Genomic DNA, 72,089 nt, shown 5'->3' with positions numbered 1-72,089 from the left:
GATAAAACAGTCATCCCAAGCAAGATAAGTAACTTCGTCTATATTCCAGGGTGCTACTCTCTCCTATTTATCTGAACCCTCCCCTCCCCTTCCCAGGCGGCTTCATTAACATTGGAATTTCCTGAGCCAGAGAGTGAACTGCACTGCGGTTTTTCTTTTCTTTCTTTCTTTTTTTTCGTCTTTTCCTAACCCATTCTCCTGGCTTGAGAGAAGCAGCTACAAAAAACCCAGGGACCAAAAATCCTTCCCTAATTGGACTAAAAACACAGAACCAGCTCCAGCCAAGCATATGTGATCCACAGTCTTGGGCTTTTATCCCCACAGGGAACAAGGTGGCTATTATAACGCAAAGACCTTCCTGATAGGGATTTGACTGTAATTGTTTTAGCAGATTACTGGAAAGACAAGTTTCCCAGGTCTGATATCTCTGCGTATTCAACAGAGCCCTCACTGACCCACAACAGGGAACTGAGGGCTGAAGCTCTCCCCAGACCACCTAGCCTCCTGCCTTAGGGGTTTAAGGAGAGTGACACCTACCAATCTGTAGAGGTACTTGCATTGGGGGCCTAAGGTACAGCTGCAGAGCCCACTCACCAAGGTGCTTGAGGAATAGAGACCCACCTACCCCACTGACACTTGGGGGAAGCCTGTCAGCATCCTGCGCCCCCTGGCGTGTGAACCCCTGCTGCTACTAGAATCTGGTGCTCACAACTATCACCACTACCTCTCTAGGTGGATAGGTGACAGTCTGCACCACACACTTGATGACCCAATATCAGATTCTACTCAAGAATAGTGAATGGACTCAGGCTTACATATCTGGTAACAGCCCAAAACAGCTGGTAATAGGACGTAAGTGATTCAAGGACTACAAAAATCAAGACAGCGCAATCTAGTAGCACATCTACGTATACTGAAAGAAAACAAAACAAGATAAAACTCAGTGAGCAAATATAGAATAAATCACTACAATATCTTAGTGATGGCTCGGAGACAGCAGTCGATATCAAACCACATAAAGAAGCAGACCATGATTGCTTCTACAACTCCCCAAACTAAAGAATCAAAATCTTTTCCAAATGAAGATACAGTCCTGGAATTGCCAGATGCAGAATATAAAAAACTAATATACAGAATGCTTCAAGACGTCAGGGATGACCTCAGAAAGGAAATAAGGCAATCTACAGAAAAAGCCAAGGAACACACTGATAAAGCAGTTGAAGAACTCAAAAAGATTATTCAAGAACATAGTGGAAAAATTAATAAGCTGCAAGAATCCGTACAGAGGCAGCATTCAGAAATCCAAAAGATTAACAATAAAATTACAGAATTAGACAACACAATAGGAAGCCAGAAGAGCAGACTCAAGCAATTAGAATGCAGAGTGGGAGATCTGGAGGACCAGGGAATTGACACCAATATAGCTGAAAAAAAAATCAGATAAAAGAATTAAAAAAAAAAAATGAAGAACCCCTAAGAATCATGTGGGACTCTATTAAGAAGAATAACCTGCATGTGATTGGAGTCCCAGAACAGGGAGGGATGACAGAAAATACAGAGAAAATAGTTGAAGATCTGTTGGCAGAAAACTTCCTTGACATCATGAAAGATGAAAGGATATCTATCCAAGTGCTCATTGAACCCCATTTAAGATTGATCCAAAAAGAAAATCACCGAGACATATTATCATCAAACTTGCCAAAACCAAAGATAAAGAGAAAATTTTAAAAGCAGCCAGGGATAAAAGAAAGGTCTCCTATAAAGGAGAATCAATAAGAATAAGTTCAGACTACTCAGCAGAAACCATGCAGTCAAGAAGGCAATGGGATGACATATATAGAGCACTGAAGGAGAAAAACTGCCAGCCAAGGATCATATATCCAGCAAAACTCTCTCTGAAATATGAAGGCGAAATTAAAACATTTACGGATAAACACAAACTTAGAGAATTTGCAAAAACCAAACCAAAGCTACAAGAAATACTAAAGGAAATTGGTCAGAAAACCAATAATATCAGATACCAGCACAACACAAGGTCACAGAACAAAGCATCCTGATATCAACTCAAATAGGGAAATCACAAAAACAAATTAAGATTAATTAAAAAAAAAAAATGCTCAAAACAGGGAATCATTGAAGTCAATATGTAAAAGATCACAATAATCAAAAAGAGGGACTAAATACAGGTGGCATAGAACTGCCATATGGAGAGGGATACAAGGCAATATAGGACAATACAAGTTAAGTTTTTAATTAGAAAAATAGGGGTAAATATTAAGGTAACCACAAAGAGGTATAACAACTCCATAAGTCAAAATAAAAACCAAGAAAAACATAACGACTCAGCGAACATGAAGTCAGATAGTATGAAAATGAGGAACACACAATCTACAAAGAAAAACGTCTCAGCACAAAAAAGTAAGTGGAAAAATGAAATTGTCAACAACACACATAAAAAGGTATCAAAATGACTGCACTAAACACATAAGTAAAAAGAAGATTTTACTAAACACATACTTATCTATAATTACGCTGAATGTAAATGGACTAAATGCAGCAATAAAGAGACGGAGAGTCTCAGACTGGATAAAAAAACGCGACCCGTCTATATGCTGACTACAAGAGACACACCTTAGACTTACAGACACAAACAAACTAAAACTCAAAGGATGGAAAAAAAATATATCAAGCAAACAATAAGCAAAAAAGAGCAGGAGTAGCAATATTAATTTCTGACAAAATAGACTTTAAAGTTAAATCCACCACAAAGGATAAAGATGGACACTACATAATGATAAAAGGGACAATTGACCAGGAAGATGTAACCATATTAAATATTTATGCACCCAATGACAGGGCTGCAAGATACATAAAACAAACTTTAACAGAACTGAAAAGTGAGATAGACACCTCCACAATTATAGTAGGAGACTTCAACACACCACTCTCGGAGAAGGAGAGGACATCCAGTAAGAAGCTCAATAGAGACACAGAAGACCTAATTGCTACAATCAACCAACTTGACCTCATTGACGTATACAGAACTCTCCACCCAACTACTGCAAAGTATACTTTTTTTTCTAGCTCACATGGAACATTCTCTAGAATAGACCACATATTAGGTCATAAAGCAAACCTTTGCAGAATCCAAAACATCGAAATATTACAAAGCATCTTCTCAGACCACAAGCCCATAAAAGTGGAAATCAATAACAGAAAAATTAGGGAAAAGAAATCAAATACTTGGAAACTGAACAATACCCTACTCAAAAAAGACTGGGTTATAGAAGACATTAAGGAAGGAATAAAGAAATTCATAGAGTGCAACGAGAATGAAAACACTTCCGATCAAAACCTCTGGGACACAGCAAAAGCGGTGCTCAGAGGCCAATTTATATCGATAAATGCACACATACAAAAAGAAGAAAGAGCCAAAATCAGTGAACTGTCCCAACAACTTGAACAAATAGAAAGCGAGCAACAAAAGAATCCATCAGGCACCAGAAGAAAACAAATAATAAAAATTAGAGCTGAACTAAATGAATAGGAGAACAGAAAAACAACTGAAAGAATTAACAAAGCCAAAAGCTGGTTCTTTGAAAAAATTAACAAAATTGATAAACCATTGGCCAGACTGACTAAAGAAATACAGGAAAGGAAACAAATAACCCAAATAAGAAACGAGATGGGCCACATCACAACAGACCCAACTGAAATTAAAAGAATCATATCAGATTATTGTACTCTAACAAATTTGCAAAACTAGAAGAAATGGATGAATTCCTGGAAAAACACTACCTACCTAAACTAACACATTCAGAAGTAGAACAACTAAATAGACCCATAACAAAAAAAGAGATTGAAACGGTAATCAAAAAACTCCCAACAAAAAAAAAGCCCTGGCCCGGAGGGCTTCACTGCAGAGTTCAACCAAACTTTCAGAGAAGAGTTAACACCACTACTACTAAAGGTACTTCAAAGCATAGAAAATGACGGAATACTACCCAACTCATTCTATGAAGCCACCATCTCCCTGATACCAAAACCAAGTAAAGACATTACAAAAAAAGAAAATTACAGACCTATATCCCTCATGAACATAGATGCAAAAATCCTCAACAAAATTCTAGCCAATAGAATTCAACAACATATCAAAAAAATAATTCACCACGACCAAGTGGGATTTATACCAGGTATGCAAGGCTGGTTTAATAGTAGAAAAACCATTAATGTAATCCACCATATAAATAAAACAAAAGACAAAAACCACATGATCTTATCAATTGATGCAGAAAAGGCATTTGACAAAGTCCAACACCCATTTATGATAAAAACTCTTAGCAAAATAGAAATTGAAGGAAAATTCCTCAGCATAGTAAAGGGCATCTATAAAAGAAAAAAAAAAATTTTTTTTTCTTTTATACAAAGCCAACAGCCAACATCACTCTAAATGGAGAGAGCCTGAAAGGATTTCCCTTGAAAACGGGAACCAGACAAGGATGCCCTTTATCACCGCTCTTACTCAACATTGTGCTAGAGGTCCTAGCCAGAGCAATTGGGCTAGACAAAGAAATAAAGGGCATCCAGATTGGCAAGGAGGAAGTAAAATTATCTCTATTTGCAGATGACATGATCTTATACACAGAAAACCCTAAGGAATCCTCCAGAAAACTACTGAAACTAATAGAAGAGTTTGGCAGAGTCTCAGGTTATAAGATAAACATACAAAAATCACTTGAATTCCTCTACATCAACAAAAAGAATATCGAAGAGGAAATCACCAAATCAATACCATTCACAGTAGCCCCCAAGAAGATAAAATACTTAGGAATAAATCTTACCAACAATGTACAAGACCTATATAAAGAAAACTACAAAGTACTACTACAAGAAACTAAAAAGGACCTACTTAAGTGGAAAAACATACCTTGCTCATGGATAGGAAGACTTAACATAGTAAAAATGTCTATTCTACCAAAAGCCATCTATACATACAATGCACTTTCGATCCAAATTCCAATGACATTTTTTAATGTGATGGAGAAACAAATCATGAACTTCATATGGAAGGGGAAGAAGCCCCGGATAAGTAAAGCGTTATTGAAAAAGAAGAAGAAAGTGGGAGGCCTCACTCTACCTGATTTTAGAACCTATTATACAGCCATAGTAGTCAAAACAGCCTGGTACTGGTACAACAACAGGCACATAGACCAATGGAACAGAATTGAGAACCGAGATATAAATCCATCCACATATGAGCAGCTGATATTTGACAAGGCCCAGTGTCAGTTAATTGGGGAAAAGATAGTCTTTTTAACAAATGGTGCTGGCATAACTGGATATCCATTTGCAAAAAAATGAAAAAGGACCCATACCTCACACCAAGCACAAAAACTAACTCCAAGTGGATCAAAGACTTAAACATAAAGACTAAAATGATAAAGATCATGGAAGAAAAAATAGGGACCAACGTTAGGAGCCCTAATACAAGGCATAAACAGAATACAAAACATTACCAAAAATGATGAAGAGAAACCAGATAACTGGGAGCTCCTAAAAATCAAACACCTATGCTCGTCTAAAGACTTCACCAAAAGAGTAAAAAGACCACCTACAGATTGGGAAAGAATTTTCAGCTATGACATCTCCGACCAGCGCCTGATCTCTAAAATCTACATGATTCTGTCAAAACTCAACCACAAAAAGACAAACAACCCAATCAAGAAGTGGGCAAAGGATATGAACAAGCAGTTCGCTAAAGAAGATATTCGGGCAGCTAAGAGATACATGAGGAAATGCTCTCGATCATTAGCCATTAGAGAAATGCAAATTAAAACTACGATGAGATTCCCTCTCACTCCAACAAGGCTGGCGTTAATCCAAAAAACACAAAATAATAAATGTTGGAGAGGCTGCGGAGAGATTGGAACTCTTAGACACTGCTGGTGGGAATGTAAAATGGTACAACCACTTTGGAAATCTATTTGGCGTTTTCTTAAAAAGTTAGAAATAGAACTACCATACAACCCAGAAATCCCACTCCTCGGGAGATACCCTAGAGAAATAAGAGCCTTCACACAAACAGATATATGCACACCCATGTTTATTGCAGCTCTGTTTACAATAGCAAAAAGCTGGAAGCAACCAAGGTGCCCATCAGTGTATGAATGGTTAAATAAATTGTGGTATATTCACACAATGGAATACTACGCATCGATAAAGAACAGTGACGAATCTGTGAAACATTTCATAACATGAGGAACCTGGAAGGCATTATGCTGAGCGAAATTAGTCAGAGGCAAAGGACAAATATTGTATAAGACCACGATTATAAGATCTTGAGAAATAATATAAACTGAGAAGAACACATACTTTTGTGGTTACGAGGCGGGGAGGGAGGGAGGGTGGGAGAGGGTTATTTACTGATTAGTTAGTAGATAAGAACTACTTTAGGTGAAGGGAAGGACAATACTCAATACACGGAAGGTCAGCTCAACTGGACTGGACCAAAAGCAAAGAAGTTTCCGGGATAAAATGAATGCTTCGAAGGTCAGTGGAGCAAGGGTGGGGGTTTGGGGACTATGGCTTAAGGGGACTTCTAAGTCAATTGGCAAAATAATTCTATTATGAAAACATTCTGCATCCCACTTTGAAATGTGATGTCTGGGGTCTTAAATGCTAACAAAGACCATCTAAGATGCATCTATTTGTCTCAACCCACCTGGATCAAAGGAGAATGAAGAACACCAAGGTCACACGATAACTATGAGCCCAAGAGACAGAAAGGGCCACATGAACCAGAGACTTACATCATCCTGAGACCAGAAGAACTAGATGGTGCCCAGCCATAACCAATGACTGCCCTGACAGGGAGCACAACAGAGAACCCCTGAGGGAGCAGGGGATCAGTGGGATGTAGACCCCAAATTCTCATAAAAAGACCAGACTTAATGGTCTGACTGAGACTAGAGGAATCTCGGTGGTCATGGTCCCCAAACCTTCTGTTGGCCCAGGACAGGAACCATTCCCAAAGAGAACTCACCAGACATGGAAGGGACTGGACAATGGGTAGGAGAGAGATGCTGATGAAGAGTGAGCTACCTGTATCAGGTGGACACTTGAGACTGTGTTGGCATCTCCTGTCTGGAGGGGAGATGGGAGGGTAGAGAGGGTTAGAAACTGGCAAAATTGTCACGAAAGGAGATACTGGAAGGGCTGACTCATTAGGGGGAGAGTAAGTGGGAGTATGGAGTAAGGTGTATGCAAGCTTATATGTGACAGACTGACTTGATTTGTAAACGTTCACTTAAAGCACAATAAAAATTATTAAAAAAAAGAATAATATATCTGCAAAACTCCTGCTCAAATATGATAGTGAAATTAGGACATTTCCAGATAAACAGAAATTAAGGGAATATGTAAAAAACCAAACCAAACTTAAAAGAATTATTAGAAAGAGTCCTTCGGTTGAAGAACAAACAACACCAGAAGACAGGACAAATGATCACATAAGCCAGATACCAGCCTAGGTAAGGAACTCTCAAGGGTTAGTCAAAACTAAAAGATTTACAACAGGGAACCAGGGAGGATAATCTGTAAATGACAACAACATCAAACAATAAAAGGGGGAATAAATGGTGTAGGTATAGAACTTGCAAATGGAGAGGGAGGTAAGGTGATACCAAGTAATAAAAGACTGGTTCAAACTTAGGAAGATAGGAGTAAATTTCGAGGTAGCCATAAAGACAGTTAACAAACCTGCTCACCAAAATAAGGAAGAAAAACATAAAGTCTCAGTAAAAACAAAATCTACGAAAACAAAAGAAATGAGAAAAAAATCCACAAACAAAAGGAATTCAGTACAGGAGGATAAAAGAAACAAAGAAAACGTCGGTACCACACACACACACACACACACACACAAATCACTACAAAATGACTCCAATAAACTCACATCTATCAATAATTACACTGAATGTAAATCGGCTAAATGTACCCATAAGGAGACAGAGAGGACAGAATAATTAAAAAAACAAAATCCATCAATATGCTGTCTACAAGAGACACACCGTAGAAACAAAGACAAAAATTTATTAAAACTCAAAGGATGGAAAAATATATATATCAAGCAAACAGCTACCAAAAAAGAGCAGAAGTGGCAGTACTAATCTCAGATAAAATAGATTTTAAAACAAAGTCCACGATAAAAGACAAAGAAGGGCATTATATATGATTAAAGGGATGATCCATCATGAAGACATAACCATAATAAATATCTATGCACCTAATGACAGGGCTCCAAAATATGTAAAACAAACACAAAAAGCACTGAAAAGAGAAATCAACATTTCCACTAAAACAGTAGGAGACTTCAACACACTACTCTCAGTAAAGGACAGAACATCTAGAAAGAAAGTCAACAAAGATACAGAAGATCTAAAGGCTGCAATCTGCCAGCCTGACCTCATAGACATATATAGATCACTCCACCCAACACCTGCAAAGTACCCATTCTTTTCCAATGTCATTGAAAGTTCTCCAGAATAGACCACATTTTACCCACAAAGCAACCCTCAACAAAATTCAAAACATCGATATAATACAAAGTATCTTCTCTGATCACAACATCATCAAAGTAGAAATTAACAACAGGAAAAGCAAGGAAAAAAAAAATTATGTGGAAACCGAATAACACCCTGCTTAAAAACCAGTGGAAACCCTGGTGGTGTAGCGGTTAAGTGCTATAGCTGCTAACCAAGAGGTTGGCAGTTCGAATCCACCAGGTGCTCCTTGGAAACCCTATGGGGCAGTTCTACGCTGTCTTATAGGGTCCCTATGAGTCAGAATCGACTCGATGGCAGTGGGTTTGGTTTTTGAGGTTTCAAAAACCAGTGGGTAATAGAAGAAATCAAAGATGGAATAAAAAAATTCCTAGAATCAAACGAGAATTAAAACACGTCATACCAAAACCTTTGGAACACAGCAAAGGCAGTGATCAGAGGTCAATTTATAGCAATAGATGCACACATGGAAAAAGAAGAAAAGAACAATATCAAAATATTAGCTAACAACTTGAACAAACAGAAACAGAACAACAAAAGATGCCCACAGCCACCAGAAGAAAGGAAATAACAAAACAGAAGTGAGTGGCAACATGCCTGTGGTAGTTTATTTTACTTAATAAAATTAAATAAAATGAAGTAAAATGCATTTTTCATTGCTGGATGCTCTGCTGTATGGGTTTTCCAACTTCAAACATTGAGCTCCTATTATCTTTATGATTAAAAAATTGAAATTAATAATAAAAAAAAGGAAATAGTCCATGTTCTTTAGGAGCTCAAGAAAGGGGATGATCCACACCCCTCAGTGCTAAACAGTCACTGACAGAACCAAATCCTTTGGGGAAAGAGACAGAAATAGAGGAGGAAAGGCTGTGTGTGGATTGGGCCCTTGGGTGTTTGGAGGTGATGCAAGGCCTGCCTAATCCAGCTTGGTTGAGAGCACCATCTCTCTTGTGTGTGGCACAGTGGATACCCCAGTGACCATGGAGAATGGAGCCAGGCCAGCACACTTCCTTAGCCAGGCCAGGCTTTTCCCTTCCATAGTTGCTTATTTCTTATTTCATGTCCAGTTCCAGAATCTGGCTCAAACCCTGGTTGTGCCGGTGTCAGTGGTCTAAAACACACAGTCTGTGGAAGGTGAGTCCTCAGACTTCTGGAGGCCTCTGAGGTACCACTGAGGGACCTGCTCTGGAGGGTCTTACCAAATATCTAAGGTAAGGAGGTTGCTAGTGGATCTGGCCCCAACCCTGGTGACTCAGGAGAAACCGCCTCTGGGTGTGACACACAGCAGAGAGTCACCACGCCTTTTGGGTTGCCCACACACTCTCCCGATTCAGCCCTGTGGAACTGGCTTTTCCTCAGCCTCACCGCCCTGGAGGAAGCCATGAGATCAAGTATTGGCAACCAGGCAACATGTCTCTGGGTCATCACAGAGATGTGGAACCCTGGACCACAAACCTCCCTCTGGTTTCACTGGGTTTCAAGTGTTTCTCAAATGTGCTTGTGAGCCAAGTGGCAGTCTTCTGCTCTGTGGCTCCCCACGGTGGCCATATGATATGGCTGTGTTGGGGTGGAAGTTCTGGGCCATGGTTGGACACCCTTCTGCTCATAGCTCCCTTGAGGCTGTGTGGCTGTGCATCACCACCATCCTCTCCTGTGCCATGCAGAGCCTTCATGGATGTTCTGAGTGCCAAAGCCACTGACTGAGGAATTTCCTCTATCCTAATGTGTGCAACACTCTGCACTGTACAGCCTTTTGTCTCTGGAACAATTCTTGGTTTCTGTTGCGTTTTCCAAGGCCTGTTTTCTTCTCAGAATGCTCCTTAGAAGCAAGAATGATGAGACTTTGTCTCACATACTTTGAACATGTTCTCAGGAGGGATCAGTCCCTGGAGAAGGACATCATGCTTGGTAAAGTAAAGGGTCAGCAAAAAAGAGAAAGACCCTCAATGAGATGAATTGACACAGTGGCTGCAACATTGGGCTCAAGCATAACAATCATTGTGAGGATGGTGCAGGACCAGTTGATGTTTTATTCTGTTGTCCATGGGGTCGCTATGGGTTGGAAACAACTTGATGGCACCTAACAATATCAATGATAACATTTTCTTCTCAAGAAGCCCCCTTGGTACTTCATGCTAACAGACTTCTGGCAGGGAGATGCCCCAGCCTCCATTTCTACTCTATATTGTTTGATATGGTATATTTTTTTCACAGTAGGGAACAGGGGTGAGGTAGTACGGAATAAAAATACTGGAGTATTAATACCAGGTCTACTTCTTACTAATTTTGTGAGTTTAAGTGAGTTATTCAACTCCTCTCAACCTCCTTTTTATCTTTTAAGTGAGATTAAGAATAGCACTTCCCTAAGGCAAGGTCATGGAAGCTCCATAACCAAAAAAAAAAACCAAAGCCAGTGCCGTCGGGTCAATTCTGACTCATAGCAACCCTATAGTGACCTCCATAGATATATCCAAACCCCCTGAGGGGCCAAATTACTGGGCTGAGGACTGTGGGGACCATGGTCTCAGGGAACATCTAGCTCAATTGGCATAACACAATTTATAAAGAAAATATTCTACGTTCTACTTTGGCAAGTAGCATCTCAGGTCTTAAAAGCTTGTGAGTGGCCATCTAAGATACTCCACTAGTCCCACTCCATCTGGAGCAGGGAAGAATGAAGAAAACCATAGACACAAGGGAAAGATTAGTCCAAAGGACTAATGGACCACACCTACCACAACCCCCACCAGAGTAAGTCAGCACACCTAGATGGTGCCTGGCTACCCTCACTACTGCTCTGACAGGGATTACAATAGAGGTTCCCTGACAGAGCTGGAGAAAAATGTAGAACAAAATTCTAACTCATGAAAAAAAGAGAAAAGACCAGACTTAATGGCCTGGCAGAGATTGAAGACACCCCAAGAGTATGTCTCCTGGACTCCCTTATAACTTAGTAATGAAGTCATGTCTGAGGTTCACTCTTCAGCCAAAGATTAGACAGGCCCATAAAACAAAACAAGACTAAAGGAGCACACCAACCCAGGGGCAAGGATGAGAAGGCAGGAGGCGACAGGAAAGCTGGTAATGGGAAACCCAAGGTTGAGAAGGGGAGTGTGTTGACATGTTGTTGGTTGGCAAGCAACGTCACAAAACAATATATGTATTAATTGTTTAATGACAAACTAGTTTGCTCTGTAAACCTTCACCTAAAGTACAATAATAATAATAATAAAGAATAGCACTTACCTAATAGGACTGATGTGAAAGGAGATGGGACTACACCTACACCACTTTGACATGGTACCTGACACACTGAAAGCGCAGCAAATGTTAGCCATTATTGCCAGTAATTTGAAAACATCACAGCATATTCTGTAGGAATCCAGCCTGATTGAGTCAGTGCCTTGCCCTCTTTGTCAGGAAATTCCCCATTAGCATATGTAAGGCATGTCTGGTCTCTAATCAGCCTCAGACTTAAAAAAAAAAAAAAAGGTCAGTGTAAATTTGATATCTGCCTGGTTCTCAGTATTCTCTGTACGTACCTGGGGAGGAGTGCAGGAGAGGTGGGAAAAACAGAGGGGCAGAGAACAGGTATATTGGGCTTGTGTTGTGTGCTGACCCTCCTCCTTCTTAGCCTTTGCCTCATTCAGTCCTTATGGCAACCCAAACCAAACCCATTGCCATCGAGTTGATTCCAACTCATAGCAACCCTATAGGAGGGAATAGAACTGCCCCACAGGGTTTCCAGGGAGCGGCTGGTAGATTTGAACTGCTGACCTTTTGGTTAGCAGCCATAGCACTTCACCACTACGCCACCAGGGCTCCTGGCTAGTAAGTGGCAAATTGAGGACATGAACCAAGGCAGTCTTAATCTGGGGTCAGCAAATTTTTCCTATAAAGGGCAATACAGTAAATAGTTCAGGCTTTGCAGACCGTATGATTTTTGTCACAAATATTCAACTCTGCCATTGTAGTGCAATATCAACTGTAAAAAAACCAAACCCATTGCCCTGGAGTCGATTCTGACTCATAGCAACACTATCAGACAGAGTAGAACTGCTCCATAGGGTTTCCAAGGAGTGGCTGGTGTATTCAAACTGCCAACCTTTTGGTTAGCAGCTGAGGTCTTAACCACTGTGCCACCAGGGCTGCAAGTCAGCCATAGACAATATGAGTGAGCATAACTATACCAACAAAACTTTATTTATAAAAGTAGATGGTGCCAACCCCTTGTCTTAATTGCTACGAGGACTCAGAGCATCAAAGCTCTCTGAGGAATAAGGTAATAATCACGAACAAAATGTTAGACAATTCCCTGGCCTTTTTTTATGGGATGATGTATACAATTCATTCAACATTGGTTCGATATGTGTTCACTGAAGGCATACTGTGCACCATGCACCACCGTAAGTGCTTGGGATATACGGCTGAGCAAAACAGACAGGAAAGACCTCTCCCGTGTGAGCTTATCTTCTAGCAGGGCTGGAAAGGGGAGGGGTGACAGGTAATACCTATATAATACATGGGTGAATTATACAGTATGCTAATAGGAGGTGAGTGCTTTGGAAAGAAATGGAGCAGGGTAAAGAGAATATGGAAACAGTAGAGGGAAGAATAAGGTAGTGAATGTAGGCCTCACTGAGAAGGTGACATTTTTGCAAAGACTTTAAGGTGGTGAAGGAGTGAGCTATACTGACATCCGGGAGAAGAGCTTTTCAGGCAAAGAGAACATCCAGTGGAAAGGCCCCGAGGCAGGAGCATGCCTGGTATGTTCAAGGAAGAGCAAGGGTCCACATGGCTCGAGTGTACTACATGGGGCAGGGAAAGGATTAGGCCCAGAGTTAATGAAAGCCCGGTCCTATACAATCGGAGGAACGGTGAGGATTGGCTGTCACTCTTAGAGGCATGGAGAGGAGAGAAGTGACATGATCTGACTGAGGTAGTAAAGGGATCACTCTGCCTGCTGTGAATTAACGTAGGGGTCAATACTTTTGGACTCAGGTTTCCTGGGTTTGAATACTGGCTCATATAGTAATTACCAGTCTGATATCAGGACGTTAATTAATTTTTCTACGCTTCAGTTTCTACATCCAAAAAATCAAGGCAATAAAAGCATTTACCATATAGAGCAATTAAGAGCATATAATGAAAAAATGTAGACAAACCTCTAAAAGCGTAGTTCTAGAGGCTTAGTGAATACTAAATGAAAATTGGTTCTTTAAGGGTGATTACATTTATCTCCCTAATAAACATTATTTTACTGTAATAAATTGTGAGTGTGTGCTTATATATTAATATTTGCAGGTACTTGGATTGATGAGTCCTCGTCTCTACTTGGATTGGAGAGTCCTCGTCTCTACAGCAAGAGCAGGCGCCATATCCATCTCCAGCCGCATTGACTCTCTCAAGGGTAGTACTAAGTCACCATAGGGAACATTGCCGTTCAGAAGGCTGTAACAGCTTCTGGGACACTTCCCTGGACTTACTAAGCCCCGTGAAGAATTGAGATGTTTTCTGAGAAGAGAGGATACCACCGAACACTGGAAACAGAAAACTACAGGAGTATAAACTGCTGATTGTGAAGACAAGGTGTATAAGCTATCTATTGTTATGTAATTAATTATCCCCAAACTTAGCAGCTTAAAACAACAGACTTTTTAAAAATTTTCCACAGATTCTGAGAATCATAAATCTAAGCAGTTTAGCTGGGTGGCCTAGTTCAGTGTTTCTCATGAGGTTGCAGTCATGATGCCAGCCAGGGCTGCAGTCATCTGAAGGCTTTACTGGGGCTGGAGGATCTACCCAGATGTCTCACTCACAAGGTGCACTCACTGAAAGCCTCAGTTCCTCACCATCTGGGCCTCTTCATAGGGCCACCTGAGCGTTCTCACAACATGGTGGGTGGCTTCCCCAGAACAAGTGACCTAAGAAAGTGCAGGGAGGAAGCTGCAATGCTTTTTATGATCTAGGCTCAGAAGTGACACACCATCACTTCCACCATATAAAATATTCACTACAGGCAACTTACTAAGTCCAACTACACTCAGGAGGAACAGAGTTCAGCTCCACCTCTTAAAGAATGGAGTATAAGAATATGTGGACATATTTTAAAGCTAGCACTATTTTTTTTATTTTTTAGCACAGGATGCAACTGAAAATACCATGGCTTGGGTTAGGTGCACCTTAGTCTTCAAGGTGACATCTTTGTTTTTCAACACTTTAAAGAGACCTTTTGCTGCAGTTTTGCCCAATGCAATGTGTCTTTTGATTCTTTTGATTTCTTTTTTTTTTTTCTTTTTATTGAACTTTAGATCAAGGTTTACAGAACAAACTAGTTTCTCATCAGTTAGTACACACATTGTTGTATAACATTGGTTAACAATCCCACGACATGTCATACTCTCTCTTCTCAACCCTGGGTTCCCTATTACCAGCTTTCCTGTTCCCTTCTGCCTTCCAGTCCCTGCCCCAGGTCTGGTGAGCCTCCTTAGTCTTATTTTGTTCCGTTGGCCTGTTCAATCTTTGGCTGAAGAGTGAACCTCAGGAGTGGCCTCATTACTGAGCTGAAAGGGTGTCCAGGGGCCATACTCTTAGGGTTTCTCCAGTCTCTGTCAGGCCAGTAAGTCTGGTCTTTCTTTCTGAGTTAGAATTTTGCTCTACGTTTTTCTCCAGCTCTGTCCAGGACCCTCTATTATGATCCCTGTCAGAGCTGCCAGTGGTGGTATCCAAGTACCATCTAGTTGTACTGGACTCAGTCTGGTGGAGGCCATGTTAGATGCGGCCCGTTAGTCCTTTGGACTAATCTTCCTCTTGTGTCTTTATTTTTCTTCATTCTTCCTTGCTCCTGAAGGGGTGAGGCAAGTGGGGTATCCTAGATGACCACTCAGAGGCTTTGAAGACCTCAGACACTACTACTCACCAAAGTATAATGTAGAACATTTTCTTTATAAACTCTGTTACACCAATTGAGCTAGATGTTCCCTGAGGCCATGGTCCACACGGCCCTCAGCCCAGCAATTCGGTCCCTCAGGGAGTTTGGATGTGTCTATGGAGCTACCACGGCCCTGCCTTGTACAGGTTGTCTGGCTTCCCCAGTATTGTGTACTGTCTTACCCTTCAACAAAGTTACTGCTTATCTTTTGTCAATTAAGTGTTTTTCCATCCCCACCTCTCCCCTCCCTTGTAACCATCAAATATTGTTTCTTTTTGTATGTAAACCTTTTCATGAGTTTTTACAGTAGTGGTCTTATACAATACTGTCCTTTCATGATTGACTTAACTCAGCTTAACGGCCTGTGCTGAGTTCCTTTTGTTTGTAGATTTCTTTTGTTTTGTAGATTTTGTTTTTATTGAGACTTTACGTTTTTCTTCTTTATTTTGATGAGTAGGTTTGTCAACTTTCTTTGTGGTTACCTTGAAATTTACCCTTATCTTCTTAGGTTTGAACCAGTCTATTATTACTTGGTATCGCCTTGCTTTCCTCTCCATTAGAGAGTTCTGTACCTGTATGGTTTATTCCCTCTTTTATTGTTCTGACATTGTTGTCATTTACAGATTAACCTCTCTCGTGTGGTGCAATTGGTTTTGGTTTTGGATAGTCCTTGAGAGTTCATTTCCTGGTTGGTATCTGGCTGGTATAATCTTGCTTCCTCTATTCAGGCTGTGGTCTGATGCTGTTTTCTCAGACCGAAGGACTCCCTTTAATAATTCTTTAATATGTTTGGTTTGGTTTTTACATATTCCCTTAATTTCTGTTTATCTGGAAATGTCTTAATTTCACCACCATATTTGAATGAAAGTTTTGTGGTATATATTATTTTTGGTTGGCAATTTTTTTCTTTCAAGGTTTTGTATATGTCATTCCATTGCCTTCTTGCCTGCATGGTTTCTGCCGAACAATCAGAGGCTTGTCTTATTGTCCCTCCTCTGTATGTGACTTTTTGTTTTTCTAGAGCTGCTTGCAGGGTTTTTTCTTTGTCTTTGGTTTTTTTTTTTGGTTTTAGCAAGTGTGATTATGATATGCCTTGGTGTTTATCTTTTGTGGTCTATCCTACATGGGGTTCATTGAGCTTCTTGGATGGCTACCTTTTCATTATTCATGATACTAGGAAGTGTTCTGTCAGCAATTCTTCAATGATCCTCTCTGCGTTTTCCATTTTCTCTCTGTGTTCTGGAACTCTGATCACTTGCAAATTTTTGCTTTTGATTGTATCTCACACTATTCTCAGGGCTTCTTAGTTTTTCTTCATTCTTTTTTCTGATTTTTCCTCAGACAGAGTTGTATCCATGTGTTTGTCTTCAATTTCACTGATTCTCTCTTCCATTGTTTCAAACCTACTCCTCAGCCCTTCTATGACACTGTCCATTTCTGAAATCTTAACTGTTTTTTTTTTGGATTTCTAATTGTTATTTTTGTATGATTTATAGTTGTGAATTTATTTCAGCATTTTGTTCCTGCATTACTTTCCTGAATTGTTACATTTTTTTTCCTGTATTTTCCATGAATTTGTCTGCCTTTTCCAAAAATTTGTCTATTTTTTTCATCATTTTTGTCTGATTTTTGCTTCAACTCTTGGATTGCTCTGAATATTAGAGATTTCAATTCCTTGTCAGGTAGTTCTAGTGCCTTTTCTTCTACTGGAAAGTCATCTGGTGTTTTATTTTGGATGCCTGCTAGACCCATCCTGTCCTGTTTTTTTTTTTTTTTTTTAATATGTTTTGGTATTGTCTGCAGTCTTCAGGACATTCTGTAGTTATTTTCTTTGTTTCTTGATTGTAGATTTGTTTTGTCCTGCCTTTTTGTTTTATTTTGTTCTATCTGAGCAGGTGGGCTGCGCATTCTTTGTTGTTTACTTGTCTGTAGTCATGATACTTTTCATCTCCTTGTGCAATAGGCAGGGTCAGTCATTCAGCTGTGGTGCAGCAGGGCAGATCCAGCTGAAGGGGAGGAGCTTGGATGGGTTGTTTGTAGCACGTACTAGGGTGGACAGGGTGAGCCAGGAATCAGTGCTGGGCAGGTTACAGTAGGCTGTGCTTGTGCTGCTCGGGGGTGGGGTGGTGATATTCAGTGCATGGTGCAGGTAGGCAGGAAAGTGGGGTGAGATGGTGATGTGTGGAGCTAATAGGGGTGGGAAAGAGGAGAGAAAAACAGGAGCCAAAAACAAACAAGCAAGCCAAAAAAGAGGAAAAAAAAGAAAGAGTGCTAAGGGAGCTTACCATTGGAGTGGAGAGATGAGAAACCAAGAAATGGAGAATGAAAAATGAAAAAAAAAAAATGGGAAAAAGAAAGAAAAAAATAACTAGATAAAAATTTGGAGAAAAAAAGAAAAGCCTACAGGAGCCCCAGAGTCCCACCAGTGCGGCTACTAAGACTGGGGAAGTGGCTCCTAGGCTGCACAGTATAACCTGGCTAGAGGGGGTATAGATGTCACAGAGCACCAGGTATTCAGGAGACAGGAAAAGAAGATAAGTGTAGAGAGACGAGAGCCGACACATGAAGATAGAAAGGGAAAAAGAGAGAGAAAAGAAAAAAAAAGAAAGAAGAAAAAAAGAAATGCCCCCAGGGATCCCACCTACACAGCTGTGCAGATTGGGAGAGTGGCTCCTAAGCTGTGTAGTACAGCCTGGCTAGAAGGGGCTCCCAAACTATGAAAAGAAAAAGAAAACAAACAAACAAAACAGAACAAAGCAAAAAAAAAAAAAAAAAAGCCCCAGGGATTCCACCAGTGTGGTGACTTGGGCCAGAGGAGTGGTTCCCCAGTTGCGTGTGGCTTCACGACCTTTCAGGAAGAACCAAAGGTGGCACATGGATCCAGGTGTTCCAGAGAAAGCAGGGGGTGATGGTAGGAGGCACAGAAGAAACCAAAAGAGATGGAAAGAACCAACACCAGCTCAGAGGCCAGGCCAGTGTGGGCAGGGCAAATCCAAGCAGCCAGAGGCCAAAGCAGTTGGCTCCTGGCCAAGAGACTGTGGCTGGCAGGAAGCAGAGGAGGAAGAAGGGTGGGGGGAAGAAGGGGGTCTAGGAAAACGTATATCACTTGTTACCAGGTACTTTGTCTCCTGCTGGGAACTTTGTGAAGATGCTTTTCTGTACCCCGTGTCCACTGATCTCCAACATGGGTGGGGTGAATCCAAACAGCATGGATGCTGCACTTCCCAGCTGGCCGAGTCACCGCAGGCAGCCAGGAAGCTAGGAGGTACAGCAGCGGGGAGAGAATGGGGGTGGGAAAGTGTGTATCAATGGTTACCAGGTGCTCTGTCTCCTGCTGGGAGTTTCTTGAAGCTGCCTTCCTGTGCTCCCTGTCTGCTGATCCCCATCTAGAGTCCAAGATTGTGGATCTGTGCTCTATTAGCTGATGGTGTCTTCTGCATGTATCTCTCCTCGCTCTCCATCCTCTGTCAGTTTCTTATTCCATTTGGTGCTTGGCTGAGATCTCAATCTCTTCATTTGGCACTTCAGGTTCCAGGAATGATGTTTGTCTCTGTTTTACTTAGTTTTTCGGGTCTTTGTTGTGAAGGGATGGCGTGGTGCTTTGTCTATGGCACCATGTTGACCGGAAGTCCTCTGCATCTTTTGATTTCTTGATTGCTGCTTCCATGGTGTTGATTGTACTATGCCTCTAGGCCACCTCTTTTTGGAGGTTTTTTGTTTTGTTTATTTATTTATTTTTTTGCAACCGTGTCAGTGTCATTTCTATTTGATCAATTTATGGTGGATTTAATAATCAATTTATGGTGTAAGGTAACTGCTATGATAATTTTATTTTGCTGAAAGATGCTCATCACATTTTGGCATTATGTGAATTATTTTGTATCCTTTGAGCAACTTGATAATTTATTTAATTTTTGAACATTTTGGAACCTTTTTAACCTATACATCTGAATACTATTTCTTTAAAGTTTATGCTTTAACAATAAATAGCTTTCAATGGTAGTCAAGACATAATTAAATTCACCATTACACACTGATCCTTACCATTCATTAGGATCCATTATAGACAGTGCATGGAGGTATTAAAGGTGCAAGAATTGTTTTACATTCAAATATTATTTCATAAGTTAGGTATTGCCATTGTTGTTGTTAGGTGCCATAGAGTTGCTTCTGACTCATAGTTACCCTTTGTACAACAGAACAAAACACTGCCCAATCCTGCCCAATTGTCACAATTGTTGTTGCGTTTGAGCCCATTGTTGCAGCCACTGTGTCAATCCATCTCTTTGAGGGTTGTCCTCTCTTTCAATGACCCTCTATACCTGGCACAATGCCCTTCTTCAGGGACTGATCCCTCCTGATAACATGTCTAAAGTGTGTGAGATGAAGTCCTGCCATGCTTTCTTCTAATGAGCATTCTGGCTGTACTTCTTCCTAGACAGATTTGTTTGTTCTTTTGGGAGTCCATGGTATATTCAATATTCTTTGCCAGCACCATAATTCAAAAGCATCAATTCTTCCTCAGTCTTCCTTATTCAGTTTCCAGCTTTCACAAGCATATGAAGCAATTGAAAACACCATTGCTTGGGCCAGGAGCACCTTAGTCCTTAAAGTGATATCTTTGCTTTTTAACACTTGAAAGAGGTATTTTGCAGTAGATTTGCCTAATGCAATGTGTTGTTTGCATTCTTGACTGCTGCTTTCATGGGTGTTGATTAGGCATTATAGAAGAAAGATGACATGAGCTAGATTTTATTTCTTAACAAAATAATCAGACACATGAACAAAAGTGAGGATACAAAGATGTTTGCTACAATCTGGTTTTCAATAGCAAAAAATAATAATATAAAATAACTGATGTGCTGTTATTAGGTACTGTAGAGTGGATTACAACTCATACAAAGTAGAACTGCCTCACAGGCAGTAATCTTCGCAGAAGCGGGTTGCCAAGTCTTTCTCCAGAAGAGCCAAGGGGTGGGTTATAAGCAGAGCTTTGAACTAGCTCATTCCATTTTGATCTCCTGCTGAGAGTTTGCATATCTATCCCAGATACACTGAATCAGAATCTATATTTTAACAAAGCCCCCAGGTGACACTTAGGCCTACATAAGAATTACCTGGGAATCTTGTTAAAATGAAGATTCTGGTTCAGTATATCTGGAGTGGAAATACAAATTCCCAGAAAAGGGTCAAACTGAAATGAACTGATTTGAAGACCTGGTTAGAACTACCAACCTTTCAGTTAGCAGCCAAGTGCTTAACCGTAGTGCCCTAATGGAGTGGAATAAAAAAAAGATGGTGCAGCTATACAATGAAATACTACATAGCTATTCAAACTTATCATGTTATTCATATTTGATATGGGAAGATAGCCTACTATTTTGCTACATGAAAATAGCAGGTTTTAAAAGGAGAAAGGGAGTATAAGTTCTATGATGCATTTGGGTGAAAATCTATAGTTATATGTATACATGTAGGAGCCTGGGTGGAGCAGTGGTTAAGAGCTTGGCTGCTAACCAAAAGGTCAGCTGTTCGAATCCACCAGCTGCTCCTTGGAAACCCTATGGGGCAGTTCTTCTCTGTCTTATAGGGTCTCTATGAGTCGGAATCCACTCAATGGCAAGGGTTCTTTTTAAATGTGTGTATGTACAGAAGAAATTATAAATCTCTAGTTATATGTATATATGTACAGAGGAAAATGTGTAGAGGAAAATATCTACATATAACTATAGATTTTCACCCAATTCCATCATAGGACCTGTACTCCTTTACTCCTTTTAAACCTGCTGTTTTCATGTAGCAAAATAGTAGAATATCTTTCCATACCAAATATGAATAATGACATGATAATTTTGAATAACTATACAGTATTTCATTGTATAGCTGCACCATCATTTATTTATTCTAATCAATTACCATGATTGGAATAAATAAAATAGTTGATTGGAATAAATACTATAGTTATATTTATATATGTGCAGAGGAAAACCACCACTTGTCTGTGAGCTTGTCATACTGTGGTGCCTTGAGTGTTGCTGTGATGCTGGAAGCTATGCCACCTGTATTTCAAATAACAGCAGGGTCACCCATGGTGGACAGGTTTCAGTGAAGCTTCCAAACTAAGACAGACTAGGAAGGATCTGGAGGTCAAGTTCTGAAAAAATTGGCCAGTGAAAACCTTACGAACAGCAGCAAAACATTGTCTGATATAGGTGAGACCCTCAGGTTGGAAGACACTCAAAATACGACTGGGAAAGAGATACCTCCTCAAGGTAGTGTCAACCTTAATGATGTGGATGGAGTAAAACTTTGGGGGCCTTCATTAGCTGATGGAACACAGCTCAAAATGAGAAGAAACAACTGCAAACATCCATTAACAATCAGAATGTATGCAAAGGCATTCAACTGTGTGGGCCATAACAAATTATGGTTAACATTGTGAAGAATGGGAATTCCAGAACACTTAATTGTACTTATGAGGAGCTTGTACGTAGACCAACAGGCGGTTGTTCAAACAGAACAAGGGGTTACTGAGTGGTTTAAAATCAGGAAAGGTGTGTGTCAGGGTTATATTCTTTGGTCATACTTATACAATCTGTATGCTGAAAAAATAATCTGAGAAGCTGGACTACATGAAGAAGATTCAGCATCAGGATTGAAGGAAACTCATTAATAACCTTGCTGAATCAAGCGAAGGTGACTTGAAGCACTTACTGATGAAGATCAAAGACAACAACCACCATGATGGATTACACCTCAACGTAAACAAAACAAAACAAAACAAAACAAATCCTTACAATTGGACTAATGAGCAACATCATGATAAATGGAGAAAATCTTGAAGTTATCAAGGATTTCATTTTACTTGGATTCACAATCAATGCCCATGGAAGCAGCAGTCAGAAAATCAAACGACGTATTGCGTTGGGCAAATCTGCTGCAAAAGACCTCTTTGAAGTGTTAAAAAGCAAAGATATCACTTTGAGAACTAGGGTGCACCTGACCTAAGCCATGGTACTTTCAATGGCCTCATATACATGCAAAAGCGGGCCAGTGAATAAGGAAGACTGAGGAGGAATTGATGCCTTTGAATTATGGTGTTGGTGAAGAATATTGATTATATCATGTACTGCCAGAAGAACAGACATGTCTGTCTTGGAACAAGTACAGCCAGAATGCTCCTTAGAAACAAGGATAGCGAGATTTCGTCTCAAGTACTTTGGACATGTTATCAGGCAGGACTAGTCCCTGGAGAAAGACTTCATGCTTGGAAAAGTAGAGGGTCGTTGAAAGAGAGGAAGATGCTCAACGAGATGGATTGATAAGTGACTACAACGACGGGCTTAAGCATAGTGATGATTGTGAGGATGGCATAGAATTGAGCAGTGTTTTGTTCTGTTGTACATAGGGTCGCTGTGAGTGGGAACCAACCTGATGGCACCAGTAACAGAAATAAGCAAAGGAAAAAAATGTTGTCATTGGCTTTCTGATCACGCACTCACAGAAGATATCTCCACGTTTCTCTTTCAGCTAATCTGGATTTTCAGGTTTTTCTACAATGAACATGAAGCCCAAACAACTGGTGAGCTCCACCTCCAGTATCTCCCATGCACTTGGCAAAGGGAGGAAGGACAGAAGGAAGAAAGCAAAGAAGAAAGGGAGGGAGGAGATGAAAGAGAGAGGGAAGGAAGGAGGGAGTAAAGGGAGTCATTTTAAAAATTGTTTTACCTGAGCCGCTATTGGTTCTGACTCCTTGGGTCTGAAAGCACCTGGTGGCCCAGGAACTGTGTGCTCAAGGACAGCTGGAAAGTTCCAAGGAAGTTCTTCAGAATTGCTGTAAAGAGATTGCCTCCAAAGTTTTCCTTCTCAGAAAAATAATGAACAGCAAGTGTTTCCGGAGTCTTTAGGGCGATGTGAAATCACTCCGGAAAGCCCTGCCCCTCCCCAGTTTGTGGCAGTTTCAGGGCCCCTCCTTAAATGCATATTTAAAAGGGCTGAGACATCCTCCAAGGAGCCGCTGACACCACAGGCTCTGGCCAGGAGAAAGGAGCATTTCAGGTGTCCTTTGGGGAGCTGCGTTTTCTCCTCCCCAGCAGCACTGGGCTCCCTCCTGATCCCAGACCCAGAATCTTCTGCTCTGTACAGGCTGCTTATGTGCGTGGAGGCTCCAGAGGCTGTTTGCTACTCAGCCCCTGGCAGCTCAACCTGTCTCCACCTAAGGCTTTCTGTTATTTATTTCAAAATAGAGGAGTCTACACACTGTGGAGCTCGAGATGGTCCTGAGTGGGGTGCTGTGCTTCCGGTGAGTACTGAGCCTCTGATGTGGTGGTGTCCTCTGGGGAAAGTGGGTCTGGGTAGACCTGTTGTCCAGCCTTATGAGGCAGGAGTGGGCTGCAGTTGTTCTGAGCTGTGGTTCTCATAGTTGGAGCAGGTAGCTGGAAAGTTGTGAATGACATCTCCCTGCCTTAGAGACGTTCCTCCAGCCTTCTTCAGGCTGAAGTAGGCCACTTCATGGGGGTTCTCTGATGCTGAAGAGGGACAAGTGAACCACCCACCCCATAGCTGAAGCCTAAGCTATCTGTAATGAGAATGGATCTGGAAGTAAGGAGAGCTGGCTTAGAACTCTACTATTGCCACCCACGTTGCTGAATCGATGCCAGCCCAACCGCTCTGTGCCACTGCCTCCTTGATGCCATTTGCAGTTTAAAAAAAAAAAGGAACAGCCACTCAATCTTTCTGTCCACTAGCATGTACTGAGCCAGGTACTCTGCAATGCCCTGGATTTTTACAACAGAGAATGAAACTGGTGCTTGCTCTTGAACTCAAAGTCTAGTGTACCCATTGCTGTTAAGTCGATTTCAACTTATAGTGACCCCAAAGAACAGAGTAGAACTGCCCCATAGGGATTCCAAGGAGCAGCTGGTAGATTCAAACTGCTGACCAAAAGTTTGAGCTCTTAACCATTGCGCCACCAGAGGTCTGAGTCTAGTATAGCACTTCCCAAAGCGTGTTCTATAAAATTTGAGTCCTATGAGATGTTTTCTGAGATAAAGTTCCCTGGTCATGTATTGTGGAAAATGGTATTTTCTGTGGCTCCTTACTAGAAAACTGCAGTGCAATTCAGCATATTAGTAACTTTGAGACTTTCTGGAGTAAAGAGACTTGCTTAATGGTGTTTAGCCAAACATTGAACCAATTTGTCCAAAGCATGCTTTTTGTCTCCCTTATATTACATCTGGAGAAACCCACCTTAGGATATATCTTTAACATCACTAGACATTAGAAAATCAACTGAGATCATAGAAGGAAAATTTTTGAAAAGAAAAATGAAAGAATTCTAGATTAAAAAAAATTCCTCATTTAGTAGGGAAATCTATCTCTTGATGTCATCAATATAATTGAAGAATCAGATTTTAATCTGAGATAGGCCTGGGCATTACCTAACCCATAGTCTTAGTTCAACAACAGGGAAATTCGGACCCAGAGTGGGAGAGAGACCTGTCTGTTGTGACTCAACAAAGGTGGCGGAATTGCAATGAGAACCCAGGTATCTGACTCTTGGTCCAGTTTCTTTCCCAACATAACACACTGAGGTGATTGGTTGGTATAGAAAAGACTGGATAGGAATAAGAAACCAACCCCAGTCTTTGATGGGAGGGTCCTATTGGTAGAGTGTGATTCCAGCAGGGTTAGGAGAGAAGACAAAGAGCGAGGAGAGGGAGACAAAATGCCTGCAAATGGGCTACTCTCTGGAGTCCAGCAAGGGGAGTGCCAGTCCCCCCCAACAGTCTTACCCAATTGCAATGTTTCAGAATGAAGGATGCGGCATTGAAGGTGCTCTACCTGCATGAGAACCAGCTTCTGGCTGGAGGGCTGCATGCTGGGAAGGTCATTAAAGGTTGGTGGCACAACAGGACCCTACTGTCCTAGGTCTCTGCACTCTCTGAGGGGAGGGGCTGCAGAATCCTCATACAAATGTGCACAGACCCGTGGGCCCCAGGCCTGATCTATTAGACATAGCATCACCTAACCAGGCTCTGAGCAAGAACAAGAAAGTGAGGACACAGGTTTCAATGCAGAGGTGGGAGGTTTTCCAAGAGGAATGTTTTGGCAATCCATCGTAGGCAGGCTTCAGTCAAGCAGCCGTTTTCCAGGGAGCCAGTGCTGAGGCCTGGACTTAGGCTCTCTGTGCCCTTATGCACACATAGGGGTTGGTTTCTGCCCCTCCACCCTGGGTCCCCTCTGCTCTCTGAGAGTTCTTGTTTTCTCAGAGTAGTGGGACCCAGAGAGTGGTGGCACCACCTGACCTTGTGCTTACTCTGTCCCCCACACTGTGATAGTGACTACGTTCTAGAATGGGGTAACCTGCTCATTCATCTAGGACACCATCACTTGGCACTGTTGCTGGGCTGTATGTGCGTGGGGAGGGGTGATTGGTACAGGAAGGAATGAGACTCTCCTCTGTCCTCAGAAATCTCACAAGAGGTCAGAAAGATGTCCGAACAATTGTAACAGGAGGCTGAACAAGGCAAGGAGCAGAAAAGGGGGCAGAGAGCCATGGCATATTAAAGCAGGTATTGGGGGTTAAAGAAGACTTAAGCAAGGCCTGGAAAGGTGAGGAAGATTTGATCTTAAACAAGGGGATGGAGTAGAAGCAGGTACAGTGTGCTTGTGGGCCTCGGGGTTCATTCTGGACTAGCTGGGAAGAGACTCCCCTTTCCCAGGCCTGACACAACAGGACAGAAGCTATGAGGCTTTCCTTCTGCCCTGCCTAGGATAGGATGTCTCACACAGATCCTGCTCCCCAAAGTTCTGGGCTGGGGAAGAGGGGAAGCAAGGGTATCGAAGACCCCTGCATCTGGCCTCTTTCCTCTAGGTGAGGAGATTAGTGTTGTCCCCAATCGGTCACTGGACACCAGGCTCTCGCCAGTCATCCTGGGCATCCAGGGAGGGAGCCGGTGCCTGTCGTGTGGGACAGGGCAAGAACCGACTCTGAAACTAGAGGTGAGTCCTGTTGGGACATCCTCCCCACCTGGCAACTAAATCAACAGGTGCTGAGCCCCTGAAGCCATGTGTCTTGCAGCTGAAGAGCCTCCACAGGGAATGCCCATGCAGGATTTGTTTAGTTGCACTTCTGCCTCCCCTCTTGAACCCTGCCCAGTCCCTCTGCTCAGCTCTCCTCCTCTATTCCTGCCCCTCACCTACTCTGCCCCTCTGCCCATAGCCAGTGAACATCATGGAGCTCTACCTTAGTGCTCAAGAATCCAAGAGTTTTACCTTCTACAGACGGGACACCGGGCTCACCTCTAGCTTCGAGTCGGCTGCCTATCCAGGCTGGTTCCTCTGCACTGTGCCTGAAGCAGACCAGCCCCTGAGACTCACCAAGCTCCCTGAGTACGCCGGCTGGGACGCCCCCATCACAGACTTCTACTTCCAGCAGTGTGACTAGGGCAGTATGCCCCATGACTCCCTGGGCAGGGCCAGCTAGGGCAGGGGCTGGTGGAGGAGACCCATGGCGACCACTCCCCTGTGCTGCCATGGCCCTCACCTCTGGCTGGGCATAGGGCCGTACTCCTTCCTCCTGCTTCCTAGTTTAGGTAAATTCTCCTGAGACCTGGGGCTCTGTCCACAGTTTCCTTCCCTGCTGTGGAATCTTGTGAAAACTACCAGGAATGAACCAGGAGTTACACAACAGAATCTCCAAGGGCCCGGGTGGAGGGGAGTGGTGGGAATTATTTATACTTAATAGTAATTTGGAATCCCTGGGTGGGGCAAATGGTTAACGTGTTTGGCTGCCAACTGAAAAGTTAGAGGTTCGAGTCCACCTAGCATCACCTGGGAAGAAAGCCTGGATGATCTACTTTCAAAAAATCAGACATTGAAAATTCTGTGAACATAGTTCTATTCTGACACACATACAATGGTCATGAGTAGGAATTGACTCTATGGTAAATGTTATTGTTTTTTATAATATATATCCGGAGTCCCTGAACAGTACAAGCCAGCCTGTCTATAGTTGAGCCCTACTGCTGCCAGGTCCCACAGAGGTTCTGCCATTCACCATTGTGCAGGAGAAGAAGGGTGGGTCCTTGGTCTAGCCCCTTCCCTTTAATTTTGCTGGCACCACATCCTTTTTCCATCTTGGCCAAGGAGATACTGGCCCTTATCATCTAGCCATGAGTGTGAGAGTGTGGTGGTGCCGGAGAAAATGACTCCAGCTTAGAAGACAGAAGACACATTTTTGAAGACCCAAGTACAATTAAAATCCCAGATGCTGGTCTGTATTTATATGGAAAGATGCTCATGACACCTTAAGTGAGAAGAGCATGGACACCATTTTAGTTTAAAACAAACAAACAAATTAATTCCATTTTAGTTTAAAACAAACAAAAAAAACCCACAAAGCTCCTATCTGTGTATTCCTACATAAGGAAAAGTCTGGAAGAGTATATTTAAATTTTAACAATGTCAAGGTGGTGTTATTATAGATGGTTTTTCTTTTTACTTATCTGTATTTTCTGCAAATGAAGAGAGAGTACTTGTATAATAATAATAATAAAAGAAATTAATCCTGAGGTAGGCAGAGTGGACATCATGGTTCAGATTGGCCTCAGCTCCCACTTTCCCAGAGTGAAATTCAAATTGAATTGAGCTTTGCTGCTCTGATTTGTAGCAGCAGAGTTAGAAAACAGATCTCGGCAAAGCAATTGAGAAAGAGAATGTGATGGTTTAGTGTGGCTGGAATCTCATGAGAACGGAATTTACAGGGGAAAAAAAAAAGTCCTGTATTTTGACCTGGAGATTCCAAGGTGTGATAGTCAGTTTCCAAGATGACTGCCAACAATTCCTGTCTCTTGATATTCATACCCGATGTGTCCCCTCCCACATTGTACCAGAGTTTGTCCTGGTGACCAATAAAATATGGCAGAAGTGATGGCATACCACTTCTGTAATTAGGTTATAAAAGATGCTGTGATTTCTGTCTTGGGCTTTCTCTCTCTCTCTGTCTCTTGGATCACTACTCTGGGGGAAACCAGCTGCCATGTTGTGAGCAGGCCTATAGAGAGAGACATGTGATATAGAAGTGAAGCCTCCAGCCAATAGCCACATTAATGAGCTCGGAACCAGATCCTCTAGCCCCAGTCAAGCCTTCACATGATGGCAGCCCGGGAGTTTGCAACTTCAGGAGAAACTCTGAGCCAGAATCACATAGCTAAGCTGATCCCAGATTCCTGACTTTCAGAAACTGTGTGAGATAATAAATGTTGTTTTAAGCTGCTAAGTTTTGGGGTAACTTGTTTTGCAGCAATAAATAAGTAAAACACAGTGAAAAAGCAATAAATGTGTTTATTTTATTATTAGCCAATTTTTACCAGCGTTTTTATTTTCCTTCACAAAGCAAACAACTGTCTTTTTATTTCTCCAAGTGTTCTCTTTAAAAATCTTTCCTCACTATCTTTGCACCTTCAGTCATAAGTGCCAGGGACTGTGTCTTGACAGTCTCTACCTAAGCTCTAGGAGCTGGACCCATCTCTGAGCCCTAGATAAGACCAGCCTGGTAGGTTCAAAATCTGCTGAGGGACTGGCAAGGAGGTGGCCAGGCCAGAAGGGACTGCCTCTGTGGGTCTTAGTAACTTCAGTTTAGATGCAGTTTAAGTCACTGGGCATCAGGCAGCACAACTCGACGACTGGGCTCTCAAGGCTGAAGAGAGCATGAGTAACAGGGTTCAAGCTGTGTTTCTACAGACCCAGTTCATATTCTCTCTTTGCCAACATGCCCAGACACTGTCTCGAGATGTTCCCTCTGCTTTAGAACTCTTCACTCATCCTCTCTGCCTCGAGAAATCTTTAATCTTTTAAGGTGCTCTTAAGATGTCACCCTCTCCAAGAGCCTTCTTTGTTGAGTTGATATCTCTGGTCACCTGCTCTAATAATGTTTTATGCACATCTTTATTGTAGCCTCCCACATTGTAGTGAGATGTTTTGGAGTCTATGGCCCCTAGAATGAGCTCAATGTCAAGGCTGTATTATTTTATTTCTCAACACCTACTTGGCAAATAATTGAAACTCAGTGAGTACAGAATGTGGAAACTATTTCTCCATCCTGGAATATTATCTTCTCCTCCACCTATCTAAATAGGTCAACTCTTAAGGGAGCAACTCGAATTCCACCTTATGCTTGAAGGTCTCTCCAGGCTGAAATGATTGCTTTATCATTTGTGGGGTGATGTAGTTCCAAGGGAATAGAATCTCAAGAATGAGTTTCTGAATTGCTTCTGGGGCTTCTGGAACTGGGTCTTGAACCTGACTAGATATAAGGGTACAAATGACTCCAATCATTGGATTTATCATGTAAGACTGTTCACCTCCCCCAGGAGTGTCCAGAGGACACACCACCTTTCAACAAAACCGAGGAATAGATTTGTGAAGGGAGCCCCAGTATCCTTGAAGAGCTCTGTTGTATCTCTCCTCTATAGATCAGCTACTACAGACGGAATTGCTGCCACTGAATAGGTTAAGTGCTGCTACTTGACCCCTGCCACCCATCAATCCAGCATGGGATAAATGGATTAGTGGGTGGCAGGGGTCAAGTAGCAGCACTTAGTTACTGTACAAAGTGAGCATTTTTTCCATAATGGACAGCAGAGTCAAATATATAATCAGAATACTCTGACTTGCAGAAACCAATGGCATAATCTAGTTGATCATGAAGTGAAATAGATGGGAATTCTACTAAATTCTTACTTGATGTATATAAGTGGGAGGGTTCTGGGTCAAGTAAACATAAGTGTAAGTTGAATCATCAAAACAGAGAGTCATGACTTTTAAATCAGTTCTCAGACTTGAGCTAGTTTACAGACACAGAATTCTTTGAATGAAGTGAAGGCCAGGTCACCTTGAAGAAGGACCCTGCTACACTGCTAAAGATTTATACTGTTAATCTTTCTCCAAGCTTCCCTGAAGGGAAGTTGCCAGTGTGACTGTTAATTGGGGAAAGGAAATAATCAGATTTTTTGGTGATTACTGGACACCGGCTCTGAACTGACACTAATCATAGGAAACTCAAAATGTCACTGTGGTCTACCAGTAGAGTAGAGACTTATAGAAGTCAGATGATTAATGGATCTTTAGCTCAAGCCCATTTCACAGTGGGTCCAATGGGTCCCCGAGCCCATCCTGTGTTTATTTTTTCAGTTTTTGAATGCTTCTGTAAAAACTACCATCTGTGGACTTACAGAATGTCTTATTCAACATAGTGGTGTCTATTACAGATTGAATTGTGTCCCTCCAAAATATGAGTTATAGATCCTAAGTCCCATACCTGTGGCTATAATCCCATTTGGGAATGGGTTTTCTTTGTTAAGTCAATAAGGCAGTATTAGTGTAAGGAGTGTCTAAAGTCAATCTCTTTTGATATATAAAAGGGCAGATTAAGCAAGTCAGCAAACACAAACAATGCAGAAGATACACACTTCTTGATCACCAAGGAACCTAGGAATAGAAGCTGAAAAGAGACAAGGACTTTCTCCCAGAGTGGACAAAGAGAGAAAGTCTTTCCCTAGAGCTGGCACCCTGAATTCAGACTTCTACCCTTCTAAACTGTGAGAAAATAAGTTTCTGTTTGTTAAAGCCACCCACTTGTAGTATTTCTGTTACAGTAGCACTAGACAACTAATACAGAATTCGGTACTGAGGAGTGGGGTGCTGCTCTAACAGATATCTAAAAGGTGGAGGTGGTTTTGCAATTGGGTAATGGGTAGAATCTGGATGAATTTTCATGTGCTTCATAATAAGGTCCTAGAATAGACTGTTGGTAGAATTGCAACACCAAGAGCAATTCTGGTGAGGGCTCAGAGAGAAGTAGGAGAGCTACAGAGAAAGTCTCCACCATCTTAGCAAATACATATGGTGCCAACAGCAGAATGTTGCTAGAAAGGTGGACATTAAATGTGCTTCTGGTGATGTTTTAAAAGGAAATGATGAACATGGAATTGAAGAATGGAGAAAGGATAATGCTTTTTATGCAGTGGCAAAGAACTAGTCTAAATTATGTTCAAATATTTGTTGGAAGGTAGAACTTGTAATTGATGAACTTCGATATTTGGCTGAGAAGATTTCTAAGCACGATCTTAAAGAAGAAAAGTGGTTTCTCTTTGGAGCTTACAATGAATGTGGAAGGAAAGAGATGTGCAAAACGAAACCAATACTTAGAAGATTTGGAAAACTCTGTTGCACAAGCAAAGAACACATGCCCTAAATCTCTTACCAAGGATTCTCACCAAGGACTTGATGACTCAGTCTTTTATTAAAGAGATTAAGTCTGTTACTTATGGATCCGTTTAACCAAAGCAAAAATCCCGTCAGCTTAGAGTGAAAGGGAAAAGAGTACAAAATGAAGGAAAGCTGCCTGCCACCTGGAAAGACTTGGATCCAAACGTCTGTTGTCCTCCAAGAAAAGAAAACACTATCCCTGGAGTAATTTGAAGATCAGCAGAACTGTTGGAAGGAGCTTGGGAAGAAGGGCTGCCTCAGTTTCCAAGGGTGGAGCCACAGCCTCCTGGGTTTCAACAGGTGTAGCTACTGCTTCCTAAATTTTATGCAAAGTAGGGGATTTATATGTTTTCCAGAGTTAAGCAGTCCAGGACTGCCATAGCAGTGCCACAACACAAGCAGATCCATGAGCTCTTTCCCCTTTTCTATTCAGTCATTCTTGGCAAGATGGCTGGTCCACTTCCAACACTAAATCTATCCTAGACAGAGCTTCCTTAGTTTTAAAGAAGTATGTCTCCACCACCTCAGTTCCAGAGAGTCAGGCTGCCATTCAGGTAGGCCAAGAGAAAGGGTTACCACCCAAAGATGAGGGGTGTGGGGCCGCTATGCCAAGGTGCAGGAGAATGGAGCCTGCCAGGGCCAGGGAAGTGGGGTTGCCACTCAGATAGATTGACTAGGAGAACAAAAAAAAAGCCAAAACAGCAGAGTTGTCTTCCCAGTGGGCCTGGAAGGTGGTGTGAAGCTCAGAACTCAGGGACCTCCACACAGAATCTAGAGAGTGTAGTCAACACCTAATGTCTGGAGGGTGGGGCCATTGCACAGACGGTCCTGGGGAATGGAGGATTATTTTCAAGCCTTGAGGGTCAAAGTAATGTATTCTTCTGGGTTTTGGACTTGCTTGATGCCTGCTATTTCTTCTCCTCTGTCATGGATTGAATTGTGCCCCCCCAAAATGTGTGTCAACTTGGTTAGGCCATGGTTCCCAGCATTGTGTGGTTGTCCTCCATTTTGTGACTGATACAATTTTCTTATATGTTGTAAATCCTCTGCCTGTGGTTAATGAGGCAAGATTAGATTATGTTAAAGAGGATTAGGATGGGATTGTAACACCCTTACTAAGGTCACATCTCTGATCCAATGTAAAGAGAGTTTCCCTGGGATATACCCTGCACCACCTTTTGTCTTACAAAAGATAAAAGGAGAGGGAAGCAGGCAGAGAGTTGGGAACCTCATACCACCAAGAAAGCAGCACCGGGAGAAGAATGCATCCTTTGGAGCTGGAGTCCCTGCATCTGAGAAGCTCCTAGGCCAGGGGAAGATTAATGAAAAGGACCTTCCTCCAGAGCTGACAGAAAAAGAAAGTCTTCCCTTGGAGCTGACACCCTGAATTTGGACTTACAGCCTACTAACTAGATTGTGAGAGAAAAAATTTCTCTTTGTTAAATCAACGCACTTGTGGTATTTCTGTTATAGCAGCACTAGATGACTAAGACACCTCCAATTGTAATGGAAATGTCTACCTCTTGCTTGTTCAACTATTTTACTTTGGAAGCAGACAACTTGTACTCTAGGTTTCACAGGTTCACAGGTGAAGAGGAATTTTGCCCCAGGGTGGAATACACCTAAAATCTCACCCGCATTTGATTTAGATGATTCAGAAGATGAGGTTTTTGGACTTGGAGTTGATTTAAGACTTTTGGAATGATGTGATGGGGTGAATATGCTTTGCATATGGGAAGGACAAGAATTTTGTGGGAACAAAGGATGGAATGTTATGGATTGAATTGTGTCCCCCCAAAACATGTGTTGTAAGTCCTAACACCTATACCTGTGGTTATAATCCCATTTGGGAATGGGTTTCTTTTCATGTTAATTAGGCAGTATTAGTGTAGGATGTGTTTTAAGTCAATCTCTTTTGAGGTATAAAAGTGCAGACTAAGCAATCAAGCAAGCACAAACAATGGGGAATACTTATGCCACATGATTGCCAAGGAACCTAGTAACAGAAGCTGAAAAGACACCAGGACCTTCCTCCAGAACAAACAGAAAGAGAGAGAGAGAGCCTTTCCCTAGAGGTGACACCCTGCATTTGGACTTCTAGCCTCCTAAACTGTGAGAAAATAAGTTTCTGTTTGTTAAAGCTACCCACTTGTGGTATTTCTGTTATAGCAGCGCTAGATAACTAAGACAGTGTTTCATACTGTCTCAGATCAAGGGAGTCACTTCACAGCAAATGATGTGTGGTAATGGCCCCATGTTTGTGGAATTCACTGGCCACACTATGCTCCTCATCATTCTGAAGCTGCTATCTTGATAAACCCAACCCAGTGACGTTGAGTCGATCCTGACTCAATAAATAGTCAATGTCTTTTTAAGAATCAGTTTTGGTTCCAGCTAGGTGGTAATACCTTGCAGGGCTCGGCAATGTTCTTCAGGGGGCATACTCTAAATCAGCATGCAATATATGGTGCGGTTTATCCCATAGCCGGATTTTTGGGTCCAGTAATCAAGAGGTGGAAATGGGAGTATTGCCACACACTATTACCCCTAGTGATCCACTAGCAAAATTTTTACTTCCATCCCTGAGACCCTATGGTTTGCTAGAATAGAGGTCTTAATTCCAAAGTGAAGAATACTTCCAGTAGGAGACACAACAATGATTCCACTGAAGTGGAAGTTAAGAGTACTATCCAGCATTAGGGCTTCTCTGAATAAACAGGCAAAGAAGGGAGTTACTGTACTGAATGGTGTAATTGATCCTGATTACCAAGGAGAAATCGGATTGTTATTATACAATAGGGGTAAAGAAGAGTATGTCTGGAATACAGGAGATCCTTTAGGGTGCTTCTTAGCACTACCATGCCCTGTGATTAAAGTAAATGAAAAACTGTAATAATCCAATTCAAGCAGGACTACTAATGGCCCAGACGCTTCAGAAATGAAGGTTTGGAGTACCCACCTGGTAAAGAGTCATGACCAGCTGAAGTGCTTGCTGAAGACAAAAGGAACATGGAATAGGTTGTGGAAAAAAGTAGTTATAAAAGCCAGCTATGACTATGTGACCAGTGGCAGAAATGAGGATTCTCATTTTTATGATTATTTCTACCTTATTTTGTTATGAATATGTCTGTGTGTGTATGTATTAAGCAAATATATTGTTTCATCCCCCATCCTCTTTTATCATACAGCATAAGATGTATTAACTTTTTATCATAATATGTAAGTTACAGGGTATCAAAGAAAAGAGTAAACATCACCCAAGGAGTTTGCATCCTCTTCTGGGAAAAGGGTTAGTGCCTTATTGGTTGTACACAGGATGGTTTTATTATATTAGAAATATGTGTTTGTTATTGCCTTTATTTGGAGATTAAATATGGAGATGTGTTTGGTTTAAGTTGGGGGGGGCAAGTTGACAAAGGGGTGGACCGTGATGCTTAATTTTATGTGTCAACTTGCCTAGGCTACAGTGCCAACTTGTTTGGTCAAACAGTAGTCTAGATGTTGCTATGAAGGAATTTATATGTGATTAACATTTAAGTCATTTGGCCTTAAGTAGAACAGATTATCCTACAAAATATATATAGACTTCATCCTATCTGTTGAAGATCTTAAGAGAAAAAACTGAGGTTTTCCAATGGAGAAGTTCTGCCTTGAGACTATATAACATAGACATCCTGCCAGAGTTGCCAGCCCACTGCCTGGCCTACTGATATTGTGCAGGAGACTGCCAGAGTTTCTAGCATGTTGCCTGACCTACAAATTTTGGCCTTGTCAGTCCCCACAATCGCTGTAGCTAATTCCTTAAAATAAATATGTGTGTGTGTGAGTGTGTGTGTTTGTGTGTATGCATATGCAGATCTATATCTATATCTTATTGGTTCTGTTTCTCTGGAGAACCTTGACTAACACACTAGTCCTCTTAATTATCTTTTAATGTGTTTGCAAGTTCGATTCCCAGTTAAACTGTAAAACTACTTAAGAACAGGAACCGAGGATTGTATGTCTTTGTAACACGGCAGGGTAAAATGCTCAGTAAATACTAGGTGATCACCTAGTATAGTACCCCACACTTTGATCCTTCCCACGAAGGGGTGAGAAACTGAGAAGGGGTATGAAGAACGATCATTGGACTTTTCTAAGGAAATTGCACCCCATTCCTGCTCTTTTTTTCTGGCCTCTCACCCTGCAGGTATCTGGGTCTTGAACTGACCCCTAACACTCCCTCAGAAGCCCTTTGTGGGGCTTTACTAATGACTTGAGAGGGAGAAATATAACGAGGCCATTGGTCCCCAGATAAGACTATGCCCTTGTGAATGGGTGGATGGATGGGTAGATGGATAGATGGATGAATGGATGGATGGACAGATGATGGATGATGGGTGGACAAGTGGGTGGGTAGGTGGATGAATGGGTGGGTAAACAGAGGGAGGGGCTGTGTTAAGTAATGTCAATTAGAGACCTGAGTATGCTTTATCCCTGCCCTGCTTGCACTGCTGTCTTCGACTGTTTATGCTTAGTAGTCTAAGACACATAGTGCTTCCCAGTCCCAGGGTGGTTATAAGGTCAAAGTCTTCTGAAGCTGGGTTTCCTTAGATGCTCTGCTTCATCATGCTGGGACCTCCGGAAAAGCAGAGACTCCCTTTTCATCTTTTCAAACAGAGCCACACTCTTAATTCTATCAGCTTCTGCTCTCACTCTGCCTCGCTAGCAGTAGCCAGACTTCATGGCTTAGAAACTGTTCTGTACTTGGGCCCTTCAAACACACTCTTTCCTCATTGCCTCCTCCACTTCTCCAAGCCTAGGCTGGAGTAACAGGAAGCACCAAAGAGAAGATGATATTAAGACTTCTGACCCCAGCACTGTTGATCTGGCTACTGAAACCACCAATAACTGCCAATGACAGTAGCTACAGAGCAGGGGCACAACGCCTGGCCTCAGTCAAGGCTTTATAGGTGGTCCTCTCCCCCTTCAACAAACATTCATTAATGTCCCTACCTCCTTATTATCCACACCGTGTCAAAGACATTATGAAATCCCTAGGCCCTTCTTTGCCATCCTGGAGCCAATTATAGAGATTGATGCAGGCCTTACCCACTTTGGCGACAGTATAAACCCAGTACAGATGCTCTGGAGAAGTCAGTCGGAGGCTCCAGGCTTCAGAGTTCCAGGCACCCTGGATCTGCAGGTCAGTGACGGGAAAGCACTATTCTCTCTCTTTCTCTCTTTCCTTCTTCCTTTTGTCAATATCTCTGACACGACACATGCTCATCCTTTCGCTTCTCCTGGCAAACGTTCTAGGTATTTAGGTGTCCCTTTGGTAGAACACTATGAAATGATAAATAAATCTAAGGGTATATAGAAGGGATTTGATGAAAAGGCATAGGTTAAGTCAAATAAAGATTTTTAAATATTTAAGGCCATAGATTTAGAAAGTAACCTCAGTAGAAATTATCTATGCCAATGGTATGCAAACAGTGTTTGGTGAAACTTGGGAGTTCCTCATAAATACTTCAGTGGATGAGGAAAATGGTAGGGGGCAGCCTTCTCTTGTCTCCATCACTTCCTACTTCAGCAAAAGCAGGTCCTCTTTATCCAATTTCTGTACTAAGTTTCTGCGTAAAATTTCATTGTGAAACCTAAAGAAAAGTTTTGAAAGCTATTGATTTTGCCCAACTTCCCATTCTGATGATGATAAGTTGGAGGTTCAGGGAGAAAAGGATCTTCCCCAAGGTAGCAAGACAAATTAGCTGCAGAAGCTGAACTAGTGCCCAACCTTGCCATTCAAAGTCTACTGTGTGTGTTTCTAAGTCTTGCTTATAAGCACCAATATGTGTCAGTTATGGTGGTCAGACAGAGCTACATGTGAGACATCAGCCATACTTCATGACTTCAAGATCTTGTTGACTTCTATAAGGGAAACAAACATATTTATGTAGACCAATAAAAAACACAGTGAAATTTAATATGAGTTCAGAGAAGGGCTGCAATAGTAAGAGAAAGTTTCATTAAACCCTGAGTTATGGAATTATAGATATTTTGATCTGGAAAGAACTTTAATATAATCCCATGATTTTATAGACAATGAAACTGAGGATAGAAGGTTAGGTGAAATAATCTTGTGTCTCTGAGAACTTACTCTGATCTGGTAATTAATTTGACAGAGCTAGATACTGATACCATGTCCAGTGACCTTAATATCAAAAGATCTGATTGGTTGGCAGTGAGGCAGGATGGCTTTTGATGCAGGTGGATCAGAAACAACTCTGACTATGGCCAGTGAGAAGATAAGAAGTCATGCTGCCTGGAGGGGTGGTTTAGTGCCAGCAGAGATGTGAGATACTATCATACAAGTAAATCAGAGCCACTGTAGATTCTAGAACTGTGTGGTGATGTGGTAAAAGCAGTACTTAGAATATGAGTTCAGGTACTTCACATAGGTTGGGGTAGATTAAAGGTAGAAAAATCAGGAATACAGGCACAGTTATAATTGTAATTAAGAAATTAGAGTTATATTTTAAAGGAACAATCTACCAGAACTTGTTGATAAGTCAAATATAGAGTCAAGACAAATGAGAGAAATTATCAATGATTCTCAGGTTTTGAATCTCACTGACTAGGGGAACATCACGGCAATGAAATTGAGAAGGCTAAATGGGGTTGCTTAATGGATGTTTGCAGCTGTTTCTTCTCATTTTGAGTCATGTCATATCAGCAAATGAAGATTTTGAAAGCTTTACTCCACCCACATCATTAAGGTTGACTCACTTTGAGGGGGTAGCTCTTCCCCAGTCATATCTTGAGTGCTTCTCAACCTGGTGGTCTCATCTTCTGATGTTCTGCTGCTGTTCATAAGGCTCTCACTGGCCATTTTTTTCAGAAGTAAACTGGATGTGGCAGTCTATTTCTTCCTAGTCTGTCTTTGGGATCTGTCCATCATGGGTGACCCTGCTTGTATTTGAAATACAGGTGCATAGCTTCAAGCATCACAGCAACACCAAGCCACTACAGTATGACACACTGACAGACGCATGCAAAAGGTCTCTTTAAAGTGTTGAAAACACAGATGTCACTTTGAGGTCTAAGGTACTCCTGGCATATACCACAATATTTTCGATTGCCTCATATGCATGCAAAAGCTGGACAATAAATAAAGGAGACTGAATAAGAATTGATGCCTTTGAATTCTGGGGTGGGGGAAGAATACTGACTATACCACGGACTTCCAGAAGAACGAACAAATCTGTCTTGGAAGAACTGCAGCCGGAGTGCTCCTCAGAAGCAAGGGTGGTAAGGCTTTGTCTCACATGCTTTGGACATGAGATCAACATGTGATCAGGAGGGGCCAGTTCCTGGAGAAGGACATTATGCTTGGTAAGGTAGAGGGTTATCGAAAAAGAGGAAGACCCTCGATGAGATAAATTTCCACAGTGGCTGCAGCAATGGGCAACTATTGTGAGGATGGCAGGACCAGGCAGTGTTTCATTCTATTGTACATACTGTCTCTATGAATCGGAACTGACTTGACAACACCTAATAATGACAACAACAACAAGTGAGTTGAGGAGGGAGAAGATAATGAATTTGATCTTAGATATATTTGGTTGGGCATGACAGCAAGATATCGAAAGAGGAATGTCCTCTAGACAGCTGGAGATAAAGTAGGGTGCTCATTCTAGGTTGGGGAGGCATTAAACAAAGATGATCACTGAAACTGTGGAAATTGATTAATTGCAACTCCCTGAGATATGGAAAGACAAGTAAGTGCTTAGGACTCCTTGTAATTCCCAACGTTAGGTATATCCCAGAAGTAGGGAGAGTCTGAAGTAGGCCTGAGAAGGAGCAGCTGGAGAGCAGGGGCAGATTACCCAGTCAGCAAGGTAAGCAGGTGTTTACTTGTGCTTATTTACACATTTGTAGTGCACAATGTCACATGGGTTTCAAAGATGTGGTGGTCAAAGATGTAGTGAAATTGTTCACAGTGTGAAATTGTGATGTGCAGAAGAACATGAGATCGACTGGATGGGCCCAGCACTGAATTTCTGCTAGCTATGTGAGCTGACACTGATCAAGAAAGGGAGCCAACACCCTGCCTGTCCAGCTTCACACAGCGCCCTCCTGATTTGTCCAGGCCGGTCCTCGCCACAGCTGCTAGGATGCCCAAATTTCTACTGGCGTAATTTTTTTTTTTTTTAACTGAAGGACCCCCGATAGTTTGGCTGGGAGGGAGCACAGCATCAAGCTGCCTTGCACTGAGGCCATGCTACTGTCAGACTACCTGAGATGGGGGCATCATCTAGTCCCTTGCAGCTCAAAATGTAGCTCAGGGGCCAGCAGCATTAGCATTATTTGGCTGCATGTTTGAAATGTAGAGTCTAGGGCCCTATCCCAGACCTCCAAAAAAACACAAACCAATTGCTGTGGACTCGATTCTGACTCATGGTGACCCCATGTGTTACAGACTAGAACTGTTCCTTAGGGTTTTATTGGCTGTAATCTTTATGGAAGCAGATAGTCAGGCCTTTCTTCCATAGCGCCACTGGATGGGTTTAAACAGCCAACCTTTAAGTTGGTAGATAGGCGCAAAATGTTTGTGCCACCCAGGGACCTTATGCCAGACCTCGGGATTCAGAATCTGTATTTTCTCAAGATCCCAGGTGATCCATGTGTTCACTATAGGGTGAGGAGAACTGAGCTAGTAGACTAGTAGACTGGTTCTCAAGCCTGGCTGATTACTGGAATCACTGCAAGCCCTGCAGAACCTGAACCTCCCTGCCAGGAAATAGTACTTATCAGAGGTTTTCTGGGTAATTTAGGTGGACAGTCCTGTGAGGGAGCAAGTGACTTAAATGAACATTTCATTTAAAAAAAAAATTAAAACTTTCTTTATACTACAAAAGAAATTACGTGGTCATTATAGGAACATTTTTAACAGGTGTTAATATGATAAAAATCACTTGTAATCGTGTTGGCCGTGGATAACTTCTACAATATTTTCAAAACCTATAGCACATTCTGTGTATGCGTGTCTCTATATGTGTGTGGATTTAAATGGAATAATGTGCATATTATTGATAATCTGTTTTCTCACTTAATATATTTGAAAAATTTCCATGTCATAATTTTAAAATAAGGTTCCTAGTATTGGCCTTTAGATTATTTCCAATGCTTTAATGTTGTAAAAAAATGATGCAGTGAACACCTTTATAACTAAACATTTGGGCAGAATAAGGGCAATAAATGGAATTACAGGGTCAATGTATTTATATTTCTTTAAGACATTTAATTCACATCACCAACATCCAACCAGAAATGTATCAATTTGCATTTCTATCAGTGCCCTGTTATCCTTCACTTACACCAACCTTTAAATGCCCGCCATTGTCCAAGGTGACAGAGCCAGTACTATAAAGCCACCTTGACTATAGTCATATTTCTTCTAACACACAGGCCAGAGTCCAGTTACTCTAAGGGGGCTGGAAATCATGCCCTTGGCAAAAACCCTGCTTATCTCTCAAGATGTCTCTCATTTCACTCTAGCCCTCTCTGACCCTACTACTTTCTTCTTACCTTCCTTCTTTCTTTTCCATCTTCTCTTATTTTTCTGAATTATAGCTTTTTCTTTCTTACTCATGAGAATCAGATCTATTTGATAAACCGTCTTAGCATTTTACTTTTCTGGGCTATTTTCCAATTCTTTCCTGTGTCCTGACTGGCTCTGGATTTCATCCATGCTAGATTCTAGATTGACTTTCCCAAAGTGTGACCTCTTTAGGGAAAAGCTCTAGGACAGGATAATACAATGGGAAGGGGCAGAGTCATGTAAAGCTTTGTGGTCTGGGGTTTACACTGAGATACTGTCTTCAGTTTAGATTGCTCATTCTCAAGAACACAAGCCCCTATATCACAAGCCTGTCCTATTTTCCATCTGAAATAGAGTAAGGGAGACTGGTTAGTCTCACTTTAACAGTCTCGGAAAAGTGATTCCAATCCTGATGGATGATGCTCTCTAACTCTCCAGGAAGACCTTGCCCACTCCAGCTAGCAGCTGGAGATTCCTCCTAGCCAGGCTGCTCATCCTTCAGCTGGGCTCTAAGTATCTAACACTCTGCTGGGGAAATAAGTGGGGGTGTAGTAGCCCTAGGGCCAGGCCGGAAGTGGGGGCTGGATTTGGGGCTGGGGCTTATCCTCAAGCTGTGAGGCTGGAGCATACCCCAACCTATTCTTCACCCTGGGGAATGTTCCTGGCTGAGCTACGGAGGAACCTGTTCTCCAGTTTCCTGGAGTTGGCAATAATGCAAAAAACATCATCAGGCCAGCTTGACTTGCTCTTGATGGCCCCAAATAAGGGAGAGGCAGAGTTGCCTGGAACTGCCTGGCGCTGCCTGGAGTTGCTGGGCAAGGGGAGACTTTGGTGGATTCTGGTAGGCATGTTGTAGACAAGTGGCCTCATAGATTTTTCTACCTGTAACTGGGTGAGAACTCTATTTTCCTCCTTCTCTAATAGGTCTTTTCTCATTCCCCCTTAGCAAGGACCTGACACCCTGATCACGGAAATGTGCTCTCTCCCCATGGCAAGATACTACATGTAAGTCTCCCTGGCTTTCCCCTCTTTCCTAATCAGGGAGTCTGGGGTCATGCTGGGAAAGGGAAGGCTGAGTCAGAGGGATGAGGCACCTTCTCACCTTAGAAATCCCAACTGCCCCATAATTAAGTTTAATTGTCATTACAATAACAATAGCTCTCCTTCCTGAGTGCCTCTGAGATGCCATCCATTCAACCTGCCCCACCTCCATCCTAAGAAATCTACAGGGGGAACTTTATTAACATGTTTTGCATATCTAGAAGCTGAGACTCTCAGAGAGGGGAAATAAATACCCTGATACCAAAAGGCAGAGCCAGGGATCAGATTCCACACCCTCTGTGCTGCTCCATCTGTCTCTTTCTAGAAGCCCAGAGACAGTTGAATTTGGATGACAGCATCTTTATATGATGGCCTCTTTGTCCTTTATTTCTAGTCTGGGCTTCCAACTCTTACTCGCATTTGACCTTATTCAAGATTTGCATTCTTGTATTTTACCATGTCATTGTCTGTGATTTTATTGTAAACTACCTCAAGCTGTCTGAGGAATGAGTTGGGACATAATAAAAATTAAATAGGATTGACTCTGGGGATGTATTTTCTCAGCCCCTACCTTGGGCCCAGTCTTAATGTAGACATGGAGGGAAAGTCATCTCCAGCCTGGCTGGGAAGGCAGGACACATGAGCACAAAACCCACAAACGACAATGTTTTGGGGGATATAGCTTGGGTGTAGTCTCTAAATAAAATGTTGCCAGCATTTTCTAATCACCTGTTTCTGGCAGGTGAGTTATCATGTCCTATGCTCACTCCCTGGTGGTCAAGGTTTGAGAGAGAATACCAGTTGGTAAGCTCAGGATCTTTTAAGGTCCTTATTTTTATCGTAAAGTGCACCGGCTTTAAACACATACAATAATTAGCTAAGGGTATTATTTGGAGAGAAAAATCTCCTGGAGGTGGTGGCATTTACGCAGAGGTTCTGCCCTTGAAAGTAACAAGGGCTCCCCAGGCTCTGAGAGTGATTGATGGGCACCTTTGAAACCAGCCAGGCAACTGAGCTAATAACTGTGTGACTTCGATGTTCCACACGCTCACCATGGTTTCTCCTCCACCTTCCCTGCACATATTTGCCCTCCGAGGCTGATTGTTACAGCCACAGCCAATCACAATGACTATAATCAGGCTATGCTCTCTGCTGACCTCCTGTATTTGGTACCAGTAATGCAAGGCCCTGCCCAGAGCACACTTTACTCAGGCCCAGAGCTGGAGAAGCCATATTGGCATACTTCATGTAATATAGAGTTTTTTTCCTGATCTGTAGATTTTCTCCTGTAAAGTCTTTAAAATATCTCAAAAACAAATCACATTTCACTATACACTAAAATAATTCCTTTACTGAAGAAAAAAAAAAAAAAAAACCAGTTGCCATGTTGGCCCCTACTCATGGTGACCCCATGTGTACAGAGTAGAATTGTTCCATAGGGTTTTCAAGGCTGTAATCTTTCAGAAGCAAAACCTTCTGAGGTGCCTCTGGGTGTTCGAAGTGCCAGCCTTTTGATTAGTTAGCCGAGCACCAACTGTTTACGCCATCAGGGACTCCTATTGAAGAGAATAAACAGCTATGAAACATTGAGGTAGGCCCAGAAAATCTGGGTTGAGGCTCCCAGGACCAATTGAACACCGATGGGAAATTATTCAGGAAGGGGATGGAAAAGCACTTGGATTGGCAGGAAAATTCTCTTTACTGCCTGTCAGAGGGCACTGGCTCCTCTCACTCCTCCAAGGGCCCTGATGGTGCCTAAGTCAGGTGAAGACGGGAAGCTAAGCCTCTGAAAATGACAAGCCCAGGAGGCCTTCCCTTGCCTTAAGACTCACCTAGTCTTTACCTGCTGTTGGATGGAGTAGCGCCCCCATTTCTTCCTGAAAAAAGGAGAATCCATCAGTGCTTAGTCTGGTAATTCAGAGCATGGAGGTGGAAGGGCTTTGGGGCTGAGGGTTGCCTGAAGGGTGCAGGCCATCAGCACTGCCATCCTGTTCCAGAATTAAGGATGTGGATCAGAAGGTGCTCTACGTGAGAGATGGCCAGGTCCTGGTGGGAGACTCGGATGCAGAGAACTGTTGTGCCGGTGAGCATCTGGGACTCAAGCCCCTGGGACTCACCCCATCCTCCATCTACCATAAACCCCTCACTTTTCCTCCCCCCTCCTTTCCTCCAGAGGGTCATAGCCTAGTGAGGGATTCTCAACCCTGTCAGGAGTTGCAGGTCATCCTGCAGCCTGCATGCAGGGCCAGAGCAGGTGTGCCAGGTCCAGCTCCTCCTGCCTAAACCTTCACTTGCCTCAAGCCTGAAATCTGGGGTCCCCTTATCTCCTGGTTCTTCTCTCTCTTCCATCCCAGAGAAGATCTGCATACTTCCCAACAGAGCCCTGGACCGCACCAAGGTCCCCATCCTTCTGGGCATCCATGGTGGGAGTCGCTGTCTGGCATGTGTGGAGACAGAAGAGGGGCCTTCCCTGCAGCTGGAGGTGAGACACCCCTCCCCATTCTGAGAGACCCTGTATTCTTGGCTCGGCCTTCAAGATGTCCTGGCATCTCCGGCCCCATCTGTGGATTCTCCAGGTCCCCTACCTCAGGTTTCTGGCATCTGCCTCTGGCCCCAATACCAAGACCCTTGCCCTTCAGAAGCTGCAGAAGGCAGTTTCCTCCATAACATCTACTCTGCCAAATCCCTTCTTGGCCCAGCCCCGAGGTGGCTAGGGCTGACACCTATTGGTAGCTTCATCCTGCAGCTGGATGTCTTTTCCCCACAGGCCGTGAACATCGAGGACCTGTACAAGGGCGGTGAAGGGGCCACACGCTTCACCTTTTTCCAGAGCAGCCTTGGCTCCGCCTTCAGGCTTGAGGCTGCTGCCTGGCCTGGCTGGTTTCTCTGTGGCCCTGCCGAGTCCCGACAGCCAGTACGACTAGCCAAGGAGAGTGATTCCTCGGCCCGCACTGAATTCTACTTTGAACAAAGTCGGTAGGGAGGCAGAAGGTTGAGTGCCTGCCTGGTGCCTCCAAATCAAGCTCACCCTGCTGGAAACCTGTGGGAGGCAGAATAATGGGCCCCAAAGATGTCCATGTTCTAATCCCTGGAGAGTGTAAATATGAGGCCTTACATGGCAAAAAGGACTTTGTAGATGTGATTAAATTAAAGACCTTTCAATGGGGAGATTATCCTAGATTATTGGGTGGGCCATATGATCATAAATATCTTTATAAAAGGGAGGCAGGAGGGTCAGAGAGAGATTGGAAGATGCTGCTGGCTTTGAAGATGGAGGAAGGGGCCATGAACCAGTGAATGCAGGTGGATTCTAGAGCCTGAAAAGGCAAGGGAGTGTGTTCTCTAGAGCTTCCAGAAGGAACACAACAGCCCTGATGCCACTTTGATCTCAGCCCAGTGAAACTCATGTCAGGCTTCTGACCTCCAGAACTATAAGATAATAAATTTGTGTTGTTTTAAGTCACAAATTTGTGGTAATTTGTAATGGCAGCAATAGGAAACTAGTACAGGCCTCAGTCCAGCACTCTGAGCAGTGTCTAATGCAAGGGGTGTGGGCGACTTGGTGAGTTCTTCTTGGAAGGCTGGCCACAGCTTCACCTACATCTGTCTGCTCCAGAGCCTCTATAAACACCTGGAGAACCCATCTTTCCTCCTCTGTCAGCAGACTATGCCCTGGGCTGACTACAGTTTTAGTTCTAGTTCAAGTCTTTTGATTTTTCTATTGGTTACTTCACAATGAATGGGTCATTCAACTGACTGATCAGCACCATCAGCTGTCTGCTGATTTTGATGTGTGAGAAGCCAGCAGGAGGAGTGAGGGAGAGGAAAATGAGTTTGTCCTGGATGTGTTGAGTTTGAGGTTCTGGTGGAAACTCTGAGTTCAGGTGACTTCTTACAGCTAGAAGTACAGGGCTGGAACTCAGCGGAAAGTTTGTGGTTGGAACTAACACTCATTCTCAGAGCCCAAAGCCAATCCCTCTACATGTTGTAGAGAATCTGTGGTCAGGGCTCATGCTAGAGCAACCCATGGTATTGTTGCTCAGAGCAGGGCTGGGCTGCTGACCATCTTCCTCTTTAGTACAGCCACTCAGCACCCACCCAACAGGTACTGAGTCCAACCATGGGCCAGGACTTTTTAGAGCAGTATGTCTTCATCTTCAGAACGACCCTGCAAGGCCAGCATTCTTACCCACACTTGACAAATGAAACTGGAGCTAGGTGAAGTGAAATAACTTGCTGAAGTTCACACAGGCTGTAAATATCAGAGCTCAAGATAAAAACTGGCTCTTCTGACTTCAATACCATTCCACACATTTTTTATTCCATTCTTACTCTAGAAGCTGGGGATAGAATGGTGAATAAAACCAAGTTTCTTCGGAGCTGATAAATGATTGAGGAAACATTAACTGAACAAATAAACAAGAAAACATGTAAGGGCAAGGTGATAGAGGCTGGGGTAGTAGGTATTCAATGGTAACATTCTGCAGGGTGGTCAGAAAACAAAGCCAGTTTGATCCAAACTCATGGTGGCTCAACGGGTGTCAGAATAGAACAGCGCTCCACAGGGTTTTCAATGTCTGTGATCTTTCAGAAGCAGATCGCCAGGACTTTCTTCCAAAGTACCTCCACATGGAATCCTAAGGGAGGATTTTAAGCAGAGGAGTGCCATGATAGGCTTTATGGCTTTAGTCAGTGTATTCTCTTTCCTCAAGCTGCCTGTCTGTGGCCTGTGTGTGCCCCTGGCAATGTAACTCTATGTTTATATGTTGGGACTCTGTGCTTTTTGATCACATCTTTTGTTCAATTTTTTTGTCACCAGTACATCTGCCCAGAGCAGCTCCTGGGACACAGAAAGTGCTGATGGAGCACAAAATCCTGAACATGTTTGTGGACAACCACTTGGGTCTTTTGGACGCTGATGATCCAGTATGAGGGGCAGTGCAGTAGCAGCATGGACAGACACCATGGCAGCCCAGAGGTGGGAGCCGGTGGAGAGGGTTCCACAAAGGAAAGATCATTTAACCTGAACCTCAGAGGAAAAGTAGTAGCTTTCCAGGCAGGGAAGGTGAGCATTCTGGGCAGCAAGAACAGCTCATAAAGGCTGGAAGGAGAAGAACTGGGGTGATGAGTCACCAGGTGTGGCTGAGACCCAGGACTTGCCGAAAATTAAGGTGGGAAGGTGGGTGGGGCCATCACCCAAGTATTTGAAGGAGGACCCAGATGTTAAGCCTGGATCCATGTGATCAACACTGGATTAACCCAGATGGCTACTAGGGCCTGAGCTCATCTTTTTTCTTCCTTGCTCCCCCTCTCATTTCCCAGGCCTTCTGTTGGGCACTTTCCTGGCCTCAGCTTCTGTGCTCTGGTTCACCTGTAGGCCTGATATCTGCTTGTCCTTCCACCGCCGGCCCACTTCTTCTTCCAAGGAAGCTCACCTTTGACTGGCTTTAAACCCTTCTCTGGTGTACTGTGCCCACAACCTCTGAGGCATACCCAGGCCTCCTCTCACTCGTGGGCCCTGCTTCAATTTGAATCAAGTTCTCTATTTAAGTAAAAAACATTTTGAGCATCTAGTATATGCCATTTTTGTATTAGATGCTTGGGGGAAGAAGAGGACAGAAGTGACTTAAAAGACATGGTCTCCACCTTCCAGGACACAGAGTGTGGGTGGGTGTCATGGATTGAATTATGTCCCCCCAAAAATGTGTGTATCAACTTGGTTAGGCCATGATTCCCAGTACTGTGTGGTTGTCCTCCATTTTGTGATTGTAATTTTATGTTGAGAGGATTAGGGTGGGATTGTAACACCACCCTTACTCTGGTCACCCCCATGATCCAAGGTAAAGGGAGTTTCCCTGGGGTGTGGCCTTCACCACCTTTTATGTCTCAAGAGATAAAAGGAAAGGGAAGCAAGCAGAGAGTTGGGGACTTCACACCACCAAGAAAGCAGCACCAGGAGCAAAGCATGTTCTTCGGACCCAGGATCCCTGGGCCTGAGAAGCTCCTCGACTAGGGGGAAATTGATGACAAGAGCCTCCCCCCAGAGCCGACAGAGAGAGAAAGCCTTCTCCTAGAGCCAAAATCCTGAATTTGGACTTGTAAGCTACTACACTGTGGGAAAATAAATTTCTTTTTTGTTAAAGACATCCACCTGTGGTATTTTTGTCATGGCAGCACTAGATGATTAAGACAGTGGGGGACTATGTGTGTATGAAGAGAAACTAACATTTATTGACTACTTTCTATGGAACAATCAGAAGAGACTCCAGACAGCACTGAAGGAGCCTTAGATTTAAATTCTGAAAGACTCTGGTAGAAATAACAATGGGATGTTCTGGCACTGGGAATTTTAAGACATGGAAGCTGCCTCTGAGGGTACGGTGGGGATGGCAGGAATATTCTTGCATATGCCAAGCCTTGTCTATTATATCCCTTCTTCTCCTTGGCAACACACTGAAGGCTTCATTCCACAATGAGCCAATCAAGGCTATTTTTATGTAAATACTCCGGAGAAGCATCCTTCAGGTCTTCTACACTATTTAGATCTCAGAGTGAACAGGAAGGTCCAGAGACAGAGACTAGTAAAGAGGCTATTGGAACACACTGGGATGACTGCTCAATCTGGCAGCACCGGGGAGTCCGGGTGGTGGGATGGGCAGGTGACCCCATCCAAGGGGGTCAGGAAAGGGTTGAGGGGAAGCAGGCATGCATGGGGCTAGCTAGGTGAGGGGCAGGTGAGAATGTTCAAGGCAGAGGGGCCAGCTGCACAAAGGCCTGAAGGAAATCCTGAGAGTGGCTGAGTGTTTGTGTTCACGTGCATGTGTCTTCATGCATGTGTGTGTGTGTGCATGTTCATGTGCACGTGTGAGCATGTGGTCGTGTGCGCACGTGAATTCCATGAGCGTGTTTGCGTGTGTGCTGTGTGTGTCCACAGAGGCTCTAGACCTAGGCAGGTGTCGATTCATGAAGGGCCTGGCCTATTCCAAGAAGCTCTGGAAAAATGTTAAACAAAATGGTAGGTGATGTGTTTAGGTTCTCCTGTAACCCATATTTTGTAAGTCACTTCAGCTAGGATTCAGACGCAAAGTCCCCTCCCTTTTAACCCAAATTATCATCTCATGATTCCATGCCCACCCATTACAATAGCTCCATAACAATTGCTCAGAATGTCATACACAAAACTCTGCAGGACGAACAACACACAGCAAGCCTATGGGAGTCTAAACCCAGATTTAGGGAATAAAAAATAAAAGTGAAGAAAACTCTGATGGAAAATCAATTTTCCTGGATCTTATTCTGCTAAAATATACAACTATCTCATAAATGAACACAACAGAAACGGGTATAATCAACCTAAGCTGAAAAGTTACCATCTTGAATGGAAGCACTAGGACTGGAGTTATTTGACTCTATTTTTGGCTGGATTTTACATTTGCATAACTATAAGGGTTCCTCTAGTGATTCTATCAAAATAAAAAGCCTATCTATTCCCTAAGTAGCAAAAACTGTTAACTAACCATAGGTTGACAGTTTAAATCCAACCAGTTTAGGCAAAGTGGAAGAAAGACATGGCTATCTGCTTCTGTAAAGATTACAGCAAAGAAAACCCTATGGAACAGTTCCAGCCTATACCACATGGTATTACCATGAGTCAGAATTGACTTGGTGGCAATGGGTTTGGTTTTTTGGTATCTATCCCCAAAGCAGGAAACCCTGGTGGCATAGTGGTTAAGTGCTATTGCTGCAAATGAAAAAAGGTCAGCAGTTCAAATCCACCAGGGACTCCTTGGAAACTCTATGGGGCAGTTCTACTCTGACCTATAGGATCACTATGAGTCAGAATCGACTCAACGGCAATGAGTTTGGTTTTGTTTTTATCCCCAAAGCAAATCCCAATCTCTGTCCTTAAAGGTGCAAACTCCAAGCCATCCAGGGACAGGATGCCCTGAGCCCACTTCTGAGGCTGAGAGCCAGCAGTGCAGCCTTTGGGCTCCAGGTGGCGACAGAGATCAATGTTGGCGCTGCATTTTTGGGGCCGGAGCTGCGTTGAGCAATTAAATGTAATTCCTCAAGAACTTAATATCTACCGTGTGTCAGCCTCTGTGCCATGAATCTCTGCTTCACAACACGTACATAGTCCTCAGTGTGTGAGAGCAGATGGGGTCATGTGAAGACTTTGAAGCTCTGTGTACTCCTTCCTTCTTATGATAGTTTCTCAGCACCCCTTGACAAGAGGGACACAGCCCCTGCTGTCCAGGAGCTTAAAGCATAGGAAGAAGGTAAATATTAAACACGTACTCACTTTTCGTGCTTGTATGTAGAGGAGCAAAGCACATGTGCCTGAACCCTTCTCTCTGTGCCCCACTTCTGCTCTTCCATATAAAATAGCAATCTGCAATGAGGCAGTGACTCATTCTTTCACACACTTGTCCCCTCCGGCTCCACTGGGACACCATAGCCCAGGCTCTGGTCATGGAGTGGGAGTGACAAAGGGGCCTGGATGCCTGGAGTTCTAGCAAAGGCTGTTGTGCACTGGAATATGTCACAAGATATGTTCTAAAGGCTGGTAGCCATAACCCGTTGCTGTCCAGTCGGGACCCTAGTGGACAGAGTACAGGAAATACAGAAATGAGCAGGCAATTATTGGCGCTCCGTAGGAAGAGGGGTACCAATCATGGGCAGACTCTGTCTGATGTTCTTCATCCTGCTCAGTGGTTCAAATGCTAACTGGGAAACTTAGGGAAAGGGTCAGCCCTTGGAAGGACTTCCGGGGGAAGCGAAGCACAACTAGAGCCCTAGTCTCTGGGAGACAGGCTGAGGAAAGCAAGGGCAGGGGCTTAAGGCAGGTCACTAATGCTGGAAGCGTGCAGATTCAAGAATTTGGAGAAAGAACATCAGAAAGCAAAGGGTCTGAGGTAATGGGTTCTGAACTGGAGAAATCCCTTCTACTTGAGAACTGGCAATATTATTATGATAAAAAGGACTTACGCTGGTTTTCTGATGTTTCCATACTCTCTTTCTTCTACCCTCCCTCCCTTCCACATATGTTTACTGAATCCTACTTTAGATTCGGAAACCCTGGTGGCGTACTGGTTAAGTGTTACGGCTGCTAACCAAAGGGTCAGCACTTCTAATCCACCAGGCGCTCCTTGGAAACTCTATGGGGTCAGTTCTACTCTGTCCTATAGGGTCGCTATGTGTCGGAACTGACTTGACGGCACTGGGTTTTCTGGGTTTGGGACTTTAGATTCTGTTCTAGGAGCTATGCATAAGGTTTGACTTCCCAGTCTTCTCAAGTTCAAGAACTGTCCCTCATACTTCCTTTGTGCCTCCAAAGCTCCGAGTTCAAGGTTAAACACACAGTGAGAGTTTAATCAATGACTTTGAATGCTTCTGAACTACAGATGCAACATGAAGGGAAGACCAAAGAGCATTTTCATAGGTATTCCCAAGAGTAGCCTGATTCTCATCCAAGAATGTCTCCACCACCTACCCCTTCACATTGCACAAATCTAGAGGTGTCCTTCACATGGTAGACAGTATATATTTGCTTGCCGTATTATTTTCCTAGGGCTGCTGAAACAAATTACCACAAACTGGGTAGTTTGATATGGCAGAAATCAATTATCTCATAGTTCTGGATGCTAGGCGTCTGAATTCAGAGTGTCAGCAGGGCCATGATTCCGCTGAAGTCTTGAGGTGAATGTCTTTACTGTCTATTTCAGCTTCTGGTAGTCCTAAGCGTCCCTTAGCTTGTGGCAGCATAACTCCGCTTTCTGCCTTTGTTCCCCACGGCCTTCTTCCCTTTGTGTTTATCTCTTCTCCTCTTTGTACGAAGTCATCGGCCATATTGGATTAGGCCCCGCCTTGCTCCACTGTGATTTTATGTTCACTGATTACATCTACAATGACTCTATTCCAAATAAGGCCACATTCACAGGTTCTGGGGGTTAGGATTTCAACATATCTTTTTGGGGGAACACAGTTCAACCCATAACACATTTACTATATTGAATAATAACTTTCCCTCAGAGCACTGGGGGTTCTTCAATTCTGTGGCAACTTATATCAGGATCGGTTGAAATGCTTGTGAAAAACGAAGGTTCCTTCGTCCCCACCCCAAACTGTCAAAGTTGTTGGGCTGAGACTAGGAACCTGCATCTCTAGGAAGCCTCCATTGTTCCTGGGTGGCAAAAAAGGTTAAGTGCTGGGCTAATAACTGAGGCACCTCAGAAGAAAGGTCTAACAATCTGCTTCTGAAAGGTCACAGCCATGTAAACCCTATGGAGCACAATTCTACTTTGACACATATAGGGTTATGATGAGTCGAAATCAATTTGACAGCAACAGGTTTTTCTCTTTTGGTTTGTTTAGGAAGCCGTCAGGTGATTCTTGAAAAGATTGGAGTTTGAAGTTGCTCAACTATGTGAATGTCAATTCTTCTGTGACCATTTCGGCCATTAATGCTGAATAGATTTCTCTTTACCACCACCAGCTTTAAGATGTGCTTGTCACATCTGTCCCTAGGTGGTACCAACAGTTAACACACTTGGCTGCTAACTGGAAGGATGGAGGTCTGAGTCGACCCAGAGATACCTTGGAAGAAAGGCCGGGTGATCTACTTTTGAAAAATCAGCCATTGAAAACTCAGTGTAGCACAGTGGTAGTCTGACACACACGGGGTCACCATGAATTGTGATCCATTCACTGGCAACTGGTTATTGGTCACATGGTTGAAAATGTTATAAATCATGAGTCACTCCCACAGAAGTTGGATCCTGATCAGGGGATATGACGCTGTGAATATGTGTGTTTCCATGACAAAAAAAAAAAAAAGGGAAAAACTAAAACAGGAAGTTGAGAATCAAAACATAACTCCCCTATACAGAACCGTGTGCCACAAATGTGACCCAACATGTCATTCTTTGCTTGGACTCGTTAGTCATAGAAGATCATGGAAAATTATCCTCATTGTGAGAGGCTGCTCATCACTCATTACTTCCCAACACACCGTGTGAGAGATGAAAAGTGGTTGACCTGACATGGAAATGCAGGGAGGTAGGTTCTGAGAATTCACACCCCCTCCTGACACAGGAGACTGGAAAACTGAAGTTCTGATTCCACTAGGGGCAGGAGAGGTCCTGGGTGGCACAAATGGTTTGCATTTGCCTACTAACCTAAATGTTGGTGGTTCGAACCCACCCAGGGACACTATAGAAGTAAGGCTTGGTGATTTGCTTTTGTAAGGATTACAGCCTAGGAAGCCATATGAAACACAATTTTACTTTGTAACACATGGGGTTGCCATGAGTTGGAATTGACTTGATGACAACGGTTTCTTTTTTTTTTGGTTAGGGCCAGGAGGTGTTTTGCTCAGGGCTGGCTAGTGTGTGTCGGGGAAGAGGTGGAGCAGAAACTTGGGGAAGAGTTCAAGGTTGATGCTGCCTCTTTTTCCATTCTAGAGGGTGAGTTCCTCTCCCTACTGCTGTATTCTTGGGTAAAGCTCTGTTCTGGGTAAAGCTGTGTTCTGGGTAAAGCTGTGTTCTGCCTTGTAGATGGCACTTCTTAGGCCTAGCCAATCACTTGACAAGAGTGGGAGCTCTTCCTCTGAGGGGGTCCTCACAAGACAATATGGGTGCAGCCCATTCACTTCAAATACCATGCTGGCAGTAGGTGGAAGCTTGCCCTTTTATCAACGTTCTCATTGTATGGCACCAGACCTTAGGGAGAGACTTTAACAGTTTTATTTCTGTATGTTCAGAATGAGTATGAAGCTGTCAGAGCTACCTCGTATGGAGATGCAAGTTTTACACTATGCAACTCCTGGGGGAACCACCTTCACTCTGACACCATAGACTTGAATATTTGTTATGGCAATATTATGGCAGTTGGTAGTAAAGTGTATTATACTAAAATAGCCAATATTTCCAATGACTTTCTAACTGATGGGAATAAAATCAGGAAAGGAAGCCCTGTGCTAATTCACTATGTGGAACAACAAATGGTGGGAGCAAAGAGTACAAGAAAAGGGAGCAAAGCAAGAGATGCGGCTGTAGAGGAAAATGGACTGGTCTTTAACAGAATGGCCACAAGAAGTCACCATGCAGGATTTCAAGCAAGGGAGTGATGGGATCAGTTTTCCCTCCTGTAATAGTTGCTTCTGCTTGCTGGTTGGAGAATGGATTGCTGGCATGGCCTCTCAAGTGGTTTCCTAGCTCCAGTGTTGCTCGCCTCCAAGCCAGTTGAGAGATGGTGAGCATTTAACAGTTGTAGCAGGGGATTTGAGAGGAATAAATGGGTTGAAGGCATACTAAGGAGATACAGTTGATAGATTTTGGTGATTTATTATATGCAGGGTGAAGGAGAAATCATTGAGGCTGATACCCGTGTTTCTAGTTTTGGTTTCTGTTGATGGATATTTCTGTTGATAGATGATGATTTCATCGCTGGATGGTGATTTCATTCACTGAAATAAGAAATAATGGGCAACAAGGTGACAGTTTTGGGGCAAAGATGATGAGCTCAACTTTTCAAATATGTTGAGTTTTGAGGTGTGTATAAACACCCAGTAGGGGCTTTCAGTGAGCAGTAACGTATGCACACCTGGAGTTCAGGAGAGAAATTTGGAATGCAGATATACATTTTGTAGTTGTCAGTGTAAAGAGGGGCCAGTCTCTTGAGAAGGACATCATGCTGGTAAGGTAGAAGGCCAGTGAAAAAGAGGAAGACCCTCAAGGAGATGGTTGGATGTAGTGGCTGCAACAATGGGCTCAAACATAGCAAGGATTGTGAGGATGGTGCAGGACCAGGTAGCATTTCATTCTGTTGTGCATAGGTTGCTATGAGTAAGAACTGACTCAACAGAGCCTAACAACAACAATAAGAGTATAAAGAAGATATTTGAACTTAACGCCCATTGTGGTCAAGTCACTTCTGATTCATATCAGGAAGACAGAATAGTTTAAAAGAGAAGACGGCCTAGGATAGGGAGATATTTGAGAGGCAGGTAAGGGTGAAGAGCCTCCAATGGAGTCAGAAAGAGAGGCCTTAAAAGGCAGAAGGAAAACCAGGAGACATGGGGTCATGGGAGTTTACAGGAGAGCAAGTTTCAAAGCAAGAGTCAGTGCCAAATGCTAATAATAGATTGTCTGATAAAGTTTATAGTGTCTATTGCATCTAGGAACTAAGGGACCCTGTACCACTTTTTAGGAGAATGGTTGGTCAAAAATCAAAATGACAGGTCTTAAGCAATGAGTGGAATCTGAGAACATGGAGACAGTGATTACAGAAAATTCTTGCAATAAATTTGGCTGTGAAAGGAAGGAGAGATGGGTGTAGCTAGACAGACAGATGAGGCTAAGGGCAGAATTTTTTTTTTTTTTTTTAACATACGACAGGTTAAGCAAATGTAAAAGCTGATAGGAAGGAACCAGTGGAGGATAAAAGGTTGGAAAAGACAGTGAGGATGCAGTATGAGCTAGTGGTTAAGTGCATGGGCTCTGGAGTAAATCTGTCAGAATTCAAATTTCTACTCTGCTACTTTTCATCTGAGTTAATTGCATGAAATACATTCTCAAATTACTTTTTAAATTGTAAGTAGCAGAGTCATGTGCTTTTTCTGGCACATCTAGGAGAATAGAAAAGTGCCAATGACTTTCTTCTGATTTAACAGAGAAATAAGTATTTATACTGTTCAAGAACACAAAAATTTTTTTTCCCATGTTATTTCCAGGGCAATTTTTTCATTTATTTACTGGTGTACAATAAACCACCCCAAAACTTAGTGACTTCAACTGGACTACACTAAAAGCAAAGAAGTTTCCTGAATAAACCAAATGCTTCAAAGGCCAGAGTAGCAAGGGTGGGGGTTTGGGGACCATGGTTTCAGGGGACATCTAAGTCAATTGGCATAATAAAAACTATTAAGAAAACATTCTGCATCCCACTGTTGAGAGTGGCGTCTGGGGTCTTAAACGCTAGCAAGTGGCCATCTAAGATGCAGCAATTGGTATCAACCCACATGGAGCAAAGGAGAATGAAGAACACCAAAGATACAAGGTAAGTATGAGTCGAAGAGTCAGAATGGGCCATATAAATCAAAGACTGCATCAGCCTGAGACCAGAAGAACTAGATGGTGCCCAGCCACAATCAATGACTGCCATGACAGGGAGCACAACAGAGAATCCCTGAAGGAGCAGTAGAGCAGAGGGATGCAGACCCCAAATTCTAGTAAAAAAACCAGATTTAATGGTCTGACAGAGACCAGAGGAACCCTGGAGGTCATGGTCCCCAGACTTTCTGTTAACCCAAGATAGGAACCATTCTTGAAGCCAACTCGTCAGGGATTGGACTGGACTAGAAGACAGAAAATGATGCTGGTGAGGAGTGGGGTTCTTGGATCAAGTAGACACATGAGACTATTTGGGCAGCTCCTGTCTGGAGGGGAGATGTGAAGACCGAGGGGGATAGAAGCTGGCTGAACGGACACGAAACAAGGGGTACAGGGAAGGAATGTGCTGTCTCATTAGGGGGAGAGCAACTAGGAGTATATAGCAAGATGTATAAAAGGTTCTGTATGAGAGACTGACTTGATTTGTAAACTTTCACTTAAAGCACAATAAAAATAAAAAAAAAATTGACAAAAAAAGAGACAATATTTATTATTCTTGAGAATCTGTAATTAGGCAGGGCTAGGTGGGGGCATCTTGACTCTGTTCTACCCCAGACCAGCCCAGGTGGCTCAGAGGCTGATGGCTCCCTCATTCACAGGTCTGGAGGTTGATGCTGGCTCTCATCTGGAGCTTCGGTGAGCATGGTGACCGAAACACCTTCACATGGCCTTTCCACGTGGGCTCAGCTTCTTTATGATATGGTGACTAGGTTCCAAGGGTGAGTGTCTTGACACAGAGAGAGCCAGACAGAACTTTACCTCATTCTATTCGTTATAAGTGAGTCATCAGTCCACATTCAATGTGAGGGAAATTAGACTCCACCACTTGACTAGAAAAGTCTCAATGAATTTGCTGGCATGTTTTGAAACCACAATGGCAGCACATTTCCAATTAAGACAACACATTAAAATTACAGTTTTTCAGGATTATTTTCACAGGATGTAACAATAATTTCTGAAGTCTCCAGTTTCTTACAAAATCCTTTTGTTCAAATGATACTTGCAAGGGCATATTTATGTTAATGAAGGGTGGGAAATTTGGTGATGGTAATGAATATTCATACAGGTCTCAATAATGCACAGGAAAAAAAAGTGATAGTCTCATGGTTGTTCTCAATTTATTGCCTCTCAAAATGGATTCTTTGAACTAGCTTATGATGCAGAACTACATCTTTCCTAGTGAAGCTGTGAGGGATAGGAAAGCTGTCCTGTATTGCCAGGATTTTTTGGTTCGTTTCTTAATTATGAAGACTAGCAATACAGGCAATATTATTTGAACTATAAGCAAAATCTTGGCCTTAATTTTTCCAGCAGAAATGGAAAAAGAACTAAATAAGACTTTCTTTAATAATGGAATCAGGAACACTGAGCATTTCATTTTTCTTTCACATTGAGCACTTGAGCAAGTAAGGTGAGTATATACTGATATGACCAGCTCGTCATAGGCTTTAGGGGAAGGACTGAGTAAACACATGCATACAGATCCCATAGCAGGGGGTCAGGCATACAGTGATTCTCAATCACTAAATGATTGAGAATGATTTATGGTATGAGAGCCTCTAGAAGGCTAAATGGACACAAAGCAAAAGAGAAGGGACTGGCTTTGGATAAGAACAACACTTCTGTTTCTATTGTGTGAAAAAGGAAGAAGGAAAAGATAAGGAAACATTCAATACGTTTTAATGTGGGCTGATGAGGGATCGAGAAAGTCTCCTACTAGCTTCTGTTATTTTGTTGAAAGTTAGGGAAGAGAAGATAGGGCAGGAGACTGAAGACAATGGAAAGAGTTGAAGTAATTTCTGTCAGAAGAATGGGATAACCAACTAATTGTAAAAACATGGTAGGATTGCTAAGCAACAATAAAGGCCAGGTGGTTTCAGAAAATCGATGTGCAATCGTGCTGATTTACCATGTTCTCCCCAAGACACTCAGTGGCTTGGGTGTAGGAGCCAAGAGGGCAGACATTGGACAGATTCAGCCCTCTTCCAGGCAGTGCAATGGAAAGACAGAAGAGCCAAGAACTGGGGAATGGTTCAACTGAGGGATTTTGGATCTAAATTAGTTGAAGAAGGTGGTGAAGACAGGAGGTCACCGTAAAGCTAAGTTGAGTAGGTCCAAGGATGGAAGGTCTTTGTGTGGTTGAAATGAGGATAATAAAGGCAGTGAGAGAGAGAATGAGCAGGCCATAAAGACAGGCTGTTGTGGTCAGAGAGTGGGATGTTTGAATTTGAGCTTTTTAGATGTGAAGAGGTTATGAGTGATGACAAGGTTCAGGGTGTAGCCCTGGGAGTTGTTTAAAAAAAGAAAAAAACAGAGTAGAGGTGGAAGCCATTAGAGGTGAGACTCAAGGGACCGAGAGGTCATGGTGTTGATCTTCCAAATGGGCACCAATGTCACTTGGGATTTAGGACTGTTGGGCACGTACCATCTGTAATCACTTCCAAGGGAGGAATCCCACCATATGGAGGATAGCAAAAGCATAATAATGCTTGTCACCAGGATCAACAGCTATAGGATGTCAATCTACTCCATGGTTTACAGGTGTTAGGGTTGTCAAGAAAGACACAACTCACACAAGGACTGAATAGAAACGAGACAGAGCAAGGTCAGCTTTAACAGTGGGCATCTGGCCCCAGAACCAGCAGGTCTTGCTATATAGTTGATACAGACAGATGGCCAGCATACAGTGGTCTTGTGTTGCAGGAGAAGGAGCCTGTTCTCTTGCCACCAGGAACAGATATAGAAGTAGAGCTGACCAGGTGCCATATGATGCACACACTTAGCTAATCAGTTCCTAGGAATGTTGACATGTGCTCAGGGCAAGAGGGGAGGGAAGTGCTGACAGGCCACTATCTACTATGGGATATGTTTTGGGTCAAGACAACCCAGAAAGTGAGTCAACTCATATTCACATCCCATCCAAGAAACCAGGCCAACATATCTAGTCCTAAGCACAAGATTCATTCATGCATCACAAGGATAGGTGGCAGGCTGCGCTCAAACTTCCCAATTCCAAAGAAACAAAGACAGTGGCTTGGTGCCAGTTGCCAAATATTTAATTAATGAAGGGAATGACCAGGATGTCACTAGATAAAAGCTACAAAGAGAGGTAGAAAGTGGTATACCCTTCAAAGGAGTGTTTTGGGGTTTTTTTTTTTTTTTTGCTTGTTTTGGTTGGTTTTGCATTTTACAAAGGTTGGAGAAGCCACAATCTAAAAATGTCAGTGGAGAACACTGATCCGAACTCCTTGGCCCTGAGATATCTGGATGGCATGAGCATGAGCTTTTTCTCCTTGAGAAAGTCTCAGGGGAAGCAACTTCCCCAGAGGAGAGCCAGCTTTCAGCAAAGGCAAGAATTGGGCGGATATTTAGAAAAGAGAATGGATAGATAGATTTATTCATCCATTTAAAAATATGCTGCTTTTTTTTTTAAGATATTGATTGGGGCATTGGGGATACATCTGTGAATAAGACATGTTAAGGAATTTGCATTCCAGTGACAAAAAAAGACAATATATACCTGAGCAAAATTCACACTAAATATTATTGGTAGTGATACAGACTGTGAAGAAAAAACATAGGATTAATTAGCTAGAGAAGGAGTCCCTGGATGGTGCTAATGGCTAAATGCTTGGCTACTAACTGAAATGTTGGAGGTTCTAACCCACCCAGTGGTGCCTTGGAAGACAGGCCTGGTGATCTGCTTCCAAAAGGTCACACACAGCCTTGAAAACCTTATGGAACACAGATCTACTCTGACACACACTGGGTAGCCATGAGTCAGAATCAACTTGACAGCAACTGGTTTGGCTTTGGGTGATGCAAATGGTTATGAAATCAGTAGCTAACCGCAAAGTTGGAGATTTCAGTCCATCCAAGGGTACCTTGGAGGAAAGACCTGATGATCTACTTCTAGAAGTTCACAGCCTTGAAAATTCCATGGAGCACAGTTCCACTCTGACACACATGGGATCACTATGAGTTGGAATAAACTTGACAGCAACTAACAACAACGATTAACTAGAGAGTAAAGGGAGTGTGTGTGTATGTGGGGGGTGTTATTAGATAGAGAGTGAAAGATGTGTGTGGCGGGGGTGGACATTTGTCATATCCTCCATATGGTGGGATTCCTCCCTTGGAGGTGGTGACAGGGCTGCAGTGGGAGCTATGTCAACGTGAGCCTAGATAGTTTCTGTTGAATTAATGAGTGGAATAAATAGCATCACTGACTAGCAGATGGAGGAAAGCACATTATAATTTGCAAATCATCACTGTGGGATGTGTGAATTTACAGCATAACCACGGCCAGGCTTCTGACAGCAATTCCTTCCCATTTTGGCCCTAGGGGGGAAGTTGTGGTCAATGCATGCTCTCTCCTACCTGCTTGACTTGACCTCAAGGCCAGTGACAGATACTTGCAGCCCCGCCCATGGGCCTCCCAGGTCACCAGACCTCTGGAAATTAGAGCAGACGCGTGGGGGCAGATAATCCAATAAGCAAGGTAAGCACCATGAAATCCATGTGAAATTGTTCACTACTGACTAGTAAGTAAACACAAGTAAGCCCATGCTTACATTGCTTATTTGATAATCTGCCCCTGCACACGTGCTGTGTGGGGGCCTGAGGCAGCCTCCAAGCCTGTCTCAGATAGTTTACAAGCAGCTCAGGAAGCGGTGACAGTCTCTGAGTTGGGCAAAGGGAAGTGGCCAGCACTTCAGACATGACAGTCATTAAGGCTTGGAGGCAACTTCTTTACAGCAAAGAAAAGGAAATTCTACTTCACCAGTGGTTAATATGCACAAGAAAGTGGTTTCTTAACAGATCTCTAAATAGCTTAGAGGGGTACTTGGAATAATACTTAGGGGAAAGAGCTGTAACTGACTGGGGACATTTGAGAAGATAGCCCCTTTCCAGTCCTGGGCTCTCAGGATCCTCTCTCATGTCCTTACTGGCCAGAAAGGGGCATCAGAAATGCCACCCAGGCCCAGATAAGCGCCTCCTTACCTGATTTTTGTTTATCATGAATCCTACAATCCTTTCTTTCCTAAATATCTCTTAATATGTGCCTCTTCTGCAGATCGTGAGGAAGATATATTTATTGGCTATAGTTAAAAAGCCCTTTAAAAATGACCAAATTAATTCATTAATTCCAACTTTTTGAGTTCTTACTATATTCGAGATACTTTTGTAGAAGATAGGGGCCCAAAGATAAAAATGTTATAGCTCACAGTCTAGCAGGGAAAACAAATAATTTTTAAAAGTAATGTTACGAATTAATACATGCCGAAATATTGATTTACCCCTCACTCTACGCTCTCTTCCGGGGATTTCCAAGGCTTCAACCACCACTAACAGATCTTTATTTTTAGGCCTATCTTCTTTCCCAATCTTCAGATGCCACTAAACCAAAACAAAAGAAAACAAAAAACCAGTGCTGTTGGGTCAATTCTAAGTCATAGTAATCCTACAGGATAGAGTAGAACTGCCGCATTGGGTTTCCAAAGAGCGGCCGGTGAATTTGAACTGCTGACCTTTTGGTTTGCAGCCATAGCCCTTAACCACTGCACCAACCAGATGCCACTAGATACCTCCATTTGGTGGCCAATCTGCATCTCAAACACAACAGAACTTGAATTTAATATCCATCTCCTCCCACCACCCTCAAAAACAATCTGTTCCTTCCTCTTAAATTCCCTTTCTCAATAAATGATGCTACAATCCCCCAGTTGTCTAAATCAAACCTGTTGCCATTCAGTCAAGTCCAACTCATAGCAGCACTATAAGAAAAAGCAGAACTGCCCCATAGGGCTTCCACGGCTATAATCTTCACAGAAGTAGACTGCCACATCTTTCTCTTGTGGAGTGGCTGGGGGTTTGAACAGCCAACCTTTTGGTTAGCAGCTGAAGGCTGTAACCACTTTGCCATCAGGACTCCTTTTGTCCAAAAATGTCCTTGACTTCTAAACTGCCCCTCCACAGTCAATAGCTACCTCCCACGATTAGTAGTCACTAAGTCCTGTTTGCTCTACCTTCTAAATATTTCTAGGACCTTCTCTTCAACCTGATGACCATCACCATAATTCAGACCCTTGTCTCCTCTCCCCCGGGGCTACTGAGGCAACCTCCCAACCACGCTCCTCACTGCAAACTCTTCACTTGTTCTCAGTGTTGGTCTACACTGCTGTATCTGAATACCTTTTCTTCAATGGTTCCCCAGATGCTTGTAGCACAGACCAGGCCCCTCCTATTCTGGGATCTGCCAACCCTCCAGGTTATCTCTCAATTGCGCTTACAGTTCCTTGCACTGGTAGCACATATAACTGCCCTTGTGAGCCTCTGGCAGGTCCCCCAGGACCCCACACTTTCTCATAAGCTCTGTCTTTGCACAGCTGCTCCTTCTGCTCAGAAAACATTTTCCCTTCTATTTTACTCATTAACTTTATTTATTCTTCAGAGCTTAGCTAAGGACTCAGACTGCTCTGGGAAACCATGTGTAGCCTCTGGCCAAGTTAAGTGTTCCTTTTCTATGCTCCTATGGGACCCTATGCCACCCTCAACAGCATTTGCTAAACTACATTTTAATTGGGTGTGTCTTTCACTAGCCTGTAAGCAAACTAAGGGCAGGAACTGAGTCCTATATATTTGTATATCTCCAGTGACTGTCTTTATCTTAATAGGTGCTCAATACATGTGTGATACATGAATAAATGAAAGAAAAGGAAGAAAAAATAAAAAATGAAAAGAATGAAAGAGAGAAGGAGGGAAGGAAAGGAAGTCAGAAGGGAAATGGAGAGTGCATAGGAATGAAGAGGAGTAATAACTAAATCATACTGGAGACAGGCTATAAAGGCTTCAAGGAAGCGGTGGTGCTTGAGTCGAGTGAAGAGGTGAAAGTAGGAGTCATCCAGGCAAAAAGTCAGGATAGGAGAATTTTTAGACAAAGCCAAGAACACACGCTAAGGCACTGAGATGAGAAAGATGGTGAATGTTTATTCGTCAACATTCTGTTGCAGGTAATAGGAGTTACTCTAGTTGGCTTAATTAGGAAATATTTGGGTACTTACAGAATTAGCTGGAGGACTAGAGGAATGGGCTTTAGACAGTACATACAAAAATTATTCCCAGAGGGACACTCCAAACTGGCTTGCCAAGGGAGCGGTCATCTCTGCCATAATTGTGAAGCTGGAAATTTGGAGAGATGATGTCTCAACTGCTGGCTCTGCTTCAGACCACTGTAGCTCAGTGCAGGGATCAAGAAGCTGCCACCACAGCTGCTGGCTCCAGAAACACACAGCCTTGGCTTCAACCTGGTAGTAGGAGATCAGCAATATATCTCTGAAAGCATGATTTGCTTGCTACAATCTGCTGTAAGAAATTGAATGGCACTCCGCAAACAATTTATTTCAAATTCAAATCTGATGCAAATGTGTCTGCTTGGCAGAATTGAAATCATATCTGGGACTCTAGATGCTAGGGAATCTGAGAAACATGGCTTTTAGCTTTCTAGGCACTGCAGGACGGACAAGCTAATAGGACACTAGAAGAGATGTTGAGTGAGCCAAGCTGCCATATATCTTACCTCTTTCTGCCTCCATTGAATAGTTGTACCAGAAATAGCCTGTGTATGACTGCCTCAGTTATCTAGTGTTGTTGTTGTTAGGTGTCATTGAGTTGATTCTGACTCATAGCAACCCTATGTACAACAGAAGGAAACACTCTCCAGTCCTGTACCATCCTCACAATAGTTGTTATGTTTGAGCCCATTGTTGCAGCCACTGTGTCAATCCATCTCTCTGAGGGTCTTCCTTTTTTTTGCTGACCCTCTACTAAGAATGATATCCTTCTTCAGGGACTGATCCTTCCTGGTAACATGTAAAGCTTGACTCCATCCACTTTATTAAGGTCGGCTTTACTTTGAGGAGGCAGCTCTTCCCCAGTTGTATTTTGAGTGCCTTCCAACCTGAGGGGCTAAGCTTCCGGCACTGTATCAGACAATGTTCCACTGCTATTCATAAGGTTTTCACTGGCTAATTCTTTTCAGAAGGGGATCTCTGGGTCCTTCTTCCTCGTCTGTCTTAGTCTGGAAGCTCAGCTGAAACCTGTCAGCCATGGGTGACCCTCCTGGTATTTGAATGCCAGAGGCATAGCTTCCAATATCACAGCAACACACAAGCACCCACAGTACAACAAACTGACAGATGCGTGGGAGCATCTAGTAGCACTATAGTGGATGGCTTTAACAAGAAGTAATTTATACTCTCACAGTCTAGGAGGCTAGAAGTCCCAATTCAGGTTGCCAGCTCCCAGGAAAAACTTTGTCTCTCTGTCAGTTCTGGGAGAAGGTCTTTGTCATCAATCTTCTCTGGTCTCAGAGCTTCTCAATGCAGGGACCTTGTGTCCAAAGAACCTGCTCCTCTCCCGGTTCTTCCTTCTTGGTGGCATGAGGTCCCTCTCTTCTCTGCTGGCTTCTCTCTTTTATATCTCAAAAGAGATTGACTCAAGATACAACCTAATCATGTAGATTGAGTCTTGCCTCATTAACATAACTGCCTTTTATTCTGCCTCATTAACATCATGTTGTTGTTGTTAGGTGCTGTTGAGTCAGTTCCCACTCATAGGGACCCTATGCACAATAGAATGAAACGCTGCCCGGTCCTGAACCATCCTTACAATCGTTATGCTTGAGCTCATTGTTGCAGTCACTGTGTCAATTGACCTCGTTGAGGGTCTTCCCTTTTTCCGCTGACCCTGTAATCTGCCAAGCATGATGTCCTTCTCCAGGGACTGATCCCTCCTGACAACATGTCCAAAGTATGTTAGACCCAGTCTCGCCGTCATTGCTTCTCTAAGGAGCATTCTGGTTGTACTTCTTTCAAGACAGATTTGTTCGTTCTTTTGGCAGTCCACGGTATATTCAATATTCTTCTCCAACACCACAACTCAAAGGCGTCAGTTCTTCTTCGGTCTTCCTTATTCATTGTCCAGCTTTCACATGCTTATGATGTGATTGAAATACCATGGCTTGGGTCAGGTGCACCTTAGTCTTCAGGGTGACATCTTTGCTTTTCAATACTTTAAAGATGTCCTTTGCAGCAGATTTACCCGATGCAATGTGTCATTTGATTTCTTGGCTGCTCTTTCCATGGCTGCTGATTGTGGATCCAAGTAAAATGAAATCCTTAACAACTTCAATCTTATCTCCATGTTGCTTATTGGTCTAGTTGTTAGGATTTTTGTTTTCTTTATGTTGAGATACAATCCATACTGAAGGCTGTGGTCTTTGATCTTCATAAGTAAGTGCTTCAAGACCTTTGCGCATTCAGCAAGCAAGGTTGTGTCATCTGCATAATGCAGGTTGTTAATTAGTCTTCCTCCAATCCTGATGCCCCGTTCTTCTTCACATAGTCCAGCTTCTCGTATTATTTGCTCAGCATACAGTTTGAATAAGTATGGTGAAAGAATACAGCCCTAACGCACACCTTTCCTGACTTTAAACCAATCAGTATGCCCTTGTTCTGTCTGAACAACTGCCTCTTAATCTATGTAAAGGTTCCTCATGGGCACAATTAAGTGTTCTGGAATTCCCATTCTTCGCAATGTTATCCATAATTTGTTATGATCCACACAGTGGAATGCCTTTGCGTGGTCAGTAAAACACAGGTAAACATCCTCCTGGTATTCCCTGCTTTCAGCCAGGATCCATCTGATATCAGCAATGATATACCTGGTTCCATGTCCTCTTCTAAATCCGGCCTGAATTCCTGGCAGTTCCCTGTCAATATACTGCTGCAGCCATTTTTGAGTGATCTTCAGCAAAATTTTGCTTGTGTGTGATATTAATGAATTTCCACATTCGGTTGGATCACCTTTCTTGGGAATAGGCATAAATATGGATCTCTTCCAGTCAGTTGGCCAGGAAGCTGTCTTCCATATTTCTTGGCATAGATGAGTGAGCACTTCCAGCACTTCATCTGTTTGTTGAAACATCTCAATTGATATTCCACCAATTCCTGGAGCCTTGTTTTTCACCAATGCCTTCAGAGCAGCTTGGACTTCTTCCTTCAGTACCATCAGTTCCTAATCATATGCCACCTCTTGAAATGGTTGAACATCGACTAATTCTTTTTGATGTAATGACTCTGTGTATTCCTTCCATCTTCTTCTGATGCTTCCTCTATCGTTTAGTATTTTCCCCATGGAATTCTTCACTATTGCAACTTGAGGCTTGAATTTTTCCTTCAGTTCTTTCAGCTTGAGAAGCGTTGAGCATGTTCTTCCCTTTTGGTTTTCCATCTCCAGGTCTTTGCATGTGTCATTGTAATACTTTACTTTGTCTTCTTGAGAGGCCCTTTGAAATCTTCTGTTCAGTTCTTTTACTTCATCAATTCACCCTCTTGCTTTAGCTGCTCGACATTCGAGAGCAAGTTTCAGAGCCTCCTCTGACATCCATCTTGGTCTTTTCTTTCTTTCCTGTCTTTTCAGTGACCTCTTGCTTTCTTCATGGATGATGTCCTTGATGTCACTCCACAACTCGTCTGGTCTTCTGTCACTAGTGTTCAATGCATCAAATCTATTCTTCAGATGGTCTCTAAATTCGGGTGGGATATACTCAAGGTCATATTCCGGCTCTCATGGACTTGCTCTGATTTTCTTCAGTTTCAGCTTGAACTTGCATATGAGCAATTGATTGTCTATTCCACAGTAGGCCCCTGGCCTTGTTCTGACTGATGATATTGAGCTTTTCCATCATCTCTTTCCACAGATGTAGTCAATTTGATTTCTGTGTGTCCCATCTGGCGAGATCCACGTGTATAGTCACCGTTTATGTTGGTGAAAGAACGTATTTGCAGTGAGGAAGTCGTTGGTCTTGCAAAATTCTATCATCAATCTCCAGCATTGTTCTTATCACCAAGGCCATATTTTCCAACTACTGATCTTTCTTCTTTGTTTCCAAGTTTCACGTTCCAATCGCCAGTAATTATCAATGCACCTTGATCGCATGTTGGATCAATTTCAGACTGCAGCAGCTGATAAAAATCTTCTATTTCTTCATCTTTGGCCCTAGTGGTTGGTGCGTAGATTTGAATAATGGTCATATTAACTGGTGTTCTTTGAAGGTGTATGGATATTATCCTATCACAGGCAGCGTTGTACTTCAGGATAGACCTTGAAATGTTCTTTTTGACGATGAATGCAACACCATTCCTCTTCAAGTCGTCATTCCCAGCATAGTAGACTATATGATTGGCTGATTCAAAATGGCCAATACCAGTCTATTTCAGCTCACTAATGCCTAGGATATTGATGTTTATGCATTCCATTTCATTTTTGACAATTTCCAATTTTCCTAGATTCATACTTTATACATTCCAGGTTCTGATGATTAATGGATGTTTGCAGCTGTTTCTTCTGATTTTAAGCGGTGCCACATCAGTGAATGAAAGTCCTGAAAGCTTTACTCCATCCACATCATTAAGGTAGACTCTACTTTGAGGAGGCAGCTCTTCCCCAGTCATCTTTTGAGTACCTTCCAGTCCTGGGGGCTCATCTTCCAGCACTATATCAGACAATGTTCCACTGCTATTCATAAGGTTTTCACCGCCTAATGCTTTTCAGAAGTAGACTGCCGGGTCCTTCTTCCTAGTCTGTCTTAGTCTGGAAGCTCAGCTGAAACCTGTCCTTCATGGGTGGTCCTGCTGGTATCTGAATACCAGTGGCATAGCTTCCAGCATCACAGCAACACGCAAGCCCCCACAGTACGACAAACTGACAGACACCTGGGGGCATTAACATCATAGATGTCAGGATTTACAACACATAGGATAATCACATCATATCACAAAATGGTGTACAACCACAGAATACTGGGAATCATGGCCTAGCCAAGTTAACACATATTTTTAGGGGACACAATTCAATCCATAACAATGACAGTAGAGATAAGCCAAAGCTCTATCCAAGGTTGTTTCTCCTCTGGCTCCTCTGCCATCCTGTGTCATGGTACAGGGATTGTTGGCCTTTATACTCAGAGTAGAAGGTTGGGCCAACACTCTCAATGTTCATCTCTAATGAAACTCATGCTCTTCTTCTGGGTTTCTACCTTGCAGTTTAGCACCTGACTTCTAATCAGCATGACTGGGGATATTGCTCATGTGGTAGTACGGCAATGACATGGAAATGACAAATCTGATATTCTCAGGATGCAGGAGTACACCAGGCAGAGCACTAGGCTGGGAGTAGAAGACCTTGTCCCACTATGGGCTTTACTCCTCAATAGCTGTGTGACTCTAGGCCAATTACCTCAACTTTCTGGATCTCCTTCAGTGTTTCATATAATCACAATACTTACCAATAAAGTCAGGGATTAGAATAGCAGCAGCTGCTGCTGCCACCATAAATAATGTGATGCTTTCTGTGTGCTTGAGTCAATCCCTCAGATTCAAAGTCCTCGGTAGGACCATCCTCAATCGTGGGCCCATGACCTCCTAGCTATGAGGGGATGAAGGAGGGAGTAGTTAGTTCCTTCACTGTATGAAATGGAAGGCAGAGACTCATCTCCCACCAAGGCATGACCAGTGAAGAGTATTATCCCCAATGGGAAGAAAGTTCAGTTGATGGACAGAAAATAAAAAGCCATTACACTATGGACACTTGCATAATTACAAATAAGCATCACCCAGTTTATTCTTCTTGAGTACTAATATCCATGAAACTACAGATTTAATGTGCTAGTTTGTTACAGGAAACTCTCAACGAGGTGGATTGACACAGTGGCTGCAACAACAGACTCAAGCATACCAACAATTGTGAGGATGGTGTAGGACCAGGCAGTGTTTCGTTCTCTTGTACATAGGATTGTTTTGAGTTGAAACTGACTTGATGGTACCTAACAACAAAAACAACAATGTGCTACTTATATTTGTTTCTATTACACCTTAAAATAAACACATAGCTCTTGACATATAAAAACATATTCTGGGAACACAAATCTGTAACTGGCATGTGAAGTGTTGACAATATTAGTGTGGCAATCCAATCATCATCGATAGAGATGTACGTATCAGTTGGGGTCTGTGATACAAGCAATAGAAATGGACTTAGACAAATTTAAACAGAAAAATAATTTACTGGAAAAAGTGTCAAGCAGTTCCCAGAATTGATGTTAAGACTGGTGGAAAAGAGGCAGAAATCAAGGGAAGCTTTGGGTGGCAGGGAGGTAGGGAGAGGGACATGAAATTGAGGGGGAGGAAATGAAGAAAGAACCCAATGAAAGAGAAAGAGAAAGGCAATCTACAGAGGAAGGAGCATCCCACTGTAACATTCTAATACTTTCTTCAGAGTTGGGGTGGCGGGGAGGACCAGCTGCTGTGAAGTCAATTCTGACTCATGGCAACCCCTTGTGTTACAGAATAGAATTTTTCCATAGGGTTTTCTTGGCCATAATATTTATGGAAGTAGATCATGCTGTCCGTGGGTAGGTTCGAACTGCCAACCTCTAGGTTAGTAATCAAGCGTAAACCATTTGTGCCACCCAGGAAACTCTTTTGAGGTTGAACACATTTATGTTCACACCAACAAGAACTTTTGAGGCCTGTGTTAGTCACGAGAGAAGCAGTGAACGGTAAGATGTGATACCAGGACAGAAGCATGCCCTACTAGTACAGGACACTGTGGGAGACACTTGAAGGAATGAGCCATGGCTCTCACAACTAGGCAGTCGGCCTGGTGGTCACCCTTTAGGGAACTGTACTGACCGCCTTACCTACATGAGTTCACATTAGAAGCACTGTCATTACCCCATGATTCCAAAAACCAAACCCACTGCCGTCGAGTCGATTCCGACTCATAGCGACCCTATAGGACAGAGTAGAACTGCCCGATAGAGTTTCCAAGGAGCGCCTGGTGGATTCGAACTGCTGACCTCTCGGTTAGCAGCGGTAGCACTTAATCACTATGCCACCAGGGTTTCCCACCGCATGATAAGGATGAAGAAAACGCAGCTCAGAGAGTTTAAGTACTTTGCCCCAGTTAGCAAGTGGTGCAGACAAGATTCAAATTCAGATCTTTCTGTCTGAAGCCAATGTTTATAATCAGCACATATGCATCCTCCTTCTGAATAGAGGCTGTCTAGCACGTTTGAATAAGCCAAGTTTAAATGTCACGAGGAAGATCTTGTATAGAAAATCCTGTGAGGAAGATCTTGTGAGGAGGAAAACCTGTGAGGAGGAAGAAACTGCAAACAACTGAGTTACCAGGGAGGTTTCATGGAAGAAGCAGTATTGGATATGGGCTTTGAGAGTTTGCCAGAATTTCAAAAGGTAAATATGCGTAAGAAGGAGAGCAAAGCAGTTTGAGAAAGCAAAGCAAGACAAAAGGATCTGGGAGAGAGGTGTGGTGAATGTTCCAGAGACAAGTAACAGCTCAGTGTGACAACAGTGTGAGAATGGATGGGGGCGGGGGGTGGGGGGACCATGAAAAATTAGGTGGGACCTGCTGTGAAGAGTCTGTTGTGAAGGACCCAGCTAGGCATAATGAGCAAGGTGCTTTCCTCTCCACAGGTGGAGGGAGGCATTCGTGTTTTTTAACTGGGAGTGTGTTGGGAGAGAAGGCCTGACATAATCAGAGCTCTGACTTAAAACAGATATTTATGGACTTTGTAATATTTCATGCTGGTAAATTTTTTTTTTTTTTAAAGTTGGGTAAATCAACTTTTAATTTTGACAAGGACATTAATAAAAACACCAAGTTACATCAATTATCACCATTACTTCATAAGAAAAGACTATTTTTATACCTATTACCCTCCTCCCCCCCCCCCCCCCCGCCGCCAACACACAGATGCAAAAAAGAGGATCTCAGAGGAAAGGAGAGAGCCCTTCCTTCACTTTCTCAAGAAAGGAGAACTGGCAACAGCCCCTTACCATATATGAATATCAGTTACGGGCTCCCATTCTTCTCATTTTATTTGGCTCATTGTTAAGACTGGCACTGGTCTAAGAACCAGCATGTTGAGACCACTGCTCTGAAAGATCTGGCAATAGTATAGAAGGCAGAACGGAGATGTGGAGAAACCACAGCAGATGAGAGATTTTAGCTCTTAAGAGGTTATCGCAATATTTTGGACAAGCAGTTGGGAGGGGGCATAGGAAGGAGAGGTCAGATGTAGGAGGGTTCAGGATGGAGAGAGGCAGCACTCTTGCTACATTTTGCCCTCCCATGACCATAGCACATGTGGCTAATTGATCAGACCGCTCTTTCTTGGGAGTCAAGATATAGACTCAGTTTTTCTAAGCACCATGCTCCAGGCAGTCTGTTCCATGCTCCAGTCTATGGATCAAAGTGGGCACATGACCTAAAACCTCTTTGCTACCACTGCACTGTCTGATTGCCTAGGAAGGGAGGTGGGCATGGTGGAACAGATGGAGAAGTCAAAGATGATTCTGGTGTTTCAGGACTGGGCCCCTGGGAGAAGTGTAGTAGATAGAATAATTGTCCCCGAAGATGTCCACATCCTGATCCCTGGAAACTGT

At 42.9% G+C, this 72,089-nt stretch overlaps 2 protein-coding genes across 2 annotated transcripts; both read left to right on the top strand.

The window, feature by feature from the left end:
• Positions 1 to 23,647: 23,647 nt before the first annotated feature.
• Positions 23,648 to 57,152, top strand: IL1F10 (interleukin 1 family member 10). The gene is made up of 5 exons (XM_023557019.2): positions 23,648 to 23,797; positions 42,294 to 42,352; positions 44,386 to 44,471; positions 44,743 to 44,870; positions 45,156 to 57,152. The coding sequence occupies exons 1-5, from the start codon at positions 23,648 to 23,650 to the stop codon at positions 45,366 to 45,368; spliced, it is 636 nt and encodes a 211-aa protein (XP_023412787.1). The 3' UTR covers positions 45,369 to 57,152.
• Positions 23,687 to 30,025, top strand: LOC100666568 (interleukin-36 receptor antagonist protein). The gene is made up of 4 exons (XM_023557020.2): positions 23,687 to 23,797; positions 25,308 to 25,393; positions 26,372 to 26,499; positions 26,720 to 30,025. Exons 1-4 carry the CDS (start codon positions 23,769 to 23,771, stop codon positions 26,942 to 26,944), a joined length of 468 nt encoding a protein of 155 aa, XP_023412788.1. The 5' UTR covers positions 23,687 to 23,768; the 3' UTR covers positions 26,945 to 30,025.
• Positions 57,153 to 72,089: the final 14,937 nt, after the last annotated feature.

The sequence above is a fragment of the Loxodonta africana genome, chromosome 15 (genome assembly GCF_030014295.1).
Source record: "Loxodonta africana isolate mLoxAfr1 chromosome 15, mLoxAfr1.hap2, whole genome shotgun sequence".
Lineage (NCBI taxonomy): Eukaryota > Metazoa > Chordata > Mammalia > Proboscidea > Elephantidae > Loxodonta > Loxodonta africana.
The sequence above is the reverse complement of the archived record's forward strand: the minus strand, read 5'-3'. Positions and strand labels throughout refer to the sequence as shown.

Excerpts from the sequence above, each read along its gene's own strand:
- IL1F10 (XM_023557019.2), top strand. The coding sequence starts at position 23,648 with ATGTGCGTGGAGGCTCCAGAGGCTGTTTGCTACTCAGCCCCTGGCAGC. Across the intron at positions 23,798-42,293 it reads AGTGGGGTGCTGTGCTTCCG|CAAGGACCTGACACCCTGAT; the intron begins GTGAGTACTGAG and ends ATTCCCCCTTAG. Across the intron at positions 44,472-44,742 it reads TGCAGAGAACTGTTGTGCCG|AGAAGATCTGCATACTTCCC; the intron begins GTGAGCATCTGG and ends CTTCCATCCCAG.
- LOC100666568 (XM_023557020.2), top strand. The coding sequence starts at position 23,769 with ATGGTCCTGAGTGGGGTGCTGTGCTTCCG. Across the intron at positions 25,394-26,371 it reads TGCTGGGAAGGTCATTAAAG|GTGAGGAGATTAGTGTTGTC; the intron begins GTTGGTGGCACA and ends TCTTTCCTCTAG. Across the intron at positions 26,500-26,719 it reads AACCGACTCTGAAACTAGAG|CCAGTGAACATCATGGAGCT; the intron begins GTGAGTCCTGTT and ends CTCTGCCCATAG.